Below are 61,950 nucleotides of genomic sequence, written 5' to 3'. Positions count from 1 at the left end.
TGTTGTGTGGAAATACTAGTAGTACATAGCTGCAGCTAGTGTGAATGATAAAGCTGGCTGAAGCTGAATCACCAAACTCACTGCCATCTGGTGAAGTACATCTACAACTCTCCGTATGTGTGCAAAACATTTCAAATTTATGACTAATTACAAGAACTTCAGTAGGGTTTTTTCTTTTTCCAGTTCTCATGAGCACTACTATTCTGTGGAATTGAGTACTTGCAGACTCCACTTTTGTCGCTGGCTTTTTCTTTTCCCAAATCTGTAGTAGACAAAACAACTGGTGATGCTCATTCATCTACTGGGGGCAATCACTTGTGCATGGAAGACATCCACTTCTGCCATCTGATCAGAACCAGTTCCTCACGTAAGGAGCCAGAGAAGTATTTCAACGCAGGGAAAACTGCACAGCTGCTTCATGAAACTCAGGGTTACAAAGCTGAATGCAAAGGAGTGCTTCTCCCACTCCCTCCTCTGAAGTGAACCTCTTTTGTGTAGACAGGTTTAATTTCACAACTATTTCACATGCAGCTGTTGCACCCAAGCAATGTTAATGGTTGCAACCACAACTGAATGAAAATGCTTCCCCCACCTCGAACACTTTGCAACAAAGACTGACCTGGAGACACATGCATATTCAGAAAGCCCTCAAATTTCAGGCATTTCTGATTAGCCACCTCAAGGTCAACCTTGTATCTTTCAGAAAGGATCCATCTAAAAACACACCAGCTGTTCACCCATCCCTACACTAAAATTAATTCTGTGGCAAACCCAGGGTATGAAGGTATAGCCACCAAGCGAGGAAGTTTCTGGTATGGTCTTTGCAGAAAGCTTCAACTTTGGTTATTTGTTGAAAGGGACAAATGGAATGAATTTTCAATCATCTCTTGCAGAGTCAACCTCCAGCCCCAAGTTACAAATACACTTTTATTTGCAGCCTGATTCATACCAGTGATGCCTACATAGCACAGTACTACTTTAAAAAAGAAGGTGGTGGGGTGGTCTACACCAAATTATCAAAGGACTCTGACGGCATATCCATCAGGAACAGCATGGTAACAGCACAAGAGCATTCAGATGTCCAAAAACATTCTTGTGATTCTCCTCAATGTCACTCACTTTTATGTAACTTGCTCATTTATTTCAGCATGGAGGGAGAACATCCGCTACAAAGACCAACACTGGAGTATTTTCTGCTGCACAATCTACTGATGCCTTGCATTTAAACTGGTGACTTCCAATGATGGAAGTTTGAGTCAACGCATGAGCTAATTTACACTTTCATTGTTTACCATTCTAGGCAGGCATCAATCTTCTTTCATATGATTAGATTTTAGTTAGGATGATCTGTTTTAGCCTGAACAGCTACTGCTGAAAAAAGTCTCTTAATATTACAGCATGATTATTCTTTCTTGCAGAAGATGCACTGAGACCATTTTGTAACAATAAACTTCCATCAATATGTAACACTAGCAATCTTTTCTACCATGCAAGTGTTGCCAAGTAACAAGTTATTTTATTTAAAAAAAAACCAAAACACCACAAACAAAACCCATAATGCTTTTGTTAGCAGTAAATTTATTAGCCCTGGGAAATACTGCAATTCTATCCATCTGCTACATACAGGCAGACTTACTCCTAGAATCTGCAGTCCATAGCTGAAGTTTAAAGTGATATTCTTATCCCAAATCCCAAAGGTAGTTTTAAATCCCTAGGCAAAGTACACATGCTTTTTCTTCTTTAGCTACTCATTATAAACTCAGTATTGTTCAAATGAGATCAGTTTATGTCTAACACAGAAGTCAATGTAAAGTTTATTAGCCACGACTGCTGAAATACTTCACTCAATCTGAAGTTAATTTTCTGCATGAAATACTGGTGCCTGAGGATTCCTCTCTCATACATTGGCACATCAACATGTACTTAAGATAAAAATGCATCAAAACCAAGGCAAAGTTTTGAAGAAAGCATCTTGTTACAAGAGATGCAGCACTGTCTGGAGTTTTGCAAGAAGCTGGTACATACAAGAACACTCATTATTCTGGGGATTCATCACTAATATCGTCTCAGTACATCAACACTTCCTTCCTCTCGCCCAGAAGGCTTGGACAATAAAACTGTTTATGTAAGAATACAGTAAAACTTTCCATAGTTTCTTGGTGAAGAATTTTTAACTCACTTTTATATAACTTGCTCTTTTTTTCCAGCAAAAATGGAAAACATCCTATGTAAAGGGCAACCCCGGAGTATTTTTCTGCTGCAGAATCTTCTGATGCATGTACACCGACTAAAAACCAGGCTCGCTCTTGACTCTTGGAAGATGCTAGCTACGGCAGACAGCAGCCAACTTCCACCTGATGATTGTTTTATGTCCAAGAGATCAGTAGTGCTACTTTCAAAGGCAATTCCTGAATGATAACATAACCCTCTAAAACAAATACTGGGTAACACACCACACTCAAAAGCCAAGCTTTATCAGTTGCGTTTTGTTATCCTTCGATTTTCCAACACATATCCACTGCTGCACTGCCTTCTTCTAGTCACCACAACTGAAAAAGGGAAATGCAAGTTAGTACATGCTCAGAAACAGAAGCAGACAAGAAAGCTAAATCATTTTGGAGTTGATTGGTTTTACATATACAATGTATACATTTGGATGAGATTCAATTTGTCCACCAGTATGAAAACACATCAACAGCCAACTCCAATAATTAAAATGATCTGAGGACTACTTGTATTTATGCACACTTCTTGTTCAATACCATCTCCAGAGCAAGTACTAAGTAAAGCCTCCACCATTCCTGTGCTTATCCCTCTCCAAACTCTTGCCTACCACAAAATCCCACCGGCTCCTGACCATCTCAGCATGATACTCAGGAGTCCTGTCACAGACTGGCATACACAATACTACTAATCTGTAAGTAATGATGTGCTACAAATTAAATAAAACTTGTGATCAAGAAAAGGTGAACAGCTTGCTGAATTAGTACAATTACTTCCTTATTTTTCACAAAGTTAGCATTACCAAGCCTGCCATGTAGTCGCTTAAGTTCTATTTACTGCTCCCTAAATTAACATTGTCACCATAACTGCTTAAGAATTTAGAAATGTTTCTAAGCAGCAGAGTAGGCTGAGAAAGCAGGCATTTTAATACATTTATTAATTACAACATGGCCCACCACCACCAGTAAGTGGCAAAACACATCTAGTGAATTGAGAAAAGAACAATTTTGCCAAGAGAGATGCTCTTCCACTTGCCAAGAGTAATTAACCTTCAGCTTCCCAGCTAATACAGAGGATTGAAGCTAACATGGCGCATTCATATAAAAACACTGAAAACATTCTGACACAACATATACGATGATTTGGCAAAACCTTTTAAAGTTGCTGCATATTACAGCATCCCATCTCTTTATTAGAGGATTGATGACCCGGATCAGCCTCAAACTGTAAATTTAAAAATTGACTCCTGCTCATTTTTTCAGGTTGGTGGGGGAGCAAGGAATAAGACCTTACTTTTAGACATATTTCCCTAATCCACTTTTGTGCCATACTACTGACATCGGCGATTTTTGAATGAGAAAAGTTAGGTTTTTTTAATCTTTAAAAAGACATCGACAGTTCAAATGGTGTCCTTTCCAGTAGGATTTGTGATTTAAATATTTCAACAGTCATGCTTAAGAGAAACGTGAAGGTAAGAAACGTGAAGAAAGTAACACTTTTTTTGTTGGTTAAATTTTATCAAGTCACAGAAAAATAAAAAGTTGGTCAGGTAGCAGCTTTTATTTTACCTAATTATATGCTTCCTTTGACTCAGAACAGAAAATACCCATGACGGTTTTGTATTAGATTTGAAATACAATCCAGTACTGTGAAATAAAAGCATATTTTTAGTTACCAAGGCAACAGTAGCAATTTATTGGAAGTGTTTGCAAAATACTACAAGCATATTCTGACAAAAGCATTGCAGACATTTAATTGCTGTTGCTGAGACTCTAAAGAATAAACTGTAAGCCAACTGAGATGACAAACATCACGCGGTATGCAACAGAACCCACCCATCCTTCACACAAAATAGAACTTCCCTGAAATCAGTGACCATGTGTCAGATGGACAACACTGTATCACCTACCCCTTTTTTTTTTCACCATTTCAAAGTTCATGTTAGAAGTTATTTCCTTTTTTTTTTTAATAATTGTTTAGTAGAAAAGTTTTCTGAAGAGCTGTACTAGCATGACAACTGCTACCACTTTCTTTTCCCCCGGTGAGCTATCAGAGAAGCAGAGACAGTCACGCTTCCACATAAAGTCTTAAGTCAGTTGCTCCTACATCTACTTGAAAAATAACTTTAATAGAGTAGGCTTCGAAGTCATGAAACACAGGTGACCTAAAAAGTTTTAAACCATTCTGGAGACACCTGGAAGTCTGCAATTTAATCCACGGGCCTCTGCAGAGATCACTTCCTTGTCAAAGATTATACTCAAGATAGTAATTAAATTGCACGTTCCGCACATTTAACAAGACTGATTAAGTGTCTGTATTGATGTTTATTATTCCAATTCAGACTTTTATGGTTGGTCTTATGAAGATTCCTAGACTAAGTACTCTCTACAGCATGATCTGAAGTGCATTTGTAGTATTTTATGTTTGGCCATACCCAAATTGGACCCATTTCTGCAGATAAGAAATCTCTGTCACTCCTTAGTAGGCTTAAATAGCCTATTTACACCTCCTCCAAAATTCAAACAGGAAGTTGGAGTATTGTTTAGCCACCAAGAATGTCCATCCAAATCTATGAACAGAACCCCCAGAAAACTTCCTCCTAGCTATTACACTTGTATAATACTTACCTTATGTATTGGTACAGGCACCACTCATATCTGCCATCCACACAGATGAACGAGCATTACTTCAGTGGTATCTTCTAGAAGTTATCACCCTGCAATCAAGAGAAGATACAAGAAATTGAGAAAAGTACATTTTTACAGCGTGAGTCAACCTATAGTGCTTCCCCCCATTTTGAAAAAGTCACAAGCTTGGGTTTGCAGATTATTCTGTTCCAAGTTTTACTACTTCTCTTCTAAGTGGTGGCGGATTCACTGGATTGGAATGGACTGGAATGGCTTAGTGACAGGTTGCATGGCTTATGGATTCTCATTCCTTTTCAATGGTGCACTGCCATGCTAAATCCATAAGTTGAAAGACAAAATCTACTGAGGACTAAACAGTAGTACAAAGCTTTTACGTTTGTGCTTTTTTTTTTTAGTTGGAGGTCTTCATGTCTACTACATTCAAGAGCATCTTTTGAACTTCATGGCTTTACCCGAGTCATAGCAACTTGCCACAGGTTCTGCCACATGTACCAGATATCCCTGTAACGCAGTGTCAGACTAAACAGAGTGAGGCATCCAACTAAACGTCAAGTTTGCAATGGCTTGCTTCAAACTCCCAATAGCCGAGCTGGTATTTGTCAATCTAAACCAATTCCTGATTTCCTAAGGCTTTGATTTTGTTTAATATAGTATATGCAGCCTCGTTAAGCATCTTCACTGAAAGATACTGGGCACGTAATACCCCCTCCCAACCCTACACAGCAATATTCTGTCTACAGTGAGCTGCATTACATCTTTTGTTTCAAAATTGGTGCCATAAATGCTTTTATCCAAGAAGAAATGTTGAATTTGGAGAACTTCTAATGTATTGAAGTATTTCTTTTCTTTTTTTTAAATCTAGACAGCACTTCCATTGCCATAACGTGCAGCTTGTCTTACTGTACTAGAGGAAGATAACTTGTTTCAATTTTGACTTAGACTGAAAAACTAGTTTGCTTTGCTTACCATCTTTGCTGTTTCACAGGCATTTGATGCTTTAAATCAGCTGTGGAATGCTGAAAGATTCACTTGTTTTTATGAAGCCATAAGCCTTTGAGAAGTTGGAGAGAAAGACTTCTTTGCTTATCTTATTTTCTCCTTTGGAATCAAAGATGTTCCTTTAAAAGTGAAACACTACAGAGTTGCAAAAATTTGAAACAGTATGAGTAAGCATCGCTTTGCAGCTTCTTTGATGGAATTGGTCAATTTTTTATTTTTACAGTATTCTGTAGCTGACTTACATGTACATGACTTATTTGGAGGGGAAATCTTTTCAAACTCCCCATGAAACGTTAGGAAGGCAGAAAATAGTATTATCCACTTGCTTTTTCGGATTAAGTGAATGATATCCTCTATTTTTCTTTACACAAGGATCTGAAGGCATTTTGTACTGAGAACACCGTGACTTCCAATTCTAGGCAAAACTGAACTTTGTGTGGAATATCCCCACCACCCTCCAAATCACAAGCAATACTTTATGAGATGCTGAGCATGTAGAACAATCCATCTCCATGTTAGATGGCTGGATGTTGTGTGGAAGATCTTAAGAACTGCTTGTTCCATTCATGAGGAAAATCAGATGGAAGTGTGGCATTTCAGGGAAACTTTACTTTGAAAATTACAACACTAGTACACAGCTCAAGTTTTATACATTTAACATCTGCTTTTTGAAAGAAATGTTAACAATTTTGAAATGAAATTAAACATTGGTTTAACTTTTCCTCACAAAAGCATGAAAGTCATGGAGGGGAAAACTTAACAGGCAACAATAAAAAAAGGTAAAAACAACTTTTCCTTTTAGTAGTCCTCTGGTAGTAAAGATAGAACAACTTCCACTTTTCTTTTTTTTTTTTTTTGAGAAGTAATGTGTCTTGGTCCAAAAGTTTAAGAGTGTTTTTAGTATCTGCTTCTGCCTCCACCTCTATCGGATCTGCTTCCACCACGGCCACCACCTCTGGGTGCTCCGCGGCTTGAACTACTGTAAGAATCACGAGGAGGTGGATAGCCCCTTTCCATGGATGGGGGAAGACCCCTGTCTTGTCTTCCAACACGATCACGGCCACTTGAGTAGACATCACTTCTGCTGCTTGAATAACTTTCTCGGCTTCCATATCCATCTCGTGTGCTGCCGTAATCATCATACCGACTGCTTCCACCATAAGATGGCGGGGGCCCTCGTGCAGGTGGAGCACTACGTGAGTTACCTGCAGGGTCAATGGTCAGGTAATATGGCAACACCATAAGTTATATATAACAATGTCAATCTGAATTTACAGAATTGCTGTATTAAATGCTTACTGCTACTCTTTTGTATGTATTGAGATGTTCTTAACATAATCTGCCACGTTAACGGCATTTAAAGTGGGGATTGCATATCAGGCAGTGAGTGGATCTAAAGACTCTGAAGGAATGAAGACGGTGTTTATTCAGGCAGGCTCTTAACGGGGTATTCCAAAACAGCTGGTTATTTTAGAGAAGAAACTCAGCCATATTTTCCAGAGATAGTTGCAATTCTGAACTGTAGACTTTGCTTCTTTAGCTTATAGCTTATTTAACAAGATGATCAAATGACAACCAACAACTGCACTTTCACTGTAAGGGGGGAAAAAAACGTGCCACTTCCCTCTAAAACATGAGCAAGCTAGTAAAAGTCAGGTTTTATGACGTGTACAAATTACTACATGATACTCAAAATGGGTTCTTACCATAACTCTCGTATGAATCTCTGTAGGAGCCTCCACTCGGATGATCTGAGTAGTCTCTGTCGCGTCCACCACCGTATCCATCACGATCACTATAGGAGGAAAGACTACTAAGACTTAGTATAAAATCAGTGGGATTGCAGCAAGAATAAAACAGCAGGGAGAAAAATCCAACAGTAGGTACCTATATCCCCTAGAGGGGTACTCGTCACGTGAACTGGAATGACCATAATCGCGATATGCATAGTCTCGTGGAGGTGGTGCGTAGTCCCGTGTATCTCTGGAACTGGGATAATCTCTGCTTGAATAACTACAAAGAACAAGAATTGAGGTGTTAGCTATGTGTCACACCTCAAAAGAACAGAGACCAGAATCCCTCTCTGAACAACAAAACACTGCCGAAATAATAGTAAAAGAATTTACCCATCTTTAGTGCTATAGCCATCATCTCTTGGAGACATGTAGACATCTCTTCGTGATGGCATTGGTTCTCTGCGTGGAGGACCACCGTAGCTGTCTCTTCCACGTGACACAGGAGCTTAAGAGTAAACGGTTGACATTTTTAAACTTAATTAGCATTTAGCCACATAGAAGACTCCTCAAGGCAAGTTAAGTATTAGCAGACTGTTTATAGCAATCTAAATGTATCTCTGTAGAGCCTACATTTATAACACTTTACATTTCTGCTTGTACAGTTTTAAAGTGGCACTAGAAGGAACACGCTCATCAGATCATACCAAATTGTTCCAAATAGCCACAGAGTAATATTGGTATGAAAAGAACTGATAGATGCAGATTTGAGTTAGAATCAATGATTTGCAACAGTTCCTGAAGAAAGACTAAGGTGGGACCACTGCCTAAGCAACAAAATAATGCACCAAGTCCTTACCTCTTCCTCCCATGCTACTGCTACGCACTGGTCCTGAAGGTGCAGATCTTTTAGGTGGAGGGCCTCCACTTCGTGGAGGTGGACCTCTCTTCATGGGAAGTGGCCCTCGAGAAGATCCTAGAAGGATAAGCCATGAACCAACTTGTTACTTCTGTGATATTCACCTGTATGCCCCTAAAGCCTAAACTACAATAACCTAGGCACTGTTATTACCACTATATGATCAACAGCAAACCTCTAACATTAGACCTCAAAGCCTTGTGTTTTGGCCACTACTAGATGGTTCTGGCAGAACTGAGAGCCCACCAAGTTAACATAGCCTAAACTCCTGTCAAGAACTGTCTTCTAGAACTTATCCAAAAGCCACAAGGTGTGACACAAGGGAGAAAGACAGCTGATATCTGTAATCAGTCACAGCTTTAATGCTGAACAAGTTACTGTTCTCAGAAGACAAGAGCCACCTGGGAAGATGTACTAGAGAAGATCCTGCAGAGAGGGAACAAAGGTGCTACAGAGTCTGTAGAACTTACTACACACTCTTCAAGACAGTAGTTTTCACTATTCCACAGTTTTTTTTCTGCATTATAGCTTTTACTGCTCAGGTGCTGCTTGCTTTTTAAGCGACAGTTTTGTTTTGATACTGAGAAGTCTCTGAATAAGTAGCTACATCTTAAATAAAAGAATATCCAGTATCAAGTAATGTACTATCCTTCCACTTCAGAAAGCTTCAACTCAACACATTACTATTTTATAACAACAAACAAGGCTTAGCTTCCATAACTCCCACTATGATCTGGAATGATCAGTCCTAGAATTTAATAAGTTTAGACCTCTTGATAGTAAGAATGAAAGGTACTTCACTTCCCTTTCCCTGGTGGAAGAGAATCACTTTTTCAACTTGAATACCAGAAAGCTTCCTTTCTCACGTGCAGGGCAGGAGTTTTGCTTTTCTTTCATAGCCAAAAGTCAAGTGGAGTGTTAGTTGTAGAAGGGAATCTTCATATTTGAAAGCTTTTTCTTAAGGTGTACTTGCCTAATCAAAAATTTGACTAAACTGCCGAGATCACATTTCATCATTTTAATAAAGATCAAGGAGTGCACTATTCAGCTGTTTTGACTTTTTTTTTCCAGTAGGATTACTGCCATCTTCCAATGGGATTGTCTTGTATGTTGTCCAAGTATATAATGAGAGAGGTAAATACATACCCAAGTGACTCCCTCTTGAAGGTGGTCCTCTCGCGCCACTTCCGCCTCTTCCACCTCTAAGGCCCCTGGGAGGACCTCTGCTTCGTGGAGGGGGTGGCGGCCCACGCCTACCACCACTTTCAAAGGATGGCTTGGTTGCTTGTTCCACTTTAATTGCTTTCCCATCTAATGACTAAAGAAGAAGCTGCTTTACTTACGGCTCAGTCATGTTTGTATTTCTTAAATTAAGCCCCTCTTGCTTCACTATTATAGGGCTTCCATCTTATAAAGTTAGAGCAACTCTAGAACTCATTTCAGTCTTCAGTACTAGTCCCCATGTACTCAGCAGCATGTTGGGCCTAATTTCTACAGTACTTCATTCTTGTGGTATTGATGAAAAAAACAAAATACAGAGCAGCATCAGAAAGGACTTTCAGCGAAAACACAAGTGTCCAATGATTACGGCAGCCCCATGTCATTTATTCTGTAAACGAAACATGACTTATGATCTCCCATTTACTTTTAATTGCCACAGACTTTTGTACCAAACTAGGACTGCACCAGGAGTTACAGGATTAAGCTGAAGGTATCTTAGCTTCAGTTGGGGTTTCTGGCAATGGGGAGGCCGTTTAGTACATGTTCTTGATGTCCTGATACAACGGTGATCACTGACGTGTTTAGAAGTAATTTCAGCATCTACAAAGCAGATCGAGCATGATAATTCACCCCTCTTTTCTACTGATTCAAGCTGGGTTTTCAAAAAGGTGACTGTCACAATTTACTCTATTACTTCCTTTTCCAGAGTGGAGGTGCTTTGTGGTGTGGAGTTTTTTTGTGGGGAAAAAAGTGGAAGCTCTTTCTGGAATATAGACCTGCAGTAACAGGAACGCTGCAGCCAACTATTATACCTCAAACACAAGCAGGTGGTAAGACATACTGAGTAACTCAACCGAATTAATCAAATTTCTATAGTCTTTTCAGACACAACACATCTGGTAATTCTAGCAGAGCTGAGATCACAAGCTCTACTGAAGTTAGGTTACTGAGCATCTACCCTGGCAAACGTGAGTTTATTTGCCTTTTTTAGCAGTTAAATATTTAACTCTATGACAGTTAATGAATTGCACCGGCAGGAAGTGTTGTTTATTGCATTTCTTTGCTGCAATAGATGAACATGACTTCTAGTAATGGCTGACTCTGAAATGGTGATAGTTTTTTACTGAGATACTGAATCTTTTTTGTTCTCCACTGAAATTTAGCACGCTCTGAAATTGTCCACTTTAGTAGCTCATGTATTCTGCCACCACATGTGGTCGTAGCTATTGTTTGAAAAACCTATGTGCATATCCACAGGCCCAACTTGATCCACTGTGAGGAAAAAAATTAAGAAACAGTAGCAAAACCATATTGGTCTTGGCTTTAACTTAATAAAAATATTTTACTTATGGGAGGTTCCTCAAAAAATCTTTTGGCATGAAAAGCTGAAGCATTCCAGCTGTGAGCATTAGTACCTCTAATCACTGGAACTTTTCAGTTTGTATCACACTATTTTGCTATAGTCATTCATCTGTCTCAGTCACCCTTCTCGAAACAGGAACAGCGGGCTTGCTTTGCCATCATGACCACTGCTGTCCTCAATTTCATGGCAGATTCCTGACAGCTCATTTTAAGTTTGGAAACCAAACACCATCCCCTTCTCCTAGCATGGGTTCTGAAAACCTGCATGCTAGGTCCAAGTTCTTTCCTTTTTATGTAGGAGGTAGTTTTCCTTATAATTTTTCCTCCTATTTCCTTCTGCCATGCACTTACACATCTTACCTAGGCAAAAGACAGGTTTCTTTTGAAACTGCTTTATGCGAGCAGTCTTAAAACGCTATGCTTACGGTCCAATAAGACCTTTTGTTAGGTCCAAGAAGATTCTTTTTTTTTGTTAACCAAAAGATATTTGTCAAAGTTTGTTCTATTTTAAAGCAGGGGGGACAACTTCATTTTACAGGTTCTTAGGCCAAAGAAGAAAGGTATCATCTCACTGGACAGATAAAATTCACACAAGCCATCTCAGAATAAGGAGTATTTTTTTCAATGAGCCCAAAGCACCAGTTGTCAACATGAACACTCAGTTGGTGTTTATAACCTTGATTCAGAGCGTTACAGTAGCATTTTTGGTATGATATGGGCCCCACGAAGTGGAGTCACCTTGGTGCTAAGAAGCAGGAAAGTCATTTAAGATACGAGTTATTTAAGGATAATAATAAATTGGCAATCATAACTCCTATGCGTGGAATGAACAACCTATACAGCAGCTTTGTACAGTGAGCCAGAGAATTTTGACCAAACAAAATTAGAGAACTGTCCTGCAAATTGTTCCACGTTCCAATAGAAAAGATGAACGAAATTTGGAAAGTTTTGGGAGTGGGGCAGAAATCAAGTACTCCACAAAAACTCTAACAGAAACTTGCATGAAACTGCAACCTAACACCACATACAGCTTTCCTCTCCAATGGATCATTTTACTGCTGATGCTGCAGTGACTCCACCATTTCTGCACGTTCCTTGTTGGCACATCAAGTGGGCTTCCTTTCACCAAATATTCAAGAACTGAAGATCGTTTCTTATCAGGCTGAGCTTCTGTGTATTTCATTGCTTCTTCAGCAAAAGAACTGAGAACACTTTCTGTTGATTAGAGGAAGACAACCTTCTGTAGTGCTGAGTACAGTTTAGACTGTTGTTTGGACCGTAGTATTTGCTTCCAACCTCTTAACGCAGCCCAGCTGGCTTGGCAGGTCTACACTGGAATTACATCTTTGGCTTGTCCCAGACATTTCCTCTAAGGTCATATTCTCTCTTTAATTATCCATTTTGTCTTCAAGGCTTAAAACCAAAAGATCGTGAGAATAGCCTACTGCACAGAATGGCCAACACAAACTGAGGGTATTCACACTTGTGTCCGTATCAGCACGTGTATTTTATGACATCAGGATGTGGACTTGACTACCACGCAATTAAGGTTCTTCTTAAAAGTGGCTAATAATTTGCTACGATAAAGTACTTCTAAAATTTCTCCAGTGCTGCTCAGACATGCTAACATTGATCCAATTCTGCAAAGAAAGTAATTTAAGTGGAAAATCTCCACCCCTGCTTCAAAACCATTATGTCCTGACCTCCTTCTGCAGGACTGAAATTAATCTTCAACAAGCAAGCTTAGACTAGTCTACGCTTGTCCCATTTTAGAATGAAATATAATTAACCCTTCCTTCCCCTCACTCAGAAAGGACCAAGACATTGGATATATGTTTTTCCTGATAATTTGCAAAGCAAAAAACTAAACCTAAATTTATTCTTGCAGAATCTAAGTCAGCCTCTTCTACTGGCTGCAACTTCAAACTTCTTTGGAATGACAGAATAAGCAACACGCTGGCGATGCAGAACTCTTCCCCATGGCTAGCCAGGTCAACTAACTCCTTACAGACTGCTTGAACTATGGTCTGCACAGTGCTTCTGCTGCTTCTTTTTAAGTGCCTGTAATTCTCATGAACACTCCAATCCATCATTTCCAAAGGGACAGAAAAACTCCAAGTTCTGATTTATTACAACAATCTCTTCCCACAGAGCACGCCTCAAACATCGCTCCTCAGATCTAGAATGCAGATTCTTTTTGAGGTATAAGCAGTACTTATCGTCCAGAACGCTTTCTGAGGATGAGGACAAGCGACTATCTCACGAACATCTTCATTTCTCATATCCACAGTCGAACCAAGCTACACAAGTACAGGACTGGAACTACAGAAGCATCTAAAGGTTTATGTTAAAAAGGTCATTCTAGGCCAAATGCTGAGTAAGGATGTTGTTTTCATACGCTATTTGCTGTTCAAATTTTGAAGCAGATGAAGGCATTTTTAAACTTGTAATGTTGAAGATGAACTATGAGAATGATGATCCACAAGGCAGTACTTTCCAGCATTTCTTGACAGTAATGCAGATGGTGCATTCCAGAACACGTAGACATTACCTCAGCCACAAACACTCCGTCTCATTTTGCTACTTTAAGCATTACTTTATTTAACATTTCCAATGTGACCAAACACATGCCACAACATTCAAGATTTAGAACAGTTGTTTATTTTCAGAGAATTTTCATTTAAAAGTTGCACTCCACAAACACTTAGGATCAGTGACTGAACTCCTTTCGGTCTGGTAATTAGTTGTCAGTGCTTGAAGTTACCTTAGGCAAGGGTTCAGTGTACTGACTACTTCAGAGAAAATCAGTGTTTAAGAACTGCAGTGAGCAAGTCTTCAGAACCGTAGCAAACTACACAATGGAGAAAAATTCAATAAAAGGAGCACCTTTTAAGGATGTTTAGGCTGGTACAGAACAGAGGTTATCCAACCTGTCACTCTCTGCCTTGACAAAAACTACTAACTCGTTTGAAAAGGAAGCAAGTCTCCAAAGAAAGTAACACTAATCACCATGAGGTTGTCCTGAAGCACCCAGAGACTAAGTACACACAGCAGAAAGTCTGCTAAAACACAAAACGAGGAAGTTTTACTATTTGCGTTCACTGTGAACACTACAGCAAGCTCATTTTCTTATTCCCGAAGGGCAAATATTCATCACGCTTTACTTACTGACTGTAATGACTGACATTTTTCTTTCACTTCAACATCTCATACTGTCAAGACAAACGGCTATTAAAATCCCAAGTGATTAGTTAATCACAATCAGTAGAGGCTTCTTCACCTTACATGAATGGCATCTCAGAGATACTGCTTAGAAAAAGGCCAATGCACTGTGACCTTAACACAACCATTCAGATTACACACGAAAGATCAGAGTCTGAAACTGAAGTTAACGGAGAAGACAGCTTTCACTGCCTTAAGAAACAGCACCTCTAGGAAGATAAGTAGCTGTTGACCATTAAGTTGCAAGCCTGCATTTAGCTTTACAAATACATGCTGAAACACAGATCACAATAGCCTATAATCTTTTGACAAACTATCCTGGTGCTTATCTGAGAACTTTTGCTCCAAATTCTCAACTTCTTTTCAAAGACATTACATATGCATTCAATTTTTACTTCCTTCCAGATTGTTGCATTGTAGGGTATAAACAAGCAAATTCACTTCCTGGCTAACTGCAAAGCTATTTCACATTAACTGGCAAGACACTCCTGATGCATCATCAATCTGCTTGGCATGTAACTCACAAACATATGAGGATATCTACAGATTACCAGACAGAGCATCAACACTCCAGCACAGTAGGGAAGTCACATTAAACCCATATTAAGGGAAACATTTGTATTTTCCAGGTAAGTCACTTCCCTAAAGTGTGATTTACACAGTGCTGCATTCAAACACAATAAAAGATAAACATTATGGAAGATATGCAAGAACAAAGAGCTGACTACTAGAATGCCCTCCATCGCCAATTAAAAAAAAAAAAGATAACTGAGAGCCAGACTTTCTACTGTCAAATCCAGCATCAGGAAAAAGTGATTTCAGCTTCATGGACACAGAGACATTCTGCCAAATCTGAAGTTATGACTTGTCTCCAGAATCTTCTAATCCATTGTCTTTCCAACATTTATTACTAGTTAATTTACCCCAAAGATCAATGTTGCTCATCAGTAACAGCAGTGACATATAATTGGTCTTATTTCCTACCTTTCCATTCATATCTCTGGCAGCATCTTTTGCATCTGCTGGACTCTCAAACGTGACAAACGCAAATCCTCTGGACTTGTTGGTTTCACGATCCTTCATCAAAAGGACTGCAGAAATAAAGACATATTACCCTTTCCTGTAATGAAGCAGTAATACTTAACCTTTATTTAACCTTTTAAGCTCAGAACTTCTTAGAGGACATGAAAGCACCATCATTTCAGATGATCAATGCCAAAGAAGTCATCACAGCTATGTTTTTACTTTTTATTTTTTAGTATCTTTAAAAGAAGGTTTTTCTTTTTACCTTCCACAATGCGTCCATATTTGCCAAATACAGCCTCAAGGGCTTTTTCGTTAGTTTCCGTGTTCAGGCCTCCAATGAACAGTTTCCCAGGACGATCTGCTTCAACCATTTTGATTCCACAAATGACCTATTAAAAGCATAAGGATGTTAGTGACAACACATCAGACTGCAATAGAGACTTCCATACCATCTCATGGAATATCAGTGACTTCCCTCCTTAAAAGAACAAGCAAGTTTTCTTGAGTATAATGCCAGTTAAGAGGTATAACAGACATTAAAAAAATATTTTTTAGACTACAGCAACTAGAAATAGTACTGCCTTCAATTACTTCTTCAAATTACATAGTCTATTTCAAAGAGATTAAGTTAACTTTGAAAAGTGCAAGAAAGCACTGATGAGAACTCTCTTAATGATCAAGTAGCATTGCTGAGTGTGAAAAGTCTTTCTTGGTTGTGGCCTTTTTGTCCTCTATGGTAATCCTAGAACTCCCCCTCTAAATCCTGCCATAGATGTTTCAAGAAATTTACTTAATATATCAAAATAATACCAAAATACTAGCTTGATAGTCAGCTTGGGCCCGTATTCTAAAATAAGCTCATTCTTAAAATTATTTGAAGTACACAGACACCACGCTAAAGTCCTGGCCTATACAACGCGTCAGCCTGAACAGATTCCAGACTATCACTGTAGTTTACACAGCGAGGCCACGGCTAAGGCAAGGGGGGAGGACAAAGGAGGAAAAAAAAAAGCGGCAAACAATCAGACAAAGACAAAGCAAAACCTCCAAGTGCCTGGCGCAACGCCTGGCGCCTGCGGACAAACGTTACCCGCACGCCTCCAGCCCCGCGGCGGGCAAGCCCACGGCAGCGCGCACGGAGGACCCGCGCCGCTCCCTCGGCACACGCGGAGAGCGAGGACAAAGCGGCCCCCGGGGCGGCGGGAGGCCGGCGGGGGCCGGGCCAGAGAAGGGGGAGACCGGGGGGAGCGAGGGGGGGCGCGTCGGACCCTCCGCCGTCTCCAAGCACCTCCACAAAATGGCGGCCACGGTTGGCAAAGACTCTTCTCCCTCCCGGCGCCCAACGACCGCCTCGGCGCTAACCCGACCGCGCAGCTAAACCGCATTTTGAACTATCCGCCCGGCCCTCCAGGCGCAGCCGCTACCGCCCTCCCTTCGTCCTCCTCCGGGATGGTGGGTTCCACGCGGCGGGACCCCGAGCAGAAGCCCCCACACCTAAAATGGCGGCCACCGCGCCCCACACGGGTGGGACCCCCCCCCGGCTCCCCACAGCCACACTGGTCCCTACACCGACATAGCGCCAGGCATACGGGGAGGCAGGCCTGGCTCCGCCGCGCCTCGGGCCCGCAGCCGCGCAGAACACAGCTCCCTCACGCACGGGCCGGGCCGGGCCTGCCGCCGCTCCGCCGCCTTCACGCACCGCTCCCAACCCGCAGGGCCTCGCGGTCCCGCTCCCCAGCGCCCCCGGGCCTGCCCAGCTCGCCTGGCCGCGCTCACCTCCGCTCGCGCCGACCTGCAACTGCGCAATGAGGACGAACAAAGGCGCTGCAGGCCTTTATAAAGGCGCTGACGTCACGAGCCGGCCGGGGCCCCGGATGCAAGCGGCGGCGGGCCCGGCAGGGGGAGGCCGGGGTCCCCCGGGGCGGAGCCCCCGCCGTGAGGCGGCTCCGCCCTCCCGCCGCTGCGGGAGGCCCGCCGGAGCGCTGCGGAGTCTGGGGCACCGCGTCCTGCCTGCAGACGGGGCGTGAGCCCCGACCGGGCAGCGCGCCGTTATCCTCCCGGCTGGGAAAGGCGGGCTGCCGCGGCGGCGGGCCGCTGTTTGTCCGCCGGCTCCTGCGGCAGCTCCTCACCCCGCTTCCGCGCGGAACGCCCCGAAGAGCGGCTGCTTCGCTACTTGGAAGCAAAATCTCTCGCACCGGCGTCCGTTTAGCTTTGGGAAAGCGTCTGTTAACAGAGGTCAGCTCCGGTCAGCGAAAACGGCCTCGAGGCGGTTTTAGTTGATGTAATTAATACACGTGCGTGTCAATACCCCTTCCTCAGAGTCTTACACTGAAATAACGGTAGTGTAAAATGAAACGTGTTGTTGGTAACACCGTTTTGGGTTGGTTCAACTCAATTTTTAAATTGCGTCTGAGGTTCGATGCAGGTATTTTGTTTTGCTGACTAAACCACACAGCTGAAAAGTTAGCAGGAAGTCTGTACGTACAAAATTGGCTAAATTTTCATAGTTTGGATTTGTAGATTATCTGAACTTGTATTAATCAGTCAACAAGGCCTATTTTCTTGGACTCACCTCATCTAATTACCTGTCTTTTAATTCAAAACCAAAAATGGATATTTCTGTTACCTTCTTAAGTGATAAAAGGGAAGTTGTCTGATCATGTGTTCTTCGTGGTTGTTAAAACAAGGTAGCTATTTTGCAAGTCCCACTGCCTCTATTTGTTAACTTGTATACAAATTCCAGAAGCATAGTGAACATGGTCACCTAAAAGTGGTATCCAGGACCTGTAACACACATTCCTACTCCTTGAAGAAGGACCCTTAGCATTGATTTCTACAAGACGCAAAAGCTAAGGAATTGCAGGTTTCTTGAAAGTTTTAGGATGCTGTATAGCTCCTGAGTCATCCTTGTGCTGTGACGGAACAGTGCCAAGATGTATCTCAGGTAAATTATTTAATATACCTGGTTCCCATGCTGAAATCCCACTGGGATTAACCAGAGGATTTACAACAAAACCTCACGTGAAGCCCCTGATCCCAGGTTTGAGTAATAGGATGCCAATGCATCCTCATTGGCATCAAGGAATCACATCCAGGAATGTGTCCTGCACATTCCTGGAGATGTGCCTGCTGAGGGATGTCTGTCAGGGCTAAGGAGCTGGTCTCCAAAGCCACTCTGTGTTCCTGTACTGCACCTGCATCAGCTCTGGCAGGTCACCAGGTGGTTTTTCCTAGGGCTTTTCAAAGGGTATCCATGTGGTACAGTAAGCAGTGCTGCCTGGCACCTATTCAGGCTCTTGCTTGTACATAGCAAGATCCCTTTCCTTACAGGCACCATAGCATGCCTTCATTGAGAAGTCCTGAGGGCTGGCAGGGTTCCACAACAAACCTGCTGGAAGCTAAAAGGAAAAAAAATGCCGCCTTTCCCAGCTGTATCTACTGCCCTTCGGACTCCTTCCCACACTATTATTTGTACCAGCAGCACGGACAGGTAGGAGGGGATGAGTGGGGTTGAAGCCATCAGAAATGGCAGTGTAGTTTCCTAGGCCATCTTGTCTTGTAAGAGACATAGGAGACAAAGAAGGTGGTCCACCAGCATATTACCTTATCCACTTTCTTAACACATGGGATGGACATTGCTCAGTTCCTCTGTGACTTCTGTTCTCCCTCATGTTATTCTACAGACCTTTAGTTCTAGGAGGTGCCACAGAGTCTATAGACTCGACCAGTACTGCCCAGTGCTGTTACAGTCACAGAGCTGCATAACTGTCACATCCCGATAAAAGAATATCAGGCTCTATTCTTATCTTCAGGTTTTCGGTCTCCTCTGCTCAGATACTGATATTCAACTGCTCTTTGTGTTAGGGAAAACAGAAGGCAACGATGCTTCAGACTACCTCATAGATCTGTTGAGAATACAAAAGAAGGTAGCTCTCAAACGCTTCTCTAGACTGTAGTACGTACTTAAAGATGATCACCTTCCTCGCATAGACGCTAAGAGTTTCTGGATGCTGTTACTGTGCATGGGAAAAGGGAAAGATGACCTTCAGTAACGAAGTGGGAGGGCACTGCACGTGGTAACAATGCCGTTGCTGAAGAATGGCATAGCAAGATACTCATCTGATTATCATATGAAAAAAGGTTCAAATTCTCATTTCAATACAGAAGAATATAAACCTCAGAGTCTCCCTGCAACGGATAGTGAAAACTGAAGTGAATCGTTAGTCCTGTAAGAAACACACTAAAAATAGTCTCCATCTATGTGCGAAGTCTCTCTGTGTGCTTCTATGACCTATAGCAGTGTATTTGCTGACCACCTCCCACGTAACTGGAAAGATAAGGAAATGTAAACTAAAGGCTCTTTTTCCTCCTCTGATTAAAAGGGTAAAATATTTCATTGGTAACTCCAGGCTTCATTTTATTAACATTCTGTTAACACATACTGTACATGGAGCTAGGGATTAGCATGAACATAATTACATTTGAAACAGCATTTGAACATAACTACTGTAATTGTACTAGGGCAAAATCTTGTACTAGGCCAAATTCTTCTATCCTTTGTCCTAAAAGATATCTTTGTCATGATTCTCATCAAAACTTTAGTTCCATCTACATTGCAAACTGGAGCAGTATTTTACTATATTCCACTACACTGTTTATGTATGGTCCTGCTCCAAGTTCAGTGAAACACATCTTTTTCCTGGAGGATTAGAGAATGTATAATTCCTCTAATTCTTTCCCCTCCTCTTTTTTTTTTTCCTCTTTGTAAGTTTGAATTTTTTAGAAAAATTACAGAAACCTTGCATGTACTTGCCTTGCATTATCACAGCTTAGAAAATTTTCCTTACAATTTAAAAAGCAGCATAAATGCAGTTATACAAGTATGTTACTTACAAACTCACATACGTATAAAGAAACTGATCCCTTTGTGCCTTTACAGTGATAAAAATGAGACCACTGGATGGCAAAGGTGGACAACATTCCATGAGGATTATGATTTTTTTTGGTAGCTTTCACCTAAAATGTTACTGTCAGGTGAATCCTATGATGTTTAACAATGTAGTTGAATTTACACTACAAACCTGTTCATACAGAGGGCAGTACTTTGAACCTCCCTTGTACCACGCTGTGTATTTTCATCAAATATATTGGCCTTTTACCAAGTTCATCATGCTTTGGGTTTAAACTGGATAAAGAGTTCAGCAGAGTTGAGGGATGAGGATTAAGGAAAACACAAATAATCTGACCACATAAGACTCATTCTGAATGAATAAAAAAGGAATGTAATTCCCTCTAGACATATAGTAAAAAACTAGTATCTGAAAAGATAGGTTTAATATTTTCATGACAAGAAACAACTTTCTGGGCAGCTGTCAGTCGATAGCTGTTTATAGATATTCAGCATTTTTCCTCTATAAAACTCAAACTAGAGAGGATGAGAGCAGCACAAAACAATTGTTTCTGACACTGACTTTGTCAACCATTTCTAAACTGCAATTTAATAATGTGCTTCTCCCAAATCACCTTTTCAAGATCTAATTGTGGCCCCTTTCAGTTTAGCAATACAAGGTGGATCACAAGTCCCTAAGAGATAGCTGGAGCTGCCTGAATTGACAACTCAAATTTTCCAGGCTCAGCTGAAAAGACTTGAAGTAAGTAGTTACTATGGACCCTTTAATACTGTCTCCTTTTGCCTGGTGCTGTCCTACGGTAAGGGCAACTCACTACTGATTGACGAGTTGAGCAAAATTGTTGGACATGGACATTTTGCAGGGGTAATGCAAACGTAATGTCACAGGCTGGAAACCAGAGTGGCAACAGCTTGCCTAAATGGGAAATAGGAAGATGGAGGTGGTGTCTACCTGGTATTAACAGCAATGCCTTTAGCACAATGTCTTAGACAGCAGTGGATGTCTTGCCGTGGTAGCACAGAGCTTGTACTTACCCTGCTTCTCGGACAGGTTTTGCAGCTGTCCCTGAGCGCTGCTCCTGCCATTGCCACCCGAAGGAGCAAGCCTGGAGCTTAGCATCACATTCATGGCATTGCTGTGGCTGCGTTGTGGTCGTAAGGGGCCACGGGACACCATGAACTGGTGCATGTTCCGCTGTGCCTGGCTGCAAACATCACGAGCTGCTGAGCTAGACATCACAAAATCATTAAACATCATTCTTAGAAGTCACAGGGTTGCAGATAAAGGCTGCAATACAAAGTCTTGGATTTCCACCCCTAATTTTTGAGGTGGTAAAATCTAATTGAAGTCTTCTCTGCTGCACTTTGGGAAAACGGAATGAGGTGAGCGTGAAAGGCCAGGAAAAAGGTAAACCACCTCTCCGCCGAGGAGGAGACGGCATCCCGCAGCCGAGGCGCGAACCGCCGTGCCTCAAGGCGCCCTGCCTCAAGATGGCGCCCAGCGCCTCACCTCCTCACCGCGCAGGCGCCGAAATTGCGGCGCCATCGTGACGCCGCCGCTACCGGCTTCCGCCTCGGCTGAGGCCGCCTGTGCAAGGCGCTGGCCAGGGGAGTCGAAGCTGGCGCCTCGGCTCATGGTGCCTTTGCTCCTTGAGGCTGGAAGATGAGGCTGCTGGTGGCCGGCCTCTTGCTGGTGGCGCCTCTCTGTGCCGCCTTCTACCTGCCCGGCTTGGCGCCCGTCAGCTTCTGTGAGGAGGGCGAGGAGAGAGAGGGCTGCAAGGTGAGAGCCCTCACGGGAGGGCCCGACGCGGGCGACTCCCGCCTTGTCCCACGCCGGGTTTCCGTGGCGAGAAGGGGGACCGCCGCGTACCCCCTGCCCGGCTGCGTGCGGGCCCCGGCCGGTCTCCCGCAGGCGGCAGCTTTGCCCCGGGGAGCCAACCGACCCCAGTTCCCTTCTCCCTGGTGCACCCGGTGGGTTTTTTTATGGTGAAAACTTCCTTTTTCCTTGCCGAGCTCTCCGTTCAGCGCCGGGAGGGTCCTCTGCCGGAGTTTCGTTCCTTGTCGCAGCCCCGTGTGGCGGCAGCGCTGCCGCGGGAGGGCGGCTGTGGCGCGGCCCGGCGCTGCGGCCGCGGCCGGGGCCTGTCAGCAGCCTGTGGTAACTCCGCCGCGGGGGAGCGAGCTCCTGAGCTCGGAACAGCTCTTGCAAGCCCGCCATGCGCTTCGTGTCGGCTGCGCGTCCGTTTTTGCAAGGCTGTATTCTCATACTTTATCCTCCCCTCCTCGTTTCAGTCGCTAATCGAGCTCTTCGTGAACAGGCTGGACTCGGTTGAATCGGTTCTGCCGTACGAGTATGATGCGTAAGTACATGGGAGCAGGCTTCCCGAAGCGTTTGGAAAGCCTGTTTTCCGCTCGCAGCGCGGCGATGCAGCTCCTGGTACAGTACACGGGTTTCTCGTAAGTGATGTTTCGGGTGTTGGTATGGAAAAGTGAATCCCGTGTTTGGCAGCAGGAATGAAATGCCAGAGGGAGGAAAGGATGAAGGCCACACCTGTGCTTCCTGACTGTCTTCTGTTAACAATAACAGGTTAATAAAGACACGGCTGCTGGGTGCATTCTAGTGGTGCATTCTGCTGCTGGGTGGCTTCTAATGGGTGCGTTTTTTGAGCTGAGTACTAGATTTAGTGTTGACTTTGATGTATTTGAAAGTTCTTCCTGTTAGACAAACCTAGGAAGACATGAGTTTTGCATCCCTTGTTTCTAGCAACTAAAAGAAATTGGAAGAAGGGTCATTGTTAGTTTTCCTTTTTCCACCAAAGCTCTGTATCTAATTCTTCTTGTGGTTTTGATATTTTTTTTTTTTTTTTTTTTTTATTTTGATTCTTGTCTGTGAAAACTATGACCTGCATTTGCAGGTATTTATGGACCTACAAAGCAATGATACACAATATGATTTGCAGTATTGCTGTTGGGCATAGAGGTAAGAGAAACTTGCAGGTGTTGTAGCTCTGGTCCTGTGCAGTGCAACAGTAGCAGCAAGGCTAGGGACTAGCTTGAAAAGCCCACAATGTCTCTATTTGCATTAAACTTCATGGAAGCTGATGAATTTAGAAGCACTGATTGAAGAAAAGTATTTATTCACCAAAGATAAGTGGTATCTGTTTTTTTTCCATAACCTGCTGCTGCCTGTGTTTAAATGATGAAGATCCAGAACGGTTACATGCTCCCTCCCATATTCAGCTGTTTCAGACTACAATAGTTGAATTGGTGAATGGCATTTGGCAGTGTGGCATGTTAAAATTAAAAGCACTTAACCTTCCTTGGAATGTGTTTCATGTTAAGTACTGTTTGTAAAGACTTCTTTAAGAAAGGAGTGTCGTTGGTTTTTGTGAAATTGTTTGCAAGAGAAACAGACAGTCTGTGGCATAGTCTCTTTTTTCCTAATACGAAAGATTCTGTTGTTTGTTTAAATTGCCATTTGAAAACGGCACTTGGACTAAGCATCATGCGTTTTGTTAAAGATACTTCAACTGATTGAAACTGATATCAAAAGAGAAGTATTTCTGTATAATAAATGCCAAATTTCTCTGCAGAAGCACTCAAATTTTTACTAACAGTGGCTGACGTGCCAAAAGAAGCATGAAACTGCCATGTTAAGGACATAACTTAAGAAATTGTTTTAGGCTGATATTTACCATTGTATGTCAATTAAAAATTAAAGGTAATCTTTTCCACTCTTTTACAGTTTTGACTTCTGTCAAGATACAGAAGAGAAAAGACCGTCAGAAAATCTAGGACAAGTGCTGTTTGGGGAGAGAATAGCATCGTCTCCATATAAGGTTATTTTATCCTTTGAAGTTGATCCTGTATAAATTTGATAGCTGTCATTCTGATGGCTGTGATCCATAGACATGACTGAAAATTTGATCATTATGTGATTGTTTTTATTTATTTGCTTCTAATATAAGCTTTATAGTGTTTATGTAATGAAAAGAAAACCTCTCCCACCCCAAGGACATCTTAGAGTGGCTAATTAAAGTTCGGAAGCTGGGCCAGTAATCACTCTCCTTTCCTGTTCCTCTGTGGTAAAGAAGTCCAGAAACGGTATCTTAAGCAGTTCTGTAAGAGCTGGGTGTATAGTGTGTTAGGTGATCTGAAATCATTAGTGTTTTAAATGTAGTGTTGGAGCCTGTAAAGTGGTGATTCAGAAACTGTTTCGCGTGCTTGGTTGTACTATTGGCCAACTTCCAGATTGGGAAGGGCAAGTCAAGTAGGGGTTAATTTCTAGCTTTTCCCTGCTTGTACACACTTAACATTTGTTGGCTAAAACCAAATTTTTCATTGTTGATACATGTCACTTGTAATATTCTGTCAAATAAATGTGTGGAAGTGTTTTGTAGATTAGGTATGTGATATTTTTCTGCCTCATACCCTGCATTAGCAATGACCAAATGTAGCATCTCTAAAAAGCTGTACAATCAACTTGGGAAAATGATTAGCAGTAAAGGAGATACAATTAAACACCATCTCTTAATGACTGAAAGCTGTTTACTGTTCAAGTGCAGTTTCCAGACTGGGATTTGATAGTGAAACTGAAAACTGGGCTGTGTTTGTGTGTGAGGGTTGCTAGATAATCCAAATCCCTGTGAGAAAAAGAGGCAGCATAGTTTCTGAGTCTACTGCTACTCAGTCATTAGGGATCTAGTCACATCTTTTCATAGGGCTGTTAAGGAGGTGATGCCTCCTCACTTGTGTAAACTGCTCCTAGAAGTCTGTTTTTTTTTGACTCTCTGAGCTAGTGTAATTTTAAGTCTTATGGCTGCTGACCACAAGAAGCTTTTAAATACATAGCATGATGGGTCATTTGGGCTGCATACCTATTGAATAGATTAAGTATTGTAACCATTACTTGTTTGAAATGGCTGCACACTACGGTAATTAGAAGATGCTGTTATTGGTTAGCACTTAGGCCTTGATAATATTAGAATTTTCAGTCATGTTTTAAGTAGGTTAGCTCATGAACAGGTAGATCCTAACTGAGTTAGAATAGAAGTTTGTGTTGTGGTTTAGCCCAGCCAGCAACTAAACGCCACACAGCCACTTGCTCACCCTCCTCCTCTCCTGGGGAAAGGAGAAGAGAATTAACGGGGGAAAAAGGAAGGAGACTCATGGATTGCAATAAATACAATGTAATAATAAAAAATTAAAAGTAACGATGATAATACATGAATGTGTATGTATAATGATGATAATATGTACAAACAAGTGATGCACAGTGTAATTGCTCACCACCTGATGACCAATGCCTGTCCCACCCCAGCAAACGATTCCAAAACAGATAAATCCTGACACCACAATCCTGGACGAGCAAGAGGCTCAAAAAGAGAATGAGAGAGAGAAAGCACTCAGAGAGACTTTGGAAGAGCAAAAGCTTTTCTTCCTGGTCAGCCCTCATCTATATACTGATGCATGATATGGAATACTCCATTGGCCAGTTTAGCCTCAATCCTAAGGTCAAATCCTAAGGGGAGTTGTAGACCCGTTGTCCTGGCCATGCTCCTCCTCCCCAGCCTGTTGTGCTCCTGCACGCTGGCAAAACCAGGGCAAGCTGAAAAGCCCTTGGTATCTCAGTACCAACTGTAAATGTCAGTGTGCTATCAACATTCTTCTCGTAAAACCAAAACACAGAGCTCTTCTAGCTGCTAAAGATTAAAACTAACTCTGTCCCAGCTGAAACCAGGACAGTTTGATATACAAACACGAACATGTTTGTGGTAGAAGGTGTCTGCACTTAATGCTGTGTAACGTTTTGCATTTTTGACAGCCTTGTCTAATAACTTAGTTGTCATGGGGAAACACAGCTAAAATTCACAGGAAATGTTCAAAAAAGGGTGTAGTTAAAAGTCTAGTTTAGCAGATGATGAGATTACCAAAATAAAACAAACTGGTAAAAGAAAAAAGTAATACCTTTTCTAGTAATTTTCAAATTTTAGTCCTCAAGGTTTTTCTGGAGGTAGTTTATCTGGACTATTGAAGAGATTTTTAGCAGTGTGAAAGGGAGGGGATTACTGGTGCTGGATATACATAAATCTTGACATTTAAGTTAAAGCTGTGGTACAGTAAATTCTGGCTTTAGAAACTTTTATAGCAAGGAAATGAAGTATCTCAAAAAAGTCAGCTTTACCTGAAAAAAAGACTCTAAAAGGTTTTTGAGGCAAAACTGAAGTTACTGGGTTTGTGTGCTTTTTTTGACAGTTCACTTTTAAAAAGCAAGAAACATGCAAGAAGGTTTGTACAAGATCCTACGACCCAGGAAACAGCGCTGATAAAAGCAAACTGGCTTTTTTGAAGAAAGGAATGCAGTTGAATTATCAGCATCACTGGTAAGCTGAGATGTGTGCTTGAGGTTGGGAGTTTATTTCCTGCTTTTCTACATTGTTCTCTATGTTCTAAGTGGTTGCTTTCTTCCTTCTGTGTGGTAGTTGTCCTCTACTGTGCATCTTGTGGGCACTGCTGAAAACTATGTGCGTTACATGAATGTTAAATGTCAATGTGAAAAAAGGTGCATCCTTTTCTGAGGACATGTTCTTTGATGATTTCTGTCTAGGATTATCGATAACATGCCTGTAACGTGGTGCTATGATGTGGAAGATGGACAAAAATACTGTAATCCGGGATTTCCCATAGGATGTTTTGTTACTCCAGATGGTAGAGTTAAAGATGCTTGTGTTATAAATGTAAGTGGTCGAACCTTTTTCGTTCGTATAGCAGATGTAATTTCATTTACAGTTTTATTTTTAAGCTTTCTTTTCCTGGGAAAGAATAGATACCCTTGTAAACATGGTTGATGTTCAGAATGTGGGCACAGGCAAAGCTGTATGCTGCTTCTATATGCAGTGTCTCACTGGTACAATTGTCCAAAAAAAATGTTTGTGTAGGTCTTTTGGCCAATGTACGTAAAGCAATGAGAAGCCTTAGAAAATTAAGTTTTTGTTCTGAAATTTCATGTGTGTCTACCCCTGTACCTATTCATTCTTTGTTCATGTCGTGTTTATGTGCAAGACCTTCTTTTATCAATTTCAGATAGCAGCTTTCTAGTGAAGACCTAGAAATGCGCACTTTGTTCTAGTTGCAAAAGTTATGTCTGGCACAGTTTACAAGATAAATGTGTCAGGGTTTTTCCCAGATGGCTGGAAGATAACAAGCACAGCTGTGGCAGGGAAAGAATTGCATTGACAACAATTCGAAATGTGTCAGTCATCTTGGGAGTTCCATGGTGAACTAGTACAGTTATGGATAATAGTGATATGGTTTTATCTCTCCTAGGGTGAGGGACCACACTCCTCTTGGTGAGGAGAGATCTCTCTGTTCTGCCATATGACTTACTGCTTGTATACAGTCCAGTCAATTTGTTTGTATTCAGCAGGTCTGATGCTTCTTGGAAGGGATGTGTTTATTATGAACGTTCAGTTTACTCTGTCTATGGTCACCTTCCAACTCGGTTACTTCTCAGGCTCCCTAGACTGTTGAAAATGGTCTGTGAAGTGAATACCCTGTCCCACTTAGGTGTTCAACTTTATTCTTTTGTATGTGAGGTTGTTTTTATGTTAAATTGGTATTGATGTATATTGTGTTGGAAGCTACCTGGTACACAGAAAAGGATTGTAGCAAAGTCAGCAACTTGGATGAAAAGTTGTTTTTTTTTATGGGGAGGTTTTTGTGCATAGGCATCAATGGTTGAATTTCCTGGTGAGTGTTTAGGGAGCTTGTGCTGTGTATCCATGAAGTGCTGTGCAAATCGTGTGTGCCAGCTGTGGTGTGGATGCTCTGCCAGCGTAGCTGTCATACTCAGTGTCAATTTTAGTTTGTGAATTCTAATTGCGATGAAAATGTTGCATGGCATAGCACTAGAGGGATGATTGTTACATGGGCAAATAAGAACATAGCATCATGGATATGAGACTAATCTCTGGGCTGAATTGGGGAATGTCATCCTCTTTTAGAAGTATACCCAAATACTATTCCAGCAGACACAATTATCTCTTTAAAAATTGGGGCAGGAAAGGGGCTGTGCTCATGCAATGGCACAGCTACAGTTCATCCTTGCATTGGTGCAGCAAGTGAGCTATATTATCACTTCAGCTGTTACTTTGGAAATGGAGGAAACGGGTACCTAAAGATGGGGTTATAGCATGACACAGGTATGATTGTAGTCTTCTCCCATTGGGAATCTCGTTCATAGTGAAAGAAGAGGAATCTGGAAAAATTCAATGCAAGACACCTTCATATTTTCCTGGGAGTGGGCAAGAGATGAAGTTGTATGGCAGTTGGAACATGGCTAATATACACAATAAATAAAGGATTTTTTTTTTACTTGGAAACTCAACTAGCAGTCTGTCATCCTGGTCCCCTAATTCAAATTCAAGTTTTTTAAACAATAGCAGTGTCACCTTAATTGGCTCTGGTATCACCTGAGCTTTATACAGTAAATGTAAATAAATATAAATTCATTCCAAATTCTGAAAGGATAGGGATGACAAAGCAGAACAACTACTGAAGGTGAAAGGTAGTTTTTTGAAGCAGAACCTGGTTTGTAAGCTTCGGAGTGTCTATCAGGAGCACTGGGAGGAAGGAATGGTGAATCTGAATTACTTGTACCTTGAATAAATCTTTGAATGTGTTTTGGCGGCTTTTTGTGGTAAATACAAAAATGGTGTCAAATACATTTAAATTTTACTAGTAACACAGATGTGATGCTTTATTATATGAGTTGTATTTATATAACACAAACTAATGTGTAGAAAAGCATGCAAATATTTTCCACAGGTATGTTTTCAAAACGTGAATGTTGAAATATTTCCCCTTCTTTCTTGCCCCTTCATTGGACAGTAGTCTTATTTTAAAGTTCTTGGCTGCTTGCGCCCTCTCCTGTTGGAGAAGTTTCTCAATCTCTCGATGATGTTTTGCAGTCAGAGTTTAACAAGAAGAACACTTTCTACCTCTTCAACCACGTTGACATAACAATCATGTACCATAGCGGGAAGGATGAAAACTGGCCTGGTGCAAGACTGGTGATGGCGAGACTGAGACCGCAAAGGTAATTGCTTTAAACTGAAAGAGGGGAGATTTAGATTAGATATAAGGAAGAAATTCTTCACTCTGAGAGTGGTGAGGCACTGGAACAGGTTGCCCAGAGAAGTTGTGGCTGCCCCATCCCTGGAAATGTTCAAGGTCAGGTTGGATGAGGCTTTGAGCAACCTGGTGTAGTGAAGGGTGTCCCTGCCCATGGCTGGGGGGTTGGAACTAGATGATTAAAGCATTGAGTTCTAGTACTAGGGAGTGCTAGCAGTAGTTGCAAATTTAGAAATGGTACTTGGTGTCAGTAAGTTCTGAGGAACTGGTTATTCTGACTTCTGATAAAGCTTTCCGTGTACGGGTTCATGGCTGGAACTGTATTTACAAAAAGCAGTTCCACAACTGTAAGTGTCGTTTCCCTTTGCTTTTAAAATGTTCCCTGAGGTCCCTCCTGATGGAAAAACTGCTTGTGCAGACTCTTAGCTTCTACTGTTTGTGTGAGGTTCTTTCTCATGTTTTTATTGGTTTGCATCTGGGTGTGCATTACTTTCTTTAAAAGACGTGTTTTAACTGAGGGACAGTTTCCCATGTCATCTCTCTTCTTGTATTGCCTCACAAACGTACTTGGTGTGAATATACAGTATTTGTACAGGTGTACTTTTTCATGTGTTGGTTTGGATACTGAGGAATAGGTGAAATATCAAGTTAATACTGGTATTCAGAACAGCAGAAGATGATCACTAATTTCCCAAGAAGACTACTTATTTTCTTAAACAGTAGCTTCTTAGTTTCTGCATTTCTGTGTTGACCAGAGTGGAGATGCAGCAATTCAGAGGTCACAAACAGACTGAAGCAATTACTCTGGCCTCTTGTCAGACAGTTCTTACACAGTTCATACTTACCTATATTTGAAAACTGCAGTCCACTTATAAAATTTCCAAGTAGGTTTCTTTTTTTAGCTAAACTCTTTCCTCTTTTCTGCAGAGATTAAATACATTCTTAAATTATGCCACCACAGTCTCTCAAGTCATACAGGCGTGCACTGTACAACATGACTTGGGAATACTTTTTTTACTCTTGCAATGTTATAGTGTGTTTCTAGGGAATTATACTTGCTGTGCAAGCTTATTCCTTCTGCTCTGAGATGGTGGCAGGAAGATTCTACCTTCTTTCACCATTTTTGATTAATACTGTATCAGTTGCATCCTGGGTAGTTAAAAATTTGTTTGACTTGTCACCAGTGATGCAGACCACAAGAGGGCACGGGTGGGTTGCACAGAACCTCAATGTTGTAGTTCTCTGACTCTGGTGTTTTGCTTGGTGCTTTGTTTCAACTTTGAAGTTCTCCTGTTGGGGAGTATTTGCGGTTGGAGCACCCTAGGCCTTTCATGGAAGTTTTCACTACCTTGTGGCTTGACTTAGTTGTTGGCATATAATAATGCATGTAAGGTAGAATTGTTTATCTAAACTGGGTAAATACGACTTGCCATGTAAGAGGGAAGTTATTTTCCAGTGTTAGAGGAGGTTCACAGGAGTGAATTCAAGCAATCCTAAGGTTTCTTTGACTTTGTGCTTCTACAGCTCCAGTATTTCTAAGGTACTGCAGAGAAGGGTTTGCGTGTTTGAACTTCAGAGTGGAGAATGTTGTTCTGAGTTCTGTATTTTCAGAGTACCCAAGACTAATGAGAGGAGAAATTAGACCACTTGTATAGGAATGAAAAATGGAAAGGTTCCCACAGTCATTTATTTTGCTCCAGTGTGAAAAATAATAGTAATAAAAAAGAGACACTACCAATTCCACCAAAATAAAATAAAATAGACACCCTTCTCCCTATGAAACTGGAGGGAAGGTGAGAACCTGTGAGAGATTGCTAAGAAATTCTTGTCTTCCTTACTGATGAGCACACACTGAGGTCAAGTCCCTCACCAGTAATGCACTCCTGTTAAAATACGGAGGGGAGAGGTATGGTGGCAGAGAAGGGGTATTTTGTGTTAAAACTTGACATCTTACCAGCTAAAGATCTCCAGACTTCGCAGCCCGGTTAACCGAGCAGCATTTTAGCTTAGGACTAGGACTTCATTCTGATCATGGCAGAAAAGTGGATAGGGTGAAACTACAGCTTGTGACCTTTCAGAGGTCTGTGGTTCTTGTCTCCCACATGCTTGGCAAACAACTTTACCTACAATGTTCTTAAATGCCTCAAAGTGTGAAGAGATAACTAACTGAATGTAGGATAATGATCCAAGATCCAAATCTCTAGGATGCTTTCCATGGAGATTTTAGCTCTCACCAGAAGTGCTTTTGAGAACGAGTGTTCAATTCTGGTGTGGCTTTAAGGCTGTTATAGATATTCTAAATAATGATACCTAATTATAGACATGATTTCATTTTTTTCATATTATCTCTAGCTACAAACATAAATATTGATAAAAATATATTTTAAGATCTTTGACCTTTGTTGGTAGAAGAACCAAAAAAGCAGATCCTCAAAAAAGTTGAATAGCTGGTACAAAATGATATACACAATTCTCCTTGTTTGTATTTTGTGCTTTTTTAATAAAAACTTGTTTTAATCACCTTAGAAAAGAGTTTGTGAAAATTCATCCTTTAGAGCATATGCAATTTTATTGAACATTTTTTCCCCTTAGCTACAAACATACAGATGAGAACAACTTAAGTTGTGAAGGTCCACCTATGGAGATTCCTGGAGGATTCACCAATAAACTGAATTTGATCTACACTTACTCTGTGACATTTGAAGTAAGTATTGACTCTGTTACATGAATACGTAATTCTTCAAAAGAATGAAATTGAAAACAGCTGGATAATTTACTAATAGCCATAACTGGATGAAAGCAGTGTAAATTCTGTAAGGATGGTCTTGTGAAGCTGTTTTCCCAAAGCCTATTACTCTTCCATTACTGTAGTTTAAGTGACACTTGGAATGTGTAAATAAAGACTTTTTTTTTTTTCCCGTTTTCTTACTGGTAGAAAGGTAGTAGATTGAACAACTGCCAGAGTTGTCTTCCTTGAGGTGTGCTCTGTGTTTTCAGAGTTCGGTCAGGGTACTGGGAGTCTCATGTTGAAGAAGTCTTTGTATTCTATTTCTAGATGCTTTTGTGTTGTTTATTTCAGCATATTGTAAAGCTGTTTTTTATAGTGAAGTTGTAGGTATTGTCTCATTTTGTATTGCTTTTATTTTATTCATTAGCTTTTTTTGAGTAGGTGGCCCTTCCTCTTTTAGAGTTACTAGACTGATGTTTACTAATACTCTAGTGCTTTATTCTGCCTGTTATGACTTAGACGGGAGGAAATTAGGCCTTCATGCAACTTGGTCTTTACCTCAGCAGTGAAAGTGAGCCTCCTGTAGGGGTGAGAAGAATTTGGTTCAATCTACTCCAAACCTCTGTACCTTGGTTCCAGCCTGTCCGGAGAGCGTGGTGGTTTTCTGATGTAAGACACTGATCTTAAAGGATTCGGCTTGAGACCACCAGCTCATTTTGTGTAGGCAGTCAAGCAGCTGTCATGTGGTAACAGCTTTCGTTCTACCAAATTGAATTTGATTTGAACCAATGACCTTGAGGTGCAAGGCTCTGGATCTTGTGACTTTTCCCTTGAGATACCCAGTCCTCCTTAGCTTCTCTAATTTGACTACATGAATGAACCTCCTGTCTGTTAACATTTGTGTTTAAATCTTGATGATAAATTGCAGTTTAGAATTGCAACGTGAACTTTGGCGGGTTATTCGTGCAGCGTTCCTACCCCCTTTTTCTGGGGAGTGGGTTTGCCGCCGCGGGTTGAGGTGCTTCCAGCAGATGGCAGTCAGCACGTCTCAAACCGGCTTATTTCTTATTTTACCCGTTAGCCTTGGTTTGGAATAGTACCTGGTAGGTTTTATTTTTTATCAGTACTTTCAAAATAACTTCAAAGGGGAGTATTTATCAGTGAAAAGTATTTTTAAATAGGAGAACATTGGTTTCAGAAAGCCTGAATACATAAACAAGTAAAACATCTGTTTCGTGGTGCTTTCTAACATGGCAGCTGACTTCTGATGAGAAAGCTCTGGTGTCTGCTTTAATTCATTGAAGTGGGTAAGGAGTTTAGCTCTGTGTGCGTGTGAAGTAGACACCGTCATTCCTCTAATGTGTAATACACAAGCATACGAAAACGTAAGCGTGTGAGAAGTTTGGTGTTCAAGTAACAAACTTTAAAACCACGCTTCTGAAATTCTGTCCCGACTAGCTGTGAACTACTGATCAACTACTCGTTGGGCTGATAAAGAGCAACTTACAGCAACTGCAGCCACCTTGTTGTATTGGTGCAGTTCTTCATTGTTACATGTTCTTGATCCAGAACATGAATCAGAACTTAAAAATTCTAGGCTGGAGACATAGTCTAAATTCTGAGAATTAACTGTACAAACTTACCACCTGATGAATAAATGAAGAAGTTCTGCTGAACTTCATGCTGATCAGGTGACCAAATTTGATAGCAGGACAGCAGATGTACATCCTGTCAGGCAAGCTGCAGAGGACTTGGGAGCCAGAAAGAGTCATCACTTGTACAGATCTCACATGAAGCGTTTAGATGAGGAGGTAAGAGAGGATGGAAGCATCTTTTGAAGGTGAAAGTTGCTAAATGATTTCTTCTTAAATCTTTCACTGGGGTATCTGGAAATGACAGTTGTCTGCCAGGAATATCAGAGTGGAAAGTAGTCTGTATCAGACACCATTATGGCCGGAATGAGGAAATCTGTGCTAAATAAATGGAAAATGATGAGAGAGAAAAATTCCAGTGGAAACTAGAAACATAAAGTATGTTTAACAAAGCTGAAGTTTCAGGATTAGTGTGCTATTTTGGGAGTATCTTGTAGTGACAGCATGATGGTTTTCCAGCGTGCATTTGGGAACTGCAGGCAGCTACATACTGAATCATGGAAAGATGAGGCTTAGTGAAGCCCAGTTGGTAGGAGGGGAGAAGGTAGAAGACATGGATGGAAGATTTCAATAAACAAGATATTCTTTGAGAGGCTCGAGAGATAAAAAAGAAGTAATGCAAGAGGGAGGCCTAATATCTGGAGTTGATACCAAGCTTAGATATTAATGCTGAATGGAAGGTTTGTGGAAGAGATTTAATGTGCTTATTCCTTCTCAGAGACTGCAACAAACTTGTACTTGTTTCTATTAATTGATATTTTATTTCTTTATAGGAAAAGAATAATATTAAGTGGGCTTCCAGATGGGACTACATTTTGGAGTCTATGCCACATACAAACATCCAGTGGTTTAGGTAAGATTTGCACTTATTCAGTGAATAACCTTGTAGGGGAGCACAAAGAGTTCTTATTTGTGCTTCTGGGGCTATATAACTTCTGCTGTGGTAGAACAAAGTCTGTTAGTTTTCAGGCAAGAAAACTTTCTTGTTTTCATATGGGAAGTAACTTCTATCAGTCTTCTATCTCTTGGGAGCAACTGTAGTATTGCATTTCACCGAAGGAATGCACCATTAGCATCCAAAAGGAAAGCAGCTTCCATCATTTTACTTTATCATCTCCACTCTGTAGAAATTTTGAGACGTTGCTGCTCTGCAACGTTCTTATTGTTACTGTCTGGCTTTCTCTAACTGCCAAGTGAGAGGTGCATGTGTGTACTGCATGTTTTGTACTCAGCAGCTGCTTACAGTAAAAAGAAGAGCTTTTTTAATGAGTAAAAGATGTGTATGGAAAGCTCTTATTTTCCTCGGTACCATGCAAATGATATCAAGTAAGTATATAATTTATGTTGAAATGTTAATGTTTTGCAATATAAAGTGTTCGAAAAGGTTAATCTGATGAAATATGTCTATGAAATATTAAATGGCATGAGGGAGATTTCACTGGTTGATAGATATGAAATCGTGCTTTAAGAGCTGTAGCTGTTTCACTAGGGAAATTACTTCTGAGCTCTATAAAGAGGAAAATAAAGAAAAGCTATACAGAACTGTCTTGAGAATTAACCATGTATCGTAAAATACTATTCTTCTCACTTCTGACTCTTTAAGAAATCATGAAGGTACACAACTTAAAACAGTGTATCTTTTCTGGGTGGGAAAATACTATTTTAGTCTGAATGACTTAAGTAAAGTCTGAATATCTAAGACTATTTCTCAGATTTGAGCTGTACATGTAGTATGAACGGGAGTGCATGTCCAGAAACCTGAGTAAGCAGACTGTAAGTTTGACTTTTTCTTTATCTACAGTATAATGAATTCCCTGGTAATTGTTCTCTTCTTATCTGGCATGGTGGCTATGATCATTCTGAGGACTCTTCATAAAGATATTGCAAGATACAACCAGATTGACTCTTCTGTGAGTAGGATGTACAGCTTTTACATGAGCATGTTTTTCTGGCCATAGCGATGTCTATCAATTAGTTTTGAATACAATCTAAAGAGATGTATAACTACCAAGAATTTGATACATGCTAATATATCTGGAGGTTAAAAATAGCTTTATTGCTATTTCATCTTTTCTAACAGCAGGCATACACGGGCAGATGTGACAGTCTTACTTTTCTAGCGTCATTTGATGAACTAGTAATATGCAAGGACAGACTTCAGGTTTTAGAAGTATGTGGAGCGATTGACAGAAACTTTTTGATATTGAACAAACTCCTATTTGAAATGTAAGTCCCTTTGTGCCAAGGTCTCACATAAGGAAAGCCTCTTTTTTATAATAAGTGATTTCAGAGTATACCAACAGCCACAAGACACAGTGCAGACACTGGAAAGTGTTCTGGCATTGGGTCACCATCAAGATACGTCTGTTGTTCCTGAGCCCTATGGTTGCATTATGGAATCAGTCTGGACATGTAACTGGTGGTATGAGACTGACCTAAGCAGCCAGTGTGTTGTTTATGGAATCTTCATCCTTGGAGATACTCAAAAGCCATTGGGACATGGTTCTGGGTAACCTGCTTTAAAATAGCCCTGCTTGAGGAGGGGCATTGGACACGAGGATCTCCAGAGGTCCCTTCAGCATCAACCATTGAGTGATTCCGTGACTGCAACCTGGGATTATACATAAGATACCTCGTTAACACAGCCCCGTTTTAAGTCATGTTATATGGCCTTGGCACAGGACCTGCACTGTATCTGTTGCAGAGACATCTAGCACAGAAGCAAAGACTTTGCTGCCCCCTTGGGCATATTTTTCTCTCTAAAAATGTGTTTTATACTCTGAATAACCAAACTTGTGAACTTTTGTTGATAACTATTTTCTGCCCTCTTCAAGAGATCAGGCTTAAAACTACTGCAGCCAGGTATTGTCCTTATTGTAATAAAGCTGCATTAGGAAGCTCAATTGCTGTAATTTTTCCAATTCCAAGGTTGTATTTCTTTATAGTAGTTTGTAGTATAGCTTGTCCAGAAAGCAAGTGTGCTAGCACGTGACTCGTGAAGCTTGGAAAGTTTGTGGTCTGAATTTCATGAGAAGTATGATGCTATGTGACTTCATAAAGCAAAAGTGGTGGGTTTTTTTTTGGTTTTTTTTTGTTTGTTTTTTAATCTATATTAGATGTTTATTGCAAAATGGATCAAAAATTTAAGGGGTAATAATGGAGTGAAATTAGTGTTAGGATCAGTAATTATCATTCTGAATATTACAGGAGAGATTCTGATTAACATAGACTAATACAAATTGACGTTGCCTTTTGTCTGTAGCTAAAAAGTGTAGTGGGATCACATACTTTGTCTCCATTTAGGAAATCATGATATTGCAGTTCATGTGCCACACAACTGATCTCTAGCTCTGTTAGAACTACTTGGGGGGTGTGTGAATGAATGATTTTTTTTTTTTTTTTTTTTTTTTTATTTATTTAGTGTTTTGGTTTTTTTTTTAATTCTCCTGATGATCACTGTGTCAAACTGAGCCTGGTTTGTCTGACTTAATGTAGTGCCTGGAGCTTGTTGCCATCCAACTGAACCTGTTGCGAGTTCTTCTGAAATATGTGCTCTTTAAAATGGGAAAGCGACAGGTCCTGATAGTGGCTTGCTGCCTTCGTGGAAGAAAATGTAGCTGATTGTGAGTTAAAAAGACTTGACCAGTTGACTAAGTGAAAGGCTGAGTAAAAATTACCCTTTCTCATTGTTAAAATAGCATCTGCAAGCCAAAGATGAGAAATCATAGAATGGCATAGGCTGGAAGGCACCTTAAAGATCATCTAATCCAACCTCCCTGTTATGGGCAGGGACACCTCTCAACTAGATCAGGCTACTAAATAATGTCAGATACTGCAAAGGTTTGAATTTTCACTGTCGTTACTGTCTGTCTGGTTAAAGAAATACTTTAAAATGCACAAAACTAAACCATCTGAAAGTACTTTTGTTCTTCTTTGTGGTTTTGATATTAAATATCTTTTGTTAATGCAAATCCAGACAGTAATTAAAGTGGAAGAATTTTTCACATCCTTTAACTGATGGTTTTTGTGAAGCTCCTGTTTGATCTCTCAATTAAATTACGTTCAATATCTTATACTGTGTTGTCTTTATTAGTTGGTCATTCTTAATGTGATAAAGAGCAAGACTTGTAGAAGCTTAATTTAGTTTTTATGGATAACAGCAGGGATAGGTGTGATTTTTTTAAAAAAACACGATTTTTTATTTTCTTGCCAGTTATGAGAGTCTTAAAGATCTATTGCAGTTCCAGGAGCTGATTTAAAAAGGTGTGAAATAATTGTGCAAAAGAGGACCTGGGCTGAGGAAGCTGCCGTGAAACTGATCTGTATCTCACACTTGGGGAATTCTTGTGATTCCGCTTGAGAAGAGACAGATGCACAAGCCAGTGATGGTGGTCTCAGTGTGCACATTCAATGTTCAGCTGATGCCAAGTGGCTTTTAGTGTGATGTAGATTTAGTGAGACGTACATTAATGAAGTGTTTAGAAATCATTAGAGTAGTTTTAGGGTCTTACGACTAAGAGGAGATTCCTAAACTGAACTTGAAGGAATTCATGTCAATATCTTTTCACCAGTGAGAGGTAAAACTCTTGTGCTCTTTTTTTTAAATCTCTTTGATCATGACTGCTTGAGTGTAGGGGACTTAAATCTTTGTTAGAATATTTGGAGAACTGGGCTACATTAATGGATAAGGATTGCTGCCGGTGGGCAGTAATTACTAGGTAGTTGGAATTAACATTTGGGTAACTAATGTATAACACACTTTTCTTTGAGAATTAAGCAACACTGACAAATTCATACAATTCGCTACTTACACCTACAAGGCGTTCCTGCTGCATCGGTTGTGTTACGCCTGTGAAAATTTACCTTCTTTCAAAAAGTGGTGTCACAACTTTTGTCATGTTACACGTACCTCTTTAAGAAGTGTGTGTTGGGCTGTCCCTGTGTTCGTGTTTACAAAGTAATATTCTCTCTTTGCCTGGCTGGTAGCGAGAGCCAAGGTGAAGACTGAAGGCTACAAAAGCAGCGTTTTCAGTATTACCTACTTCTGCTACAAAATATGCTTTAGTCATATAAATGATCTTGGAGTCCTGTCTTGGATCTTATGGTCATGTAAATGAAAGTGGAGGTTTGAAGCTTTGTTTATAAACGCTTTTTAAAAACTTAGAGTAATTTTTAGCATATTGGCCAAGATTCAGAAGTATCTTTTTTGATTTTCCTCAAATACTTGTTTTGTAACTATAAAGTGTAGCTTCCTACTTGGATTACAATACAGTTCTTATCCTCGTCTTTGAATGGTAGAGGTTAGTGATATAAAATACTGCGGAATTCTTTAAACAAAAGTCTGGAATATACTCTGACTCAGAGCTAATTGACCCGTAATGGAAGAATTTTATTAAAAATTGAGCTTTGAGAGGAACACTCTGGCCCATAAGCCCATAGAAAATAGGGATCTCAATCTGCCAAGCTTGGTTTCTCTCTATTTTTTTTAAACCAAGATGTTTACTATGTAGTTATAGGTTTTAAAGTTTGTGTTAAAACCAGAGTGTGTCTTGTGAGTGTGTTTGCCAGATTAGGCGTTGATAAGAAATCTGATACCGGCCATTTTAGATTTGTACATCATTTTCCTTGTTCTGTCAGGAACTAAAGTACTAAGTGTTTACTTCTGTTTAGTGCTCACTGTTTTGAAAACAGATCAAGATTTGCTTCAGATGGTAACCTTTGAATTCTTTCATTCCTTACTTACAACTATCTGGGAAAAGTCTTTCTTCTGTCTTGGCTCAACAACTTTCTCATCTGAACTTGAAATAACTGTTATGACTTACAGGAAAGTGTGGTCTTTATGCTTCTTTGACCAAACAAACCTTTCTTTACTGGAAGAGCGCTGATGTGTTGGAATGATACCTAGATATCCGTTATAATTTTCTTTGCAGACATAAGTGCTGGGTATTTTTATCAAAATATTATGTTGTCTTTAATGGTTTTTAATTTTTATATTAGTGTGTCAGACTTCTGAGAGTAATTTCTAGCCAACAAATGCAAGGAGAGGTATCAGTATGGGAAAGACAAAGATAGTCTTCCAGCAAAAAAAAATATAATTACATAATCTGTTTTAAGTTTAGATGTTCTGTCATTCGCCTATTTGATCTGTGTTCTTTCTTACCCTATTTCTTGTGTGCTGCAATTCTAGTGGTAAGCAGTCTGTTGAACTAAACTCAGTACTCCTAGGCTGAACAAAACCTGTAGCTTTTAACTATGTGAAGAAGAGAGTGGTCTTCTTGAGGGGTTGATTTTTTGCGGTTGTGTCTGTTTGTTGTTGTTTTTATTTTTGTGAGAGGAGGTGTCTGTTTTGAGTGACTTTATTGAAAAGTTTTATTTTTCAGCAGTGGTTCCTTAGAGCTGCTGGGCTGAGGATCACCCCTATGCCAATGAGATTAAGAGTGTTGGTACTTGCTCCTAGTGATTCTAGGGAGCAGACTTTCTTCTGGAGCACAGGAACCATTTCATTCTTTTCCAGTATTGTCACTGAGGCAGATGTGCTTTGTAATGGAAGCAAAAAAAAGATAAATGCTTGAACTAGATTGAAATGCTATCATCCAAGTTAAATTAAATGGAATGCTTTGTTTCAGTTTAAATTTAGAATGATGTTATATGGTTTGACTAATTACATTTTATTTTTTTTCTTGCTCTGAGAGATGAGGATTTTCTTGATAAATCCTGCTTTTTTCTTTCACTGAACCATTAGGGGGTTATAAAAATCAATGAGTGATGAATCAGATGCAATTAGTCTGTCTTTGGATCTAAACTGGAAGTTAATCAAACTTTAAATATGTATTTGCATCTTGTTTGTGTTAATTCACTACTGCATTATGTATCTTTGCTCAAGACATTGTTGATTTTATACAGGAAGATGCCCAAGAGGAATTTGGCTGGAAGCTGGTTCATGGAGATGTGTTTAGACCTCCAAGGAAGGGAATGTTACTGTCTGTCTTTTTGGGCCAAGGAACGCAAATTTTCATTATGACATTTATCACTTTATGTAAGTAACTTTATTAAGATGATGTGTTTGTAGTGTAATAGTTTAAGAAAGATGCAATGCTTGTAAACAAATGATAGAAGCCTGCTTTTGGAAATGAAGCCCTTCCTTTAGGAAAATAAAATATTCATATTGTTTTGTAATGATAAACTAGATCGCTTTAGTAACGCTGTTGTAAGCAGTGTCGTTCAAAATGTTGTAATATCTGGGCTAATTCAGATTCTTCATGATTGCAGAAATGAAGCTTCCTTGTTACAAGGCTTTTTTTTTAAGAAAACAAAACCGGTTTGTCATGGTGTAAATTATCCAAGGATCCAGTAACGCAAGTTCAAAGACGTGCAATCAAAGCTTTAATGTTCTCAGAACACTTTCCATCTAATATGTTTGACACAACAGCCTGCAGCCATGCAGAAATAAGAGCAAGAATGCATGCCAGTGAAATAATACTGACACAACTTTGAGATAAGGAGAGCCTCCCATAAATAGCTGTACATACATGTGATGGTGTAACCTGTCACAGGTTGGTGTTTTATTATATGTTTTCAGTAAAGTAGATCACTATTCCTTTTCCTACTTTACAGTAGGATTGAGACGTATACTGATGTTACAAAAGAAGAATTTTTCAAATTCCACTCTCCAGGTTTTATTCAGATTTTTTGGTCTTTCCTAGAGGAGCTGCTTTTTTTTCCTATTCATTTCGTGATGCTATAAGATTAATAGAATTTTCTTGATGGGCTTGTCTTTGTGTTGGGCACCACTTTTTGTGACTTGCTTAACTGCAATAGTTTCCCATGCAAACAGTCTAGCATAGAAAGAAATTAAGGGGAGGGAATCCTTTTTCTGTTTAGAAACAAAACTTCCCACCAGAGATCACTGACAAACTCCTTTTCTGAGAACATCTCTGGGCTGGCCTCTACAGTGAGTGCAGATGCAGGCAGACTTCTTTTAATAAAGAGGCTCATTTCCAAGATAGCACGTTCTTGAGTAAGGTGTTGTCCATCAGGGTGACTGAGAGCCTTTTGTGGAATTCCAAGCCAGTGACCCATGCTTCTAACTTAGATCTTCTATCTTCACACTTATTTCTACCTTAAAAAAAAAACAGCCAACCAACCAAAAAAACCCCACCAAAACCAAACCCTGACAGCTTCCCTCCCCAGCAAAAATACCCTTCACTCTGACAAAGGTTTTGACTTCTTCAGACCTGCTGTTCTTAGATGTCCTTTATGCCAGACACTGAACTTCTCTTGTTCCTTAGCATGCGTCAGTATTGACTCTGTACGTTTACAAGAGGAATGTAGGATTTTGGAAGCAGGCTTCTTAAAGCTGAAATTTTGTTCAAATTCGTTGTTCGTCTCTGTGTGGCATTTGATTTTCCAGTCTTTTGGCTAAGAGAAACTTTCTGTTTAAAAGATGAGGTGGAAATAATGCTTTAGTATGAATGAAACAGTAACATTAGGGGTATGGTCATGTGATGGGGATATAGGAGAACTTACACATACAGTCTTTTATTTAAATATCTGATAGTGAAAGAGATACACCTGTACAGTGATATGTGTTACAGAAGAATTTTGACATGTGTCCACAAATGACTAAATCTTTGTTTGTCTCTTTAGTCCTAGCTTGCCTTGGTTTTCTTTCTCCTGCCAACCGTGGTGCTTTGATGACCTGTGCAGTTGTATTGTGGGTCTTACTGGGAACTCCAGCTGGTTATGTGTCTGCTAGAATGTACAAGAGTAAGTACACACGTTTGTTTAATGTCACACAGCAGGTTCAATTCAGAATTGCTGGGCTTAATATAAATCTCAGACTGGAGCTGGTGTCTCAGACAACAGATCTGCTTCTTGCTGCTGTACTGCAAAACAGTTGGAAAAAGTTCTAAACTTGAAATTGCTTTTACTTTTTCCCTCAGCGTTTAGAGGCGAGAAGTGGAAGACAAACGTTTTGCTTACAGCTCTGCTTTGCCCTGGGTTAGTACTGTTTCTTCTCATTCTTTTCTTTGTTCTTAAGTATAAACGAATCTGAGGTGGGAAAGAGGGAGGGAGAATAGTGAATTGTTTTGATGCTGGTTTGTGTGATCATTTTGTTCATTGTTTTCCAAGTTGCTGTTTGTTTTGTGTATTACCTATCTGTGAATATAAAGAAAAGTGGATTCTGAGGAGCTGGAGCCTAGTACTCTAGAACACAGCTTCTAAGCATCGTGTTTTGTGATCAGCTGTGGGGGTGGGAGGAATGATGTGACTCTCTTGCAAGGTAGGATCACAGCAGAACATGAGGCATAGTGATAGGGTCATTCCAGTTTGGTACCAGTATGTTCCAGATAATCCTGTTTTAACTGTTAATAGGTACGGTCACTTTGTTGGGAAGCACGTGGTTTTGTGGTAACTTTGGAGTGTCTGTAGTGCTCTTCTGTAAACAGAGAGACAGCCCTTTATGCAGAACCTCTACTACCTTAGTTAAAGTATTAGTGTTTTCTTGTAACTATGTTATTGAAAAGGACACGGGAAATATAATTTACATATTTTTTTTAAAGTAAATAGCTATATACTGCTATATGAGATTAGTTGATGTTTACTGTGCTTCTGGTGAGAATGATGCTAAATTGGTTATAATCTTTTATAAATGTAGCTAGTGTCCAATTTTGGATATGACTGTGGTGTGTCTCCTTCTATGGCCAATACTGTCGTGCCTGGGAGGGGTGGTAGCTCTCCTATTTGTTTTCTTATAGCTCTCAAGACCTTTTGTGAGAATTAGGTCAGGGAAGAAAGGGAGCAGGAACTAATTTCTTGTGCAAGTCTTCCCTATTTCTTGGTTGCAAGTTTGGGTACATGAAGCCTTCCCTTGACCAAAGTCCTTGGCAAAAGTTGAGGAAAAGATTGTAAAGAATTTCTTAAGGTATTTCTCCCCCTCAAAAAGCCCAGAATGAATAAAACATGACTTGGTTTTGAGTAAAGTAGAATTTCATCAAACAAAATGTAATGCATTCGATAACAGCTGAGTGTAATATTTCTATGAGGAAATCTTATTTCTAAACAAAATGTGCTTCAGTCTCCCTGCTGTCATTTAGATATTATCTTGAGAGAGAAGAAAATATTTATCAGTGGAAGAAATATCATGCTGATCATTTAAACTCCTAAATAAATTAAGTTTCACAGAGGAAGTAAAATGGTTGGGGATGGTAGAATAGGAGCAGATGTCTTGATTATGCTCTGCTAGTTCAGTGAATTTGCATAATATCATCAAAAGCCTATGGCCATTATAGTCTCACCAGACTGATGGGAGTTCATATTTGCAGTATTTTGTTCTAACTTTGGAGGGGGTAAGTGGGGTCTGTGTCACGAGCTTGAGCAGATGATAAAGATTAGCAAGACTTCTAAAATGGATTTAATTTTTATTTTTTTGTTCAACAAGATGCTTACACCAGGGGTCGCTTGGGTGTGCTTATTTAACGAGTCTGTTCCCCCAGTTTTGGCAAGTGTAAGGCTTCTCCTAGGAAGAAAGGAGTCTATTGCTCTAATCCTTCCTCCTTCCTTTTTAAATTACAGTGGAGGATGCATGTTCACTTCAGGGCAGTTGAAGTTCTGTCTCAGGAGCACTTTTTTAACAAAACCTAGACAGTGGTGCACTTTGCAGGGGCCCTTCCTGAGGCTGAATTTTCTGAGCTGCATCCCTGACTCCATGACTAACGGCAATTCAAGCAGGCTTTTATATGAGATTCCTTTGTAGTATGTTTTGCTTTGTTTTCAGAATGGGATGTTTGAAATCTTCATCACATGTCTTGGAATTGTTTTCTGGTGTTTTCCCAGGATATTTAGAAAATGGGGCAGATACACCGAACTGGGGAGGGAAGAACAGGTCTGGAGACATGTCATGACTCATGCAGTCTTTATTCTCCAAAGGTGTGGGCTACTTAGCTGTGTAGCTCCATGAGGTGTTAATACAAAGATTGTTGTAGGGACGAGTAGTGAAAGATTGCAAGAAGCAACACTTTTCTGATGCAGACTTCTAACTTGTTTATGGTTTTTAATACTAATTGATATATTTTCTATCTCGAACATTTTAATATCTTTTCTGATCTTTTTCAGGATTGTCTTTGCCGATTTCTTCATTATGAATCTCATTCTGTGGGTGAAAGGATCCTCAGCTGCCATCCCTTTTGGCACTCTGGTTGCTATCCTAGCTATGTGGTTTGGAATTTCAGTCCCGCTAACCTTTGTTGGTGCATATTTTGGCTTCAAAGAGAAGGTAGGGCTCTTTGAATACAAATTTGAAATGCACCTGTCCTCTGCAGTTGGGCCGTTGAATCCCTAAGCATAAAAGAACTGGTTGGACTGAAACATCTATGGCCCTATGATTGTGAAATGATGTTTTGTTTTGTCATGGTTTTGAAACCGAGTATATGCTTGTAATGTCACACTAATTATTTTTTTTTTTCCTGTCCATTCACTACAATCAGAATTTACTGGTGCTCTTAGAGGTCTTGCTTGCCTTTTGTGTTTCAGCAATACCTCAGTGGTTTCATTTTTGTAGTATTACTTAAGCAGTACTTCAATTTGATCTTCACTAGTTTGGGATAACGCCAGACAACTAAGAAAAAGGTGGTGGTTTGTGGGTTTTTTTGGTTGCTGTTTTTTTTTTTTTTTTAATTAAGGACTGCACAGATTTCTTTCCTTCATGTTCTGACTTGCTTACTGACCAATAGTTGGAATGTCTAAAGCATATGTGTTTTTTCCTAATGATGGATATGAACTTTGTAGTTTTTTGGTTTGGTAACTTGTGGTGGCTTATGGATGAAAATAAAGTTATGTTTATTGAATCTTTGGAGGATAATATTAGGGAAAAGTTATCTTATTTATGATGTAACAACTTATCTTTTAATTATATTAATTTCTTCCAAAGCCGATTGAACACCCAGTTCGTACAAACCAGATTCCTCGCCAAATTCCGGAGCAGTCCTTCTTCACAAAGCCATTGCCTGGTATCATAATGGGTGGTATCTTGCCCTTTGGCTGTATTTTTATTCAACTTTTTTTCATTCTGAATAGTATTTGGTGAGTATCATTTTTTTTGTTGGTTTTGTTTTTTTATTGCATGTTCTAGTTATGCTGGTTTGATAATAAATGCACAGTGAGTTTGAACATCCCAAACCAATTAATATAAGGAATAAACCAATTTTTAAGATTTCTGATCTTCTTGCAGACTTTTGTGGAATTTCCAGAATCTGCATATTTATTCCTGTGCTTAGAACTTACACTAGTTCTTCTTATTGACAACTGCAAAGTGTGAAATTAGAATCCTGTTGCCTTGTTTTATCTTTCTGGCTCCGAGCAGCACAAACATGGTTTCATGCTGTTGGGGTTAGGTGGAGCCTAATACGTTGTGTAACTGTATTATGATTTATTCAACTAATATGAGCTAGCAGTTTTAGCCAGAATCAGGTCAAGATCTTGGGATTCCATGTTCTGCAAAACAAGGACTCCACCCTTTGTTAAACAGCTACGCCACTCCTAAATCTTGGCAAAACCTGGTCAAGCAGGTACATGGAAAATTAAACCGGTGCAATCTTTAATAACTTTCACAGTGTAAACATGAAATGTTTAATATATTGTTGTTCAATGGAAAATATTAACCTGAAGGTGCCAGGTGTTTAAGGTGTCCTCTGTTTATGTTGAGATTTCTTACACAACAGTTTTCTAAAGTAATTCTTAAATACAAATACTTCAGATGTGTTAGCCTTTGACATTAGTCTCAACAGAAGTAGAAACCGCGTAACATAGCTATGCTGGAAAATGTGATCAGCTGACAAACAGGTACACTCTGGGCTTTTGTAGGTGAAATGACTGAATTCCCAAATTGTTTCTTGTTATTCGTGTTATAGAAGGGAAGCATGGAGGGAACGTGCAGCTTCTGCTCGCTCTGTCAAGTCATACACTGCAGTAATTGTCACCTTCACTAAATAAAGTTGATTTGGTTACTTCCTGTATTTGAAAGATGCCAGATTAAAAGTAAACAACTGTATTTCCATTGAATTTATTTTTCTGAGTGTTTTTGTGTTTGGTTACCCCTTGGACTGGAGTCAGACTTAGTCTGCGGGTAGACTGGGAATAGAGGAGCATCTGGTTGGATGTGGTGAGGAGATGCAGAGACACCTGGAAAACTTTGCTGCAGTAGGAGGAAGGAAGTGGGTGTTGTAACTAGGGAAGAGTACAGGTGATGTGAGTGTTAGGGAAGCTAAAGGAGACCTGAAGTGATAAACGTTTCTGGAAACTGCCCGTAACTGTTCTCTATGAAAGCTGATTGAAGCGTATTTCAAGGGAAGTACAACTGAGGACTTGGAGCATCGCTCTGTAAGGCAGTGGTTTTATTTACAGACTACATTCAGAGAGAAAAAGAACGTTTTATAAATCAGCCAACAGTGGTATAGACAAAGTTACCCTAGTGGTGTGGAGGTTTTTTTCTTTTTTTGTTGGCTTAGCATCTGGCCAGGTAATGTTGTAAATTAACTCAGAGAACTTCAACCAAGAATTACTCTTTTTTTTTTTCTTTTTTTTTTTTTTAATTTTAGGTCTCATCAGATGTACTACATGTTTGGTTTCCTGTTCCTAGTTTTCATAATTCTTCTAATTACGTGTTCTGAGGCTACAGTTTTGCTGTGCTACTTCCACCTGTGTGCAGAGGTAAAAAGTACAGTTTTAATGTAGATACCACTTGGAGCTGGAAGATGTTAGAAATAAGAGTTGAGGTATTCATGTGTGCTGCAATGTGCTGGATGCTGTGAATGGCTGGTGTTGTCAGCCTGTGACATGCCTGTCTCAGCCACTCTTCTGAAATGTGCCTTTTGCTTCAAAATCCGCTGCTCGCAGCAAATAAGCAAAAATGAACGGCCTTGATCTTAGAATAATTTCATGTTCATAGCAATACAGTTGACTTTGAGAAAGAAAAAAAAGTAGCTATGTGCTGTGTTGGAATTTTTCTGTCTTGAGGTACATTTTGAAGAATTAATTGTATTTCATAAGACAATGTTATTTTTTAACCAGCTAATTTATATTGTTCAGTATGTAAAGTCTCTTACTGGATGATTTGCTTTTTCTTTCAGGATTATCATTGGTGGTGGCGATCGTTTCTGACGAGCAGCTTTACAGCAGTTTATCTCTTCATCTATGCAGTTCACTACTTCTTCTCTAAACTCCAGATAACAGGAACTGCTAGCACCATTTTATACTTTGGTTACACGATGATCATGGTCTTGATTTTTTTCCTTTTCACAGGTAAGTACATTGTTCAAACTAAAATGAATGCAGGGGTTTCTGGGTTTAAGTGAGAAACATTAGGTGAAATTTAATTTAGATTACCCGAAGTGTTAAATACAATTTATGACTCTTTAGGCAGTGTTACTCTTATGGTGTCACAAACCATAAATCACAGCAAGATATTATTTAAGGGTTTTTTTCCTAACTTGAAATTACATTTATTTATAGTATAATTAATTTTTCTTTATTGCGTATTATATTAGCAGTGAGTTCAAACCACTGTATTTTCAAAATGGTGTTCTTGTTCACTTTGACATCAGGGTTGTTTAACTTGGTTCTGGATTTCATAATTGGTTCTAGAAGCTCTATAGTTAGAGAAATTGTGCTCTGCGTGTGGAGAATAAAAGATGTTTTCATCTTTCACTGTTGGTGAGTGAAGCAGGTTGGTGCTGGGGAAGAAGTGAGTGTTGACACTCGAGAGTTCTAGTACTGTTAGAGATGGTCTTACCTGCTTTTAAGAACCACTTCTTAATGGCAGGAATGTACCTTAACTGGAGGAGCCTATTTGAAATACGACTCTCCATTTTTTCAGTAGTCCAGCTTTTATGATGTTACTCATGCAGACCAAGTGTCTTCTACAGAATTATCTAATGTTCATAATTGCTTGGCTCAAACTATAATTTTGAGGTTGATTTGTTGTGAATTCTGTGCCAGATTTACAATGTGTTAGGTGAAATTAGAAGCTCTTTGAAGGGTACTGGCTCTTAAAAATAGGCAGGAGCATTTTGTGGGTGGTGTTGATCATACTGCTGCTGTTGTATATGTGGATTCAACATGTGAAGTCAGATCTTTTATGTATCACCGTGGTTAGCATCATGAAGGACTGCAGTGGTAGAACTAGAGAAAATGCTTGTTCATACATAATGGGGTTGTTTCAAAAGCCAAACTTGCATTCATTCCTAAGATTTGTAATAGGGGATCTTTTTGTGGACTGCACGATGGTTCGAATTATTACTTCTTAACATCTTCTACCTGATTATTGAACCTGCTGTGTTGGCTTTATAAACTGCATCATTTAACTCCCTTGAAGCAGTTAAAGAGTAGCTAAAATAAGTAATGAAAGTAAGTCTTAGCATTAGACTTCAAGTTTGTTAGTTCAGCAGTGAGAACCACCTCCTTTATTGCTTCTAATACTGGATGAGTACGAGGCAAAAAAGCACTGTTGATAATAAAAAGCTGAAGAAAATTACTGTATGGGTTTGAACAAAGCAAGTACTGTGTAGAAATTATATTTGATAACATTAACTAGCAGTTATTGCTAGATTTTTATTAGTGTTTGTTATTTACACCTATTTGTGTCCCTTCGAAAGAAAGTAAAAAAAAGTTTAAAAAGAAGTGGGGGGGGGGAAAGGAGGATTTAATTCTTTTAATTTTTAATTATTGAAAGGCAAACATGGAAGTTGGCATATTGCCAGTTAAAACCCTGCTTAAATCCTGGCAAAACAGACGAGCTCCAGATGTCCTCTTAATATGTGTATATATATATTTTAAAAAAATCCAAGCCCAAACAAACTATAGTGTAAAATGTTTTAATTACTTTTAAACTAAAGCAATATGTTAATGTGTGCCTGGGTTTTAACATAGGTTAGTTGCTATTCTGCCAATTTCAATTTCACTTACAAGATGCAAATTGATGGAATTAAAAATATCCTTTTCATATATCAAATGATAATTGAAATTGTCACAGCAGCTGCTGAAATGGTATTAAAAGCTTCAGATGTGCTGATCCTGGAGTTCTTAATGTGGAGGCCAGTGAGGCCCCAAAAGTACAATAATAAACTGTGCTGCTGTTACTTCTGCAGTGGTTTTTTATTTTATTTTCCCAATAGAAACGCGATAGTGGTGGCTATGCTGTATTTGTAGTCCATGAAGAAAGCTGCTAGCTACGTGGTCACTTTTTTTCTTTTAAAGTTGACTAGAATAGCTAGTCGCTAGAAAGGTAGAAGGTATGTGGGGTTCGTAATAAATCTTTGCTAAGATAAAACACTCTGATGGATTTATTGCCTATATTTAGTTTGATAATTTGTTGTTTTTTTGACTGAAATGTAAGCTATTATGGCTAGACAAGTCAAGTAAAGTTAGGTGTAAAGTATTTCTTAATTCCTTGCTTTGGAAAATAATGGCTCAGTCCTTCACAAGTTTATGGAGGTGAGGGAGTTCACTAATGTAGCTGTAGACATTGTGCACAGTAACAGTGTTCTCGCTGGCTGTGTGTTCCCAAAATGGGACCTTGATCTGTTCCACTTACGTTGGCACTAGGTATTTTGATTTTCTCTGTTCGTGCATATTCGGTCTCAGCAACTGTGGCAGAAATACAAAGGGCAGCATCAGTACCTGCTCCGTGGTGGTGTGGTGTTGCTGCTGTGGGCATTACCAAAGGGATCATAATGAGTAAGTAAATAGGAACTGAATGCTTGTATGGCAACAGTGACAATAATATAATCTGACCAGTGAAGTCTGACAATTAATGTGCACACCCAAACAAGACAATTTGATTTTAATGTACGAAGTGCAGCTAATCTTTCAAGAAATAATAAGTGTGGTTGGATGAGGATAGCTACATGATTACATGCATTCTATGCTAGGAGACGAAAAAATGCTGAACATAGTCAAAGCATGTTGCTTTACAGTGACCTCTATTTTTGAACATCATTTTCACTTGTGAGTTAATGCCATTTTCAAAATTGAGTTTTGATCTTCTGGGTAGATTGTGTTTAGAATCCGAGATTCTGAAGCACCCACCACTGTGCGGTGATTGAAACCAGTATGATACAGAGAGCTTTTAAGGTACGTAAGAAGTATCAGCCAAGTGCAGAGTGCTTTTCTATTTGCTTTCTTACAATCTGTTCGTGCTTTGAATTCTTTTTTCTTCATTAAACAATAAAGCTAGAAGAAACGAATAGAGCACAACAGTCTGCTTAATGTGTTTTGGCACTGTTCTGTGCAATAATCTCTGTTTTTAATTTTGAACCTAAACTAGTTTACTAATAACTTTCCCTTACCCAGTTAGATGCTGGCTTGAGATCTTTCTGTGTATAAGGAAACTGTTGCTGAGTCGTGGTACATATTGCAGACCAGAATATTGAACAGTATTCCAGTGTAGAAACTGGAGGACGAAAAGATCAAAAAACACCTGAGGCGTCACTGTCTCCCCAGTAAATATAAGTGGATGTATTAGACATGTTTTGCATCTTGGCTGGAAAAATTACTCGAGACATCTTCACAACCGAGTTCTCAAATTTTAAATAGCTCCCACAACAATGATCTTTTAGCTGTACCTCCCCAGGATGATCCGTGACGTACAGTGGGCTGTCGTGCACGTGGGTGGCATCACTTTCCCAGACTAGTAGGGTTATTTAGAAAGGCTGAATCTTTAAATAGGAAGGTCACTTGGGGAAAAAGAAAGGTCTACCTTGCAAAAGTAAGTTCTTAAATGTATGTCATTCAGATGCTTTTTCGTTTAATTTAAAATGGTGAGAAGTTAGGATTGGTTAGAGTAAACATCAGCCGCAGAACTAGTCTGTGATATTAGATTAAACCAAACAAACAGATTTTACAGAGTCTTTGGAGGAATTGATGTCAGTTGATGTCTCTGCACTGTGTCCTTTGATAGAGATGTGCATATGAAAGCTGTACAAACCTTACAATGGAAAGGTGTTTAGACCAACCAGAAAACAATTTTAGAGGCCTCAACTCGTGGTTTTTTGTTTATTTGTTTGGGAGGGGTTGGGTTTGTTGTTTTTTGTGTTTTGTTTTTTTTTTAAGTACTTCCTATTAGAATTTTTTTAAGGGCTTTAAAAAAAAAAGCAACTTTGGATATCTGTTTTCCATCATGTTGTGTTCATTGATGTCTGTCAGCGAAGCAGTAAGCTGAAGAGATATTCTTCTTGTTAATAGTGCTTCAAAACTTGGGTTTCAGTTTGAATGTGTTTAGAAAAAAACTAATATAGGCAAGATCTGATCTTATCTAAGGCTTTCCTAAATAGTCCTACTATTCTAATGAGGCACGTTTTCAGTAAGGGGTGATTCTAATTTTGATGCAAGATTTGCATAGAAAAATGCTCGAGACTGAAGAGTGGAGAATGGTTTTCAAGAAAATACATTATAAGCCGTATCACTTGAGCTGGCAGGTTGTATTTTAACTAGTGCAACTAATAATGGCGGTTTTACTGGGTAGAGCCACGGTTGTAGGAAAGTGATCGTGCACTTACCTGTATTTTAAGATGGGCCTTAGTCAAAGTAGTTAAAAGGGGAATCTGAGAACCTGTTACACTACTCAGCGCTGGCCTGAAGAGCCAGGATATTGACGCTTTTCTGTATGAAGTGTTAAAATTTGGAACAAGTGGCAAACTTGTGAAATGAGGCTCAGATGTAGAAAACATATTCTAGCTAGAATTTTCAAACAAGCCGAAGTAGTTCAGAGTTATTCTTCTTCTCCAGTCATTGATTTGCAAATCCCTTTCTAACTGGGATATTTACTGCTGTATAGAAAATTGGAAGTTTTCTGACTGAATTACCTTTTGTGGCCCATTTAGCGGCTCATGGCATCACAAGCACCCCGTGGTCTGAGGTGGACAAACCACTGAATTTCAGTGGAACCAGGCACCCTACTACTTACGTTCTTCAAAAAAAAGTTAAGCTTTTTGCTGCAGTACTATAAGCAGTCCTGTAGATAAAGCAGTTGTGCAAATTAAATAAATAATGTTTCCTTAACTTACATTAATGTCTGTCTATTAATACTGATTTTGTAATATCAGGACAACTCTGTGCTGACCTGTGCTTTTGGAAGTTCCTAGTCTGAGTGTTTGGCCCGTGTTACTGAAGAAAAATAAAAAATATGAGAGCACTGAAAACGCCTGGTTGAATTGCTGTGACTAATTCCCACTTCTAAATGTGCAGTTGGATTCTTGAGGTAGATTTTCAACCTACTTGTGATTCTACCAGCACCTTTAAACCATTCTAATCTTTGAGTGTCAAGTACACAGTTTAGGAGAGGTGCTTTTGACAGATGTTGAGATCTAAGTTTGAACGCTGTCTTTTGAAGTTTCAGTTCCATAGAGCTATCCATATCTGGAATTCATAGGATAAATTTGTTCATGGGAGGGAAGAGAAATTACGGTACTAGTAAGCTCTAATCGATGCAGGATTAAAGCACTGTGGAAGCAACAGCAGAAGAAAACTGCTGCCCAGGGGGAGTACTGACTACATAAGGCTGTCTCTTGGTGATGAATTTAGCCTTTCTCTCCTGAGCTTGTGAGTTCGTCATTGAAATCTGGTGTCTGAAGAACATTACCACTTACTGCTTGTGGTAGAAAACACAGTCTTACTCTAGTTCCTGTACATTGGCAAAATTTCTCACAAAGTTTAAAAAAGGAGCGGGGGGTACTTGGTCTTTGATTTGCTAAACAGACTCCTTTTTTTAAGAGGGAGGTTGAAAATCAATGTTACTGAAACCTGTGAAAATCTGTTTGTAGATTCTGAAATGCTCGTTCACAGTGTGAAGTCTTCAGATTCTGCTATGACTGAGAAACGTTTTATAGAAAGCTGGTGTATCAGAAAGATTCAGTGTGACAAGGATTGGAGGAAAATACTGTGGATTTAGAGTATGTTCCCATATTAAGTTACAGCATGCTCAGAAAACTGTGGAAAATCTCATTCTTGTGTTAAAGTTCTGTGTTTTTGTTATGATATTAGAATTTTGTTCTAGAGCAGCAGATAGATTTTTCAGATACCTCATCTGTTAAACATTTGGAAGAAACATGGCTTTCAAAGCCATAAAAGGCTCAAAGTGGGCTATATTATAAGAACAACTAGAAAGCAGATGCTGAGAACTGTTATTAGGAAAAAACCATGAGAGTAAGGCTTAGAGTAACAATGCTGATATTGGAGTATTGGACACAGTAGGAAGGAGTGAGAATTGACTATAAACTGCGAAGACTTGGCGATGTCAAGCCTATAAAGGAATTAAATTCCTTCTGTGGTTGGTGTCTGATCTCCTATCAGCAGCAGTAAATCTGCCGTCTCCTACTGTTTCAGAGGATGATAACTGCAAACTTGGAGGGAAAGGGTAATCTGTGGCATGTAATAGTAGGCTGTCAAAAAGCCTTCAACTGCAAATATACATGGTAGCACGAAGAACACAAGAACTGGCGTATAGATAATAAGCATCCAAAGACCAGTTTCTCACTTACCAAATGTGTAGATGTGGTCTGAGAGACAGAAATGCGTGTAGAAAAGACAAGTGCTTAATAAAGAACCTCCTAGTTAGTAAGCCGGTCACAATGAGATAGTAAAAAAGTTGGAGCTGATGAGTTAGACATGGGCTGTACAAACAGAAGGGGATGGATGTAAAGCTGGAGGAGCTGAGGGCATGATCTTGCAAGTGCCTGTAGTGTCACAGGGCTGGCATGTAGCTGTGTCGGAGAGTGAATTCAGCTGAAACTGAGACCTTCCCTTTTTTTAGCTGGTAAGGCTTCACGTGTGTGGCATTTACTCCTAGGTAGAAGCATGAGGAACAATGCATCGCTTCTCTTCGATGCTTAGGACTTAATTGTGTAGGACTCAATGTCTCCTTGCATACTAAGTTCTTAATCTAATAATAAATGTGATGGAGAATGTCTTTGCAGCTGCCCCATAGTAGTGACTGTGGGGTGAAAATGGCAGACTTGTTCTTCAGCTTAATGATAGAAAACTGGTATAGACTGATCTCATCCAGTGTTGTCATCTCTCTCCATCCTCTTGCTCTGCACTGTGCTAACTCAAGCCACAGGACTTGATGTGTGGCCCAAAGTTCCTCCAGAAGTTAGTTGTGGGGTTTTTTTTTTCCTCCTGCTGTTGGAGGAACTGGATTGGCAAGAAATCAAGGAAGCCTGTACCAAACCAGACCACAGGTCTGCTACTCAAGCACTCTAACAGCAGTACTTCCAGGAAGGCGTATGAGAACAGGGCAAGCATCTACTCGTGCTTTCTCCAAGCCTGCCATCAGCTGTGGCTCAAGGGTTTTATTTTTAGCACTTGAGATGTTGTCTCTGTAATTAATAGCCTTCAGATTTCTTTGTTCATGAATTTGTTCAGTTGCCCAAACTAGCGGCTGTTTTTATTATTTGTAGTGACCTGTGACAAGAAAATCTGTGGCTTGAATATACGTTACCCAAAATTGTGTGTTTTGGTTTGTGTCAGTGCTAGTTTTGTTTGATGCTTGCTCCCAACTGCTGTGGCACTCAGAGCGTTGCTTTAGCAAAAGGAAGTAACAGGATATACACAGTATATATACGCCTTTTTATGAGTATAAATAGAGCATGATGAACAGAAAACCGGATAAGGTGACTTTTCCCAAGGCCTTGTTTTATGGCATAATTCATAGGTGGCTGTGAACTACTGCAGAGCTAAGAAACCCAGGTAGGTGTTGACTTTGCGCATATAAAAGTCAGTTTCTTAAATGGTGCTCGTGTGCCTGCTAGTGGTGATAGTGGCATCGCCTTCAGTGGTTTATGTGTACCTCTAGCAGCCTGGTCCTAAAAGTCATCTTTCATCTAAATCAGTAACAGCCTAGAGATGAATGCGTGGTGTTAAATTTAACAAGTGCTGTTACTCTGGATAGTGAGCTGGATTACAGTGTTACACTGTCTTGCTGGGAAATACTTGTTAGATTGTTCTCTCAGAGCAAACTGGAAGATAAACTAACCATTTTCACTTTCTCATTTTAGGGACTATTGGATTTTTTGCCTGCTTCTGGTTTGTAAGTAAGATTTACAGTGTTGTGAAAGTGGACTGAAAAGTTTCAAAGTGTCTTTTGAACATATCTCCCTTGCTCTTTGATAATTTTTACTGTGTATTGAAAAACATCCTGTGTAATTATGCTAATTTGTAAAAGCTGAAGAGCAGACTATAGCCTAAAATACGTATTTTTGTGGAAGGAAATGGCACCATTGGAAAAATGTTTACATCAGTATACTCATTGAACATGTTAATTCTAATAGTTCTAAAAATTATATCCAAAATTTGATTTAGGACAAATAAAAATTCTGTGAACGACTTTATTTGAAAAATTAGTGGATTATACAGTCCTCCAGCTGAAATTCCTTGTGTGTTTTTTTTTTTATTTTGTTACCTCTTTTTGGTTACCATTTATATACCATGAAAGCATAGGACTGTCAAGTAAATCTATGTAAAATGTGAATTTTTTTAACTTAACTATGATTGTACATATTATCCTGCACCTTCTTTACAACTAGATATCTTCTTACAAATGTACATGCTTTTAGTGTAATGTAGACTTTATTAAAAATATCGACACTGGTTTTTGTTCAAATAAAAACTGCACAACTCTAGCTGACTTGTTTCTTTTCTTGTTAATTAGGCCTTCACTACTTGGACACAGATCACATGAGTTTGACCAGTTGATAGCTCTCGAATTTAGTGTTGTTTATAAGCAGTTTGGCTGAGACTTTGACTGCAAATTGTCAATGCAAGCAGGAGGACTGGTAGGTCACCTGAATCCATGGCTGTAGGGTGGGCAGAGGCTTCTGAAGCTGCTGCTGCCATTACCTGTGCCTCATCTTTCCCCAAAATACTTTTTGCTGGGCAAACAATTACTTTCTATCAAACAGCGGAGATGTTCTCCTTCTTCTAGTCCTCTGAAGTGCACATCTCATCGTTCTTCAAGCTGTGAAGACTGCGTGCAGCTTGCTGGGAAGTTCAGCCAGGAATCTAGTGGGCTTGGGAATGGATGGTTCTTAAAGGTGAAGCCTTTATTCCTGCTCTGCAGAGCTTGTGCTTAAATGCTGGATTACATGAGATGGAGTATCGTAATAGCCTCTTCAGTTATAAGGCATTCTTCTCAGGAATGTCAAGGTTTTTAAGAGGCTCCCCAAAATCTTGAATTGCGCTTGAAGCTGAGCAGAGTCTCCCTTCAGGCACGTAATTCAAATGGCTGTGTTACGGATCTGTTGGAGATGAATAAGGGGATGTTCACTCGGATTAATGGGTGAAATACTCAAAGCTTATTAACTGGCATATGGAAACATTCATCGCTGGAAGCTGCTTTTCAATGTCTAAGCCCGCAATTTAACTAGACCCAAAGTGACTCCATATCTTTTCGTAGTCATACAAATACCAGGTAATTGTAGTTAATATTTTAATATCCTTTCCAAAATGTAGGCTTTGGTATGAGGATTCCAAGTCTCACCAATATGCATAGTTGTTCCTTACAGGTTACTGAAGTGTGGGACAGATCACCTGGCTAAGCTGGGATGAGTACCAGGCTGTATCTTTTGAACAGTGCCTGTGGCATAAAAATGACACTTTAGACAACTTAATAAAAAGAGCCAAGCATTAGTGTACCAAGAGAAGCTGGCTACAATAAAGATTATTTCAAGTGAGGTAAGGTATGCTCTTGATGGCAACTCAGCCTCCCAAACGTTTCCCCTCCTACCACCAAAATCTCCATTTCCTTTCTGTTCTCTCCCAGAGGTGGAAAACTGTGCAGCTGCCAGTAGAGAAATCAGCTTGCGGATATCTGCTGGTTCAAGAACACCATTCACTCTGTTAAAGATTTCATGCTCGTGTTGAAATTGGTGCTGCTCTGTTTAAAAAGTCCTTCCTATTAAAGCTTATATTTAAAGTTTGGGGATTTTATGGGATACTTTAAAAAAAAAAAGGGGGGAAAAAAAGGAATTGTTGGCTGGAGCTGCTTTTGAATTTTACATGTTTAAAGGGAAATGAATTCATGAGATAATTTGGAGCTACAATTGGCATAAAATCCCAGCAGGAAATTTTGCCAGGTTAATAAATACACATTTCACAAGAGGCAAAGTAAAATGAGTTGTAAAATTATATTTATGGTGCTTTCTCTGCTTTTACTGTGACTACTAGTGAGCTAAAAGTCGAAACTGGGTTAAGCAAGTTTCTGAAGCTTGCCAGTAGTCTAGAGCCAAAGCCATAAAAGTAAAATCATTCATTCTCATGGAGCTATTATGGGAGAACTTGGTTTGGTTTTTGTAATAGGGCCCATTCATGCAAATCTGGCATAATTCATAATTCAACAGTCTTTGTAGTGGAGACAAAATGTTGTGGAGCCACAGAAAATATCTAAAACAGAAAAAGGCTTGAGTTTTGGTCTCATTTCTTCAAAATCGATGGATACTGTCATGGCAAAGGCAATTACTGTGCTGTAATGGTCTGTCACAGGCTGTACGTTTGAGCGTAATTAAAGTGAATTTTAAGGATGCTCTTTATTTACATGCTACAGGGATGAGCTGGGGCAGGCAGTATCCTCACTGCCCGGTACCTGAGCGGCGACATGCTTTAGGATGGTTTGTCCATTGTTTTCCCATCCGTGGACACCTGTGAGACTTGCTGCTGCGCTCCCCCTGCCTAAGAGACAACTACCGCTCTTGTCTCTTGAAGTCCTCTACATCTAAGTATTTTTGCTGGCCCCAGATCTGAGATTCATGTTGTTTCCAGAGGATCTGGACATAAACCCTTGGAAAGAATTTTATGCCATCTTTTTTTTGACAAAGAAAAAGCTGCAAGTTTCTCTTGGCTTTGCATTTCTAGAGAAACCCACCAGGCTCTAAGTTAAATATGAATTGTTATGAGTGTGTAATCAGTTTAAAGGTGGTATAAGCCCGAGCCAGAAAGTAGTAGACAAACTTCTTGATGATTTTTTTTTTTTTTTTATTGGGCACAGAATGGGCTGTAGTGTGTGTAGTGACTCTCGGCACTCTTGGGAAGTTTTTAAACTGTGGTTGAGTATCTTGTCCGCTCTCTGTTGAATCAGCCATGGGTTTTGAAGATAAAATGGCCAGTATGGGGACACAGGGGTTTTTTTTGAGCACTTAGATTACTAGTAACTGGAGTCACATGGAAATAACTTATTCATCTACTCTCGCTAGAACAACAGGCTTAGTAAAGCATTCCCTGTTCTGTTGCAGATACTGAAGCCTTCCTGCCCTCTATGAAAAAGAAAAAAATTAGGCTGTTTAGCTTTTCTGAAGTGCGTGTTTAGACACCTGCATTGCATTTTTTGCGATGCTCCCAGCAATGGATTCGCTGTAGACGAAGTAAAGCATCTCTCGTGTAAGACATTACTCTTGTAATAACCACCCAAATCCCGCTGACTTTGCAGAATGTCATGTTTGTCATACCTTAAGTAAAACTTGACAAGTTACAACAGAACCTCAAAGGAAGGAGGGATTTCAGTGCTGATGTTTTACATTTCATTCCACTTGCTTGAACAGTGTTGAACAGTTACAGCCTCATCTTCGTTCCTCAGCATAAATACCAGAACAAGGCCTTGCTGATGTACAGTGAGGGGGGGGGGGGGGGTCAGGTGCAGTACGTATAGGGGATTCCTGCCCATACCTCTGTAAACCTCCTTGAGGACTATGAACGGTGCTGCTGGGGGGAGCTGGGAACACATGGCTTATTCATGACGAGTTGCGATGGAAAGATGTTTGATGAACAGCAATAAACTTGTCTTCAGGGGCTTGCTTCATGTTCCTTACACCAGTTGTGCTTTTGTGTTTGATAACGCATTCCAAGTTCACATTTAAAATTTGTCTCAGAATTAAGACTGCTCTGCCAATAGCTCAAATGTTTACAGAGATCTGTTGCAAAGGACTGGGAGAGAGGAATTTAAACCAAACTTTGCCCGTAGTTAACTGCTAGTGTTGACATGGGATCTCTTCTGGAACCTGTGGGTGAGATGTTTAACAACAATCACCACATGAAGATCCAGCTCTGAAAATCACACATAAAGGAAGGAATATTAGATGTTTTGCATAAAAACTGAGGACAAGGCAGATGGCTGCTGGAGTGGGCAGGGAAAGGTTAAGTCATGCTGGTCAGAAACTGTAAGGAATGGGTTATTCCTAGACATGTGATTTCCGGATGGGGATCTGTCCTCCATAGTCTTACACCAGCTATTCAGATGTCCAGTTCCATTCCCATGAGCTGTATCACTGAAGCTAATGGAAATAAAGTAGTGAAGTTCAGCGCAGGTGTCACTGTTTCTCTGACCAGTCTTATGTTACTCTGCATTTTCACTTCCAAGCAGGAATGAAATCACAGCATTTCTGTGGAACAGCTGCTGGTGCTTCCAGGCTTAAGAGTAGAAATGCGAAGCTGCTGCGTGCTTCACCTGCAACTATGACTTGTTTAATTCAACTAAACTTAGATCTGAGTCTTAAAAAATGTCTGCTAAACTCATGTCATGGACCTGAGCTATTTCAGTATTCCTATTTTTACTAAGTATGAACTGTGTGCACTAACCATTCCACATTTTTAGAAAAGGCACTCAGGGTGGTGTGGGTGGCTTTGGGTTACATGGCCTTCGTTTTCCCTTTCTCTTTCACATTTGGGAACACCTTTTTGCCTTGAGCAGAGCTCCTGCTGCCAGAGAAGTGTGAAGAAGAGGGTCTGACCCCATTTCCCAGAGCTTTCCAGTGCAATTCTGCAGCCACTGAGCCCAGGAGGGGGTCCCAGATGGCATGGCCCTTGCAGCAAGTGCCCAAGGGCCCATGTACATGAGAAGAGATCAGACTGGTTTAGCCTCTTCGTTAAGGCCGAAGTCATGATGGCAGTGTGATTCGCTTGTGGAGAACAGACTTTCTGTGGCAAAAAGTGGGTGGGAAAGGGCTTAACAACAGCCTAGGCTTTCCCCTAGGATAATAACCAGCGATGCAACTCTCCTGGAGACATGGAGCAGTCTTAATACGGTTTCTTTGCACCCAGGTGGGATGTCTTTGACTTCGCTGGGATAAAAGCAGGATGGATGCCTTTCATGTTCTGTTGAGATGCTGCAAGCCCGCACCCAAAACTTCAGGTCAGGGTCACCGTCTGTTTTGCTCTCCAAAGTGAGTACAGTTAGGGAGTTCACAGTAGGGTACTTTATCTTCCTGATCTAGATGCCTTTTCGTTACAGGTGACACACACTAATTAGCCTTGCTCATACAAAGCGGGAAGCCCTTAGACTTTCTGTGAAGTTATTAGCGCCAGGATTTTTATGGATAACATCAGCATCTGCGGAGTTTACCTAAGGTAATTTATGTTCTGTTTGCGACTCGGGGAAAACTCTTAGATGCTTGACATCATAAAACAGTAAAACCCGGAGATTTATTACAGGGGCAGAGAGAACAGGGCCCTTGAGCTGCTTTGTTTATCATAAAAAGTCGGGTTAATCAGATGTGCACATGTGCCTCCCATATTTTCTGGTTTCGTTTCCCTCCTGTGCTGCTCCTTGACAGGCTTTGCAGTTGATGAAAGGCATGGGAGCCCTGGCAAAAGTCCTTTGGGCTCTGCAGGATGAGGATTATGTTTGTAGATCCAGAGGATGTTTATCTCTTTCCTGAGCTACCATTAATAGAGAAGAGACATAGGCAATCGAGCTCTCAACGAGGCTGTAATTTCTCCTGGAGAAGGACAGTACAGGAAATCCCAGCAGCACGGTTGGTGGGTGGATCGAGAGCTGATGCTCCTGGACTGTGCTGGAGCTACTGGTGTGGTGTCAGCACCTTGGAAACGCTCATCCAAAGGATGACAGCTGCAGGCAAAAAGAGATAAAGATGTATTCTGGGCACTGTGGCTAGACCCTGCATTGCTGGGTGTCGGTGGGCAGGGCTGTGGCCACCGCAGCATCCTCGGCAGCCTGGCCAGAAGAGCGGGTCTGGGGAGGGCGACCTGCAGCCGGGTGTCCTGGCTGTCTTAGTTGGCTTCGTAAGACACTCCCTCTGCCTGGGGAGCTTTTCCCACCGCTATCCTGAGACCACCGTGGCTGCAACAGCCCTGCCTCTTCCTTAGGGGTTTTCTGTAATACGGATGTAACATCTGGGCATTTTG

At 40.2% G+C, this 61,950-nt stretch overlaps 2 protein-coding genes and 1 non-coding gene across 6 annotated transcripts; 1 reads left to right on the top strand and 2 right to left on the bottom strand.

Moving 5' to 3' along the window:
- Positions 1-1,554: 1,554 nt before the first annotated feature.
- Positions 1,555-17,204, bottom strand: RBMX (RNA binding motif protein X-linked). The gene is made up of 11 exons (XM_086619386.1): positions 17,130-17,204; positions 15,616-15,742; positions 15,312-15,418; positions 9,669-9,840; positions 8,463-8,579; positions 7,997-8,111; positions 7,758-7,883; positions 7,577-7,680; positions 5,838-7,075; positions 4,851-4,939; positions 1,555-2,549 (listed from the first exon to the last, which is right to left on the bottom strand). Exons 2-9 carry the CDS (start codon positions 15,722-15,724, stop codon positions 6,768-6,770), a joined length of 1,158 nt encoding a protein of 385 aa, XP_086475512.1. The 5' UTR covers positions 15,725-15,742; positions 17,130-17,204; the 3' UTR covers positions 1,555-2,549; positions 4,851-4,939; positions 5,838-6,767.
- On the bottom strand, positions 15,489-15,561 carry LOC147527910 (small nucleolar RNA SNORD61). Its single transcript, XR_015222527.1, has one exon. It is a non-coding gene; the product is annotated as a small nucleolar RNA SNORD61 (small nucleolar RNA).
- Positions 17,205-21,834: 4,630 nt separating the features above from the next.
- LOC104373777 (transmembrane 9 superfamily member 2) lies at positions 21,835-58,746 on the top strand. Of its 4 annotated transcripts, none has more exons than XR_015222516.1 (20): positions 21,835-22,042; positions 22,552-22,619; positions 24,005-24,098; positions 26,515-26,642; positions 26,867-26,996; positions 29,229-29,356; positions 31,984-32,095; positions 34,545-34,624; positions 35,573-35,681; positions 40,675-40,807; positions 42,418-42,537; positions 42,714-42,771; positions 44,887-45,046; positions 45,701-45,852; positions 47,367-47,478; positions 47,898-48,069; positions 55,818-55,849; positions 56,471-56,594; positions 56,744-56,852; positions 57,324-58,746. XR_015222516.1 is itself a non-coding variant. In XM_009979747.2 (17 exons), the coding sequence occupies exons 1-17, from the start codon at positions 21,926-21,928 to the stop codon at positions 55,883-55,885; spliced, it is 1,941 nt and encodes a 646-aa protein (XP_009978049.1). In that variant the 5' UTR covers positions 21,835-21,925; the 3' UTR covers positions 55,886-56,462. The 4 variants fall into 4 exon arrangements, 1 of the variants encoding a protein (XP_009978049.1); XR_015222515.1 differs by having other exon boundaries at positions 56,744-57,492; positions 57,581-58,746; XR_015222514.1 differs by having other exon boundaries at positions 56,744-58,746.
- Positions 58,747-61,950: the final 3,204 nt, after the last annotated feature.

Source organism: Tauraco erythrolophus, chromosome 13 (genome assembly GCF_009769465.1).
Source record: "Tauraco erythrolophus isolate bTauEry1 chromosome 13, bTauEry1.pri, whole genome shotgun sequence".
In the NCBI taxonomy this organism is placed as follows: domain Eukaryota; kingdom Metazoa; phylum Chordata; class Aves; order Musophagiformes; family Musophagidae; genus Tauraco; species Tauraco erythrolophus.
This window is presented reverse-complemented; position numbering and strand designations above follow the sequence as displayed.

Excerpts from the sequence above, each read along its gene's own strand:
- RBMX (XM_086619386.1), bottom strand. The coding sequence starts at position 15,724 with ATGGTTGAAGCAGATCGTCCTGGGAAACTGTTCATTGGAGGCCTGAAC. Across the intron at positions 9,841-15,311 it reads CCAGAGATATGAATGGAAAG|TCATTAGATGGGAAAGCAAT; the intron begins GTAGGAAATAAG and ends CTTCTTCTTTAG. Across the intron at positions 8,112-8,462 it reads CAGTAGCATGGGAGGAAGAG|CTCCTGTGTCACGTGGAAGA; the intron begins GTAAGGACTTGG and ends TTTACTCTTAAG.
- LOC104373777 (XM_009979747.2), top strand. The coding sequence starts at position 21,926 with ATGAGGCTGCTGGTGGCCGGCCTCTTGCTGGTGGCGCCTCTCTGTGCC. Across the intron at positions 22,620-24,004 it reads CTGCCGTACGAGTATGATGC|TTTTGACTTCTGTCAAGATA; the intron begins GTAAGTACATGG and ends ACTCTTTTACAG. Across the intron at positions 26,997-29,228 it reads AAGATGCTTGTGTTATAAAT|TCAGAGTTTAACAAGAAGAA; the intron begins GTAAGTGGTCGA and ends GATGTTTTGCAG.